Below are 71,754 nucleotides of genomic sequence, written 5' to 3'. Positions count from 1 at the left end.
CATGATCAGTAAAACTAGCTGCAAAGCCCGCCTCATTTGCCAAGACAGAGACCGTGAACATCTTGACGGAAATCACTCGTGTGTGACTCATGACCATATGTGCAAGAAGTAATGCGTCAGGTCTTAGAAATTAGATCCAGCGCCGACTCGAGGGTATTGCGGGGGCGGGTTTGGAGCAGCGTTCGAGATGAAATGATAGCTCAGTACGGATAGCGCGCAAGACTTCGGTTCTTACCGAAAGCAGAAAGTGTTCGTATTATCAAGCGCTGTCGCGATGAGTCCACATGTGGTGACGCATTTCGAGCAATATCCACACAATCTCAGAGTATAACGAGCGAGAATTTTTCCAAGTAAATTTGGCGTATCCTATCGAAAAAAGTTTCGCAGACTTGCCGAGTTTTTGGACGTCTTGATCTGATTTGACTAATAAAATATCCTGGAATATCTCTGTTCATCGACGCTACTTACAGTGTCGCTCCCAAGTCGTTTACCCGTGTTATGATATATGATAATGCACACGATATTTATATCCCGTGCTCTTTTATCCTGATGGACGCTAAAGATCACTGGTCCTATTGGAATCCATTTCAGTGAGTCTCCAGTGTGGTGTGTGACTTTAAGCAGACATTACATCTTGGTATCCGTGACCAGTTCGAGAGTGCACACATCGTTAACTGTCTGTTCCACTGGAAATAAGCCGTTCGCCACCAAATGGTACAGTTGCGGAACTCGACCGATTAAATTGCCGCGGCTAAGTCATCTGGGATCCTCGATCTTCTCACAGTGATACCTGAGAAGAAGCTGCGCACGAAAGGGTACCTTTCGTCATGAAGAAAGAAAATGGAGAATATCATCACTTATCCGACCTCTCTTAAGTTTAGTATTATCATTAATGACCAATCATACATTATTTTGTTTTCGATAGCCAATCATATCCAAGTAATTTGTCAGTGGTGGTCAATCAATAGTCGCTACCGTTATACACGCACACGTCAAACGGTACTGGACTCCACTCGGCGGGATTTGGGACGATTGACCCATGGACAAGAACAGAATCGCCAAGAAGATAACACCCATCACGATGGCGATTTGGGTTGGGTCGAATTTCTAAAACGTTGTGCAATACAGATGACCCATCACGGTAATCATCGTCAACTGAACGGACAATGAGTTGACGACGTAGTAGAGTCACCGTGCCTGCCACGGAGCCTTGATGAAACACCAGCATGGATGCAATGTTGTCGCTGGTAACTCGCAGTAGCTCTGGAGCGTGAGGGGCTTCCAGTACACTGAGCATTTCCTGGTGGATGTTCGAGCACTTGAAGATATCAGCGAACTCACTAGCACGGCGTGGCCGCTTGGTTGCAAAGTTAAGTGCTTCGTAATGGCGCTGTTCCGCCGTCCCTAGATCCAGCAGATAGTCGGCGATGTTGCGCTCTGGCGGACACGAAAAGCCAAGACTTGCGAAGTACTCCTGCACCTGGTTACAAGGAATGTGGTACATGAGATCATTCTCGTTCAAGATCATGACGTCGTCGAACAGAGAAATAACTTCGGGAGAAGGCTGCAGCAGCGCGATGACCACGTTCTTGCGGAGCGTGTTCGCAACACTGCGTTGCCTGTTGATAATGTCGTAGGTTGCGGCACTTCATACCAAACTCCATCTTCCCAGTCGTCACTCGTTTTCGTTCGTCTCCAGAAACACCACGCAACATAGCGTCTCCAATGACAGTGGCCTGGCAGCTCTGCAGTCCTAGTCGTTGAATCACAATCTCCGGGTAGTGCTTGAAGTAAGCCTTTGTGGCCTCCAGAGCTTCGAAGTTCTCTTTGTCCGAGCCCTTAGAGAGAAGTTCTTTACCGCGACGCATAAGAATCCCTCCACCGAATTTGTGGGCGAACTCGAGAGTTTATTTCTCCGTCAGCGTCGGGAAACGCTTATCACGTTGGGTCACGTTCGACACGAGCTGCGGAAGCGTGAAACGTTGTTAAATGTTACGTCTCCCATCGTGATATTTTTCGCGATAGGAAACAGGCCACTTAACACTTTCGAAAGTGCCGATTTACCTGAGCCAGGCTGGCCGAGCAATAGTGTGATCCCTTCAGGCTTAAAGACGCCGCTGATGCCTTTAAGTATTTCCTTGCGTACCGTGTATGTTTTGGGCCAACAAACATCTTCTTAAGGTCGTTCGGGGTGGCCGGGGGCTCGTACTTGAAGCTGCTGGTTTCTACTCTCATACATCGGCACTAAGCGATAGGTGCTTGAAGTGTACATTCATTTGTGGTCAAGCGCGACCTCTATCTTCGAGGCCATGTGATAGTGCAGCTCGTGGGGCCGTAGGACATCATGGACTAGGCTGATTCGTAGCTTACCTACTTCGCTATCTCCGATCTAGTGGCGCTGGTAGTAGATCCTTCCATTGATTTGAATCCTAAAGGGTAAAAAATTATTGAAATCAATCCTCAAGGGTAATGGTTCTTTCAGAATGAAACACTTAATTTATACCGGTAGTACCGGTACTACAGAAATGGGGGCAAACGATGAAATTTTGCATAATCTTAGGTAGTATTACGTGACCTAGGTGTTTACGCAAAATTTGTACTCATACTGTTCCGCAGCCATCCACGCTAAACACCAAACTCAGTGAGTGTAAATAAGCAGTAAAGTGCTCGCTAACTCGGCGACAAAGGATGTGCACTCCGGCGCCAACGTAATGTTTAACATCGAATCCTCTGCTAGGAGTTTTCAAACGCTTCACAGTGTCTTAATGTCCATTATCTCTCCATGTAATTTGCATTACTCGCAGCATCTTATAATAAGCGTCGTGTGATCCGGAGCCGAGCTCATCATGAAACTGATGTCGTGCAATGCCCGGGAAGCTCTCGTGTTGACGTCATCTCCTCTCTGGTATGAATAGTCCAGTAGTATACATGTAGTACTTCCACTTTATATAGTAGTGTTTCATGCCGCCTCGCTAATAATACTCGTGTATTATATTGTTGACGATAACAACGCTCTAATTTAGGTCGTGTTCGATCTAAGCTAAAATCATTTTTTGTGTTTCTTAGCGGATTCAAGCTGGTTGAGACATTCCAGCTCTCTAATAACAATTACAGCTAATTCAAATCCAGCCTTTTTCTGATGGAACACGATCACTTATTTTATCTTTATTTTACTTAACAAAACGACTGTTCTACAGTTCTAGCTTATTTCCAAACAAGCTGGATTTGCCCCTGCAAACCGAACACGGCCTTAGGAGTTTGACGAAAGATCATGCTACCATCGATCCCAGAGCTGCGAATTCCTGGGGCACCTGGGTCCGGGTGTCCAATTGCAGCTTTCAACGATGCAATGAATGCATTTGCCATAAAGGGCCCCCTTGGACGAGCAAAAAGAGTCTGAAACTCCAGACGACTCGACAAAAGCTCGATTTGAAGTGGCAGTTGTTGCAGAGTGTCTATGGCTGCATAACCTGGTAAGTGTAAAGCGCTGACTTGAAATTTGAAGATGGTCTTATTTATTTGTTGGCTTATCAAGCATGCTGAAATCAATCGACGCGTGTCTGTCACCTGGAGGAAAGGTGCGACATGTTCTTCTCTATTTGAATCGCATTGTTGTGATCGAAATTTGCTGGTGTCTTAACAGGTATTTGTGAGTTTTGCCCACCACGTCCCAGGCCACGAAGAGCACGATTTATCGTTCTTTATCAAGGCGAAAAAGCTATTCGAGCTCGACGCTGTCCATCTGGACACGCTAGCTTCCCGGCATATCTTCAATGCCGACAGAATCGTCGACCAGTATTTGTACATGCTCACCAGGTCCAAATAACAGCTCAATTATGCTCCAGATCCCATGACATGGCAAAAAATGCATTGATGAAAGTACTATAAAACAAATGTAAAAGTACTTGGAACCCACATCCTCAAGGTTGTGGATACCATTATCCTAAGAATGTGGCGATGGAAAGGTCTGGCAGCAATAGGCCGTCACGTCCACAGTTGATCGTGTGACGCTCAGTCGAGAATTGAGGGTTGTTCTCAATAAACTCGAGGTAGTCGGGCGCACCAGGTCTCACCACGTTGTCTGCAGCGATAACAGAGCCGGGAGCCAACGTTTGACTGCCGATAATCAGCTTTAGATCGGACAAATAGACCGTCTTCTCGTGGTCGATGAAGTACATTACACACAAAAAAAACACTGTTAGCGAAGTACTGCGACAGGTGCAGACAATTTAGTCACGTACTTATCGCATCCGAATAGCAAGGAATTGATGATGCCCATTAAGTGACCATCACTCTAAAAAGTGGATTACTTAACCTTCAGAAGACTTTTACACGTCGCAAGCATTTCCTTGTCACAATTTTGTTTGTCACCTGGAGCTTCGCACGTACTTTAGGCCAAGTGACGTTAATACAACGCTAACTGTCTCTCTTACATCATCACCGGGCATCGACGCTAAACTAGTTCCTACTAGATTATTAGTAGGCTGTAATACAGTATCAGAAAGAAAATAATACCACCCGATAAAATGCCAATTTGTCCTACATTAACGCGAAGTACGAAATGTTTCTCACAAGCGGAGGCGCCGCAGCCAGCTAGTTAATTAATTCAACAATCTAGAGACAAGTCTAATTTTAGGTCAAATAGGACATTTAAGAATCGTGTAGGACATATTATTCGTCACCCAGTATCACATTAAGCCACTTTTTGATGGTAGAATTTCACCACATAACGGGACAGGTCTTGCGATGAGGTTAAAGAGATACGTCCCATTTTTTGTGGAAAACTTGTCGGAAAGAGCTAGGGTGTCGGAACGGTTGCGATATGGATGAATACGCAGATTGGGCCTGTAACTAATCTCATCAACGAAAAAAATTCGAGCTGTTAGTGGACAGCTAGCTTCTTTTGCACATCAATTTTCGAGCTTCCGTCTTGAAGTTGGAGCGACTACTGTAGTTATCGTGAGCACACGCTTCTAATGGTTCGGTATTTTTTCGCTGGCCGTGAAATTAAGTTTATTCGTCATTTATCATTCCCGGGTAACTTCCTTCTGCATCATTCCATCATAAGTACTCGCCTGTCCGAGCCCTAGTAGCGTTTAACAAATCGGCAATCGGGTGTGACTCCGGCCTTGCCGAAAAAGCATGACACTTGATCTAAACTACCTAACAGATTCAAAATTGGAGTTATCAAGTCCGCCTGAGTGTAGATGCTCGCCACTTTATCTGTTGTGCAATGCCAAGTAAACGTCACCGAACCAGACATGACGATCTTCTTAAAAAGCGTCTTAGCAGCAAGGGGTGACCACACACCACCTTTTCTACCACCAACACCATCGCTGTTAAGGTGTGGAAACATGAGACGCAGGGTTTGGGCCGTGAAGGTCACGGTTGTGACTGTTCCAGCTATCAAAATGTCAGAAGTGAGCATTTTTAAGCCCTTCAGCTCCACTCGGACATCATCGAAACAATAGCCGAGGAATCTCCAGTTGTCTATTTGTGCTTGAATACCAAATAGTGAGCCGTCCACGACGTCTGGTGCCACATTCGCGTGGAGAAACTCGAATGCATTCCTGTACAGTGTTCCTGGTGACGCCACGTAGTTGTTCAAGTACCAAAAATACGCGGACACCAATTCCCAACTCATCGGGCTTGTCGCAAGACGAACAGGGGCCTTGCTCTTCTTTTGGATGTCCTTAATCTCCAATTTTAGTTTGATGATAGCGTTCTTAAACTTGGTCTCGGCTTGCGACTGTCTCTGTCTGTAGCGCGCCTGGTAGATGCGATGACGTTCTCGATAGCGATTTTTAGTTTTTAAGACTTCGGCCACAATGACTTGTTGCAAATCGGGTGGGATACTGTGATCGCTCATTTGAATACTCTCAATGATGCACTGTACAGTCTTGATGTCAGACGTTCGTATATTGGATGAACTTCTCATCCCGATAAGCTCAGCGACGGGAGATGGAAGTACAGTGGACTTGGAAGTGGATGCTGGTGGTTCCTCAAGGTGTCCCCGCATGCAGACACGTGGGACGTCTGAACTGCTGTTGGTGGGAGGGTGTGATGGAACAACTTTTCTCAATGCGATCAGCAGCGTTGCGCCGGGTATTCCACATCGGCCGCTGCAGCACAACTCCGATCACGGCGTCGCTTAGTACCGAGCAATTGGGCGGGCTCAGAGCGTAAGAGTTCATCGAGCAGACGAGAGGATTGTGCTAACGTTCTGGAATGGCCAACGGAAATTTTGAAGTGGAAGCCGAAAAGGCCGAAAAATGGACAGTAGGATTATGCGCTTTGTGGATTACGAGCGTTTTATCGCCGGTACTTTACCGGTAAGGTAAAATGCCAGTTTAAGTCAGTGACAGATGACCAGCTTTAAAAGCTCATAATTTTCAACGGACATTGATAAAACAACCACGACTGGAATTATCAGAATCTCGTCTTTCTTATTGTTAGCGCAACACATTAATTGAGTACTATTCGGCCATCAGTGGCGGTTTGAAATTACCATCTTTTTTCGTCGTGTGCCAGTTTAAGACAATTTTTAACTTGACTTGAGTATGGACAAGAGGCTTTTATGTACGATCGTGCACGTACTGTTGAATTTCTGTAAATTCCGATTAGAGCCTATATAAAATTATAACCTTGACTTTGATTAAAATAGATGGTGAATTAAAATCCGGAGTATTTAGAGGCTCACCTCGAACAGAACCGTATCACTGCTAGCAACTTCTGACTGCTGCTGCACTAGCACCAATTCGCTCTCCATGCCTTGTTCCTCTTCGTGTTTGTGCTCGTTCTCGTGGTTGTGATCGTGGTATTGCTTTTGATGAAGCTCCTGGTCCTGGTGGTGCATACCACTCGCTGTCGTTTTTGTAGAAATTCTGTCTCTCTGCGATTTTCTTGTTCGCTTCGGCGCGTTTCGTTGGGAGGGCTGGTCAGGTTGCTGAAGCATCTCACGCGTTAACAATCTACCAGCCACTGTCTTGGTTTTTCTTTTCCTACTCTGCTTGTGTTAGCGAGCAGGCAGAAGCAAGATATCGTGCTGTACTGTCTCCTTGTATCGCAGCCAAGAAGCCTTTTTGACGGTGGCGGAAACTCCGCTGTGTTGGAAATTGTGTAGCTTCTCGTGCATTTTTACAAGATTTAACGGAAAAATGCCGCAGCTCTGAAATCCAGATGAGATATTGCTGTTGAAGTTGCAACTTGTCCACGCTAGTGCGCCCATTTGAAGAGCCTTTTCCTTGCTGATAGTATTAATCCCGCTAGCTCGAATGATAGCATCAATAAGATCTTGGAGCGTATTTTTGAACGAAGAAAACACGGCAGTATCCAATGTCTGCAGTAAGTGTGGTCCGTTGGCAGGTAGGCACACCAATCCGATCTGCATCCGATCAGCGGTCTCAACTATTTCGGTTGCAATATGAGACGAACAACCATCCATGACGAAAAGTAGCGGTCGCTTGACAGGTGTGGGCACCGACAGAGCGAAAAATACAATCCATTTTGCGAATAGCGTCGCTGTCATAAATGCCTTTGGAGTAGTTGTCACTGCTGCTCCATGAATACTGCATTGCTTTAAGAGTTCGGTCTCCACACGCTCACCGGGTAGAATGAATAACGGAGGAACGACGAAACCACTAGCGCTACCGCACGCCACAATCGAGAGATGAAAGTTGGTAGTAGGATCCGTATGCCAGACGTTCTTGGATCCTTTAAGTGCTATGACCCGTGTGGTTTTACGAGAGCTTTCAAATGCAGTTTCGTCCATGTTGAAAACGCGGCTCCCATCCATGTTCTCCTCCACGATAACCTTAGCCAAAGAACTGAAAAGTGTAGCCACCTCCAATTCAGTCACATTATTGCGCACCTTTGACACCGACTGAGAAGCACGAGAGCTCAAGTCATGAAATCTTCCTTTAAACCGACGGTACCATCCCATGCATACTGGTTCGCCTGTAACTAGCTTCGAAATCTGATGAGCTTTTCTGACGATATCCTTCCTTCCAACCGGAGCTCCCTCAACTTGTTGACCCACAACCCATTCGTGAATACTTTTTTCGGCTTCCTTGGGCAGAGTGGGATCAGGTCCGCGCCGTTTGCTGAAGGTGTACGGGCAATTATTCCCGTTCTCACGCCAATTAACGTCCTCTCCAACCCACCGGAACACGTTTCGAACTGGAACACCGCTCTCCTCGCCAATAGGTTCAATGTTGCCTCCCTCGCGAATAGACCTCACCAATTCCATCTTCTTCTTGCTGCTATACGTTGTGCGACGCTCCATGGTTGGAAGCCAGATCAAAACTGACAGGTATTCGTGGAGGCGAGCGCCGCTCTAAAAATAACCAATCAGATGCATCTACGACTGCTATTGGTGCGCCTTAAACTGATCCAAATGACTTAAACTGGCATTTTACCTTACTAGTACAGTAGAGGTAAACTGGATCTGCAAATCTTTTTTAGTACAAGTTATATACATCACTCAGCGATACAGTGCTTTTTAAAATAGGTGTTATCACGGCTGAAAGTATGTTCAATCAGATCAAAACTTCGCGTACCCTTTTTTTCAACTCAAACCTTGCGGAAGGTTACAAACCACCAGCGAAGGTTAGCTATGATTGGTGGAAAACCATGCCAGAAGATTTGATTTGGTGGGTTCTGAATACGCAAGGTAGTTCCAGCTTCACTTTTTTGCGCTTTGGCCCTCACAGTTGATGATTGGCTTAATTGGCTGACCAAATACACTTACTTTCCAACCGTCATAACCCCTAATTTGAAGCGTATATCACCCGATTATCTTTTTTTCACGCCAATTAGCGCTAATAGTGCGCATGCAAAAACGCAAAGTACTATTTGGAATTATAATATCAAATAGCAAAGCAGTAATTTTTACCTTTACGAATGACTTATAGAGGAAACTAGTGAATTGCACTAAAAGAATGGCTGAATATAAACATTATTTGTAAAAATCGCATGTTGCATGCACTTACTACGCTTCATTCTGCATTTAGCATGTCTAGAGAAACTTACTTCAAAAGTCCCACCACCTATTACGAGAGAATTGGGCTGGTAGTGCTTTTGAGTTTTACAGTATCTGTTTTAAGGATCAAATACAAATAAAATACGCTACCACACTAAACTCCAATACCTCTAGAAATTGTAAATCTGTTTAAGAAGGTAATACGATTTGAGCGAGATTATCATTTTCTTTCACCGGAAATATTGTTTCTTTCCAAAGCTCACAACCGCCATTTGTTAGCGAGCTCACCTCACCAGCTGTGGCGACCACCGCCCAAGGGCACTATACTTCGTCGCCGCGGCGGTGAGTGAGCTGCTGCGGTTATCTCCGCCCTATCTACTGCTACATGATACGTCCACTCTTTTACTTATCGTCCACTTATTTATTAATCTACGCTCTGCTCGGGGAAGTTTTGGGCCAATCGAGACCCCCGCCAGTTGGTCAACGATGAGTCTGGGAGACAGGGGGGGGATCGTGCGGATTAGATATTTCAAGATGTTTTGGAAGTCCGATGATGTTGTTGCCTTTATTCACACACGGAGATTTTTAGATTGATGTTCCCATTAAATGATAAAGCTGAGTACAAGCTTTCGCGTGAAAGGAAAATGTTTAAGCACAGTCATACCACCAACCACCAAACATTTATAAGGTGCTGGCGAATTCACAGCTAAGACGAATCCACGAAATATGTACATTTCACTTATGATAACGGGGCTGACCTTTCGATACATGAAAAGCACAAAAACACAAATAGGAACAGAATTTAATGCTTTGCTATTGTGAAAACTGTTGATGCCAAAATGGACAGAATCTATAAATTAATTACGCTCCGTACTGCAAAATGCACAATAAATTCCCGATTGCATTTTTGTTTCTTATCTTTCACTTTGTAAGCCTGGCGTTTTGTATTTATGGAGTTCTTTGTTGATTTTTGCACAAAAATTTCATACAAATCACCTGATTTGGAGGTTTTAATTTTACAAAGCATTATAATGTGACCACATATTCATGTTACAGGAACGTTGACCCAGTTGACGACAAATTAATCCTCGTTGGGCTTCCCAATAGCTAGCTTACGCTACCGATCTCCCAGCAAAATGTTATATTTGCACAACACTTAGCCGTGTAAGAAAAACTGAAAAAAGTAAACTTTAAGAAACATTTCCTAGCATTTACGTCGAGGAGTAAAGTGGGCAATATTTGTTTCGTACACCAAGTTTCTATCGGTTTATACCCATGCTAAACCTTTACTGTGGAGTGAAACCTGTGAAGTTTATACAAATTGGTAGAAAAATAAGACCTTTTCATGTGACTTTGTATCGAATCGATACCTACTATTGTTGTTTGCACATCATTCTTAATGAATCCCTATAAGGCAGTACGTACATACCTAGGACCTGCTCGTAAAGTATTTAAAAAAAAATACTTTGTCATCATTTGTTACGATTTTGCTCGGAGCGCGACTCAAAATGATATGTTTGACGATGATGTATACAACTATTTATTTCCGACGGCCCTGGTGATTACACGTCCTCCGTGTGCGTGAAGCCGGAGTGCTCGCCACGCTCTAAAAGCTTCGTCCACTTTAAAACGTCATCCAGGATCATAGTTATGCTCATAGGTTCGCATTCTTGAACATAGATTTAAGCTTGGTCAATGCACTAGTGCTCCAGTCTTGGGTCCTTTATTTTCTGTGTGTATATAAATGAAATTTGTCCCGAGCTATTTGTCTAGCTGTGTTGCTTTGATCGATAGGGCACTGTGCTTTAATTCGACTAAATACTGTTTCATCGTAAGTTATCACTGACCTAAAATGAAATGACTGACCAATATTCTGCATACACTAGGCGTATAAATTCCCATCTGGTCAGCCGCAACCCAGAACAGAAAAAAACGAAGCGTTCCTAGCAGCATTCGTGTCTGACAGTACTCGATTTTAGACCTTTTTGTGGAACACTACCGGGTTGTCAATCCTAGTCGACGTGATTTTAATCCGCAGCCATAAAACAAGGCATCTTTTTAGTTGTGGGGGATCTAAAGCGTCTTTTTTTATTAGAATCGGAGCTGCCAAAGTTGTTAGAAGTGCTTTATGTGTCAAGTTTGCAGCCAATGGTTCATGTGCCAGTCCATAGCTGTCCGTCCTCCCGGTGCATCTTCGGTAGTAGAGAGCCTCAGCTTCAGTCCAGAAATATATTCCAGCTGAATAGCGAAGGTCGCGTTATTCCACTGGAATAAAGTATTGGAATACCGATCGGTAATCTATCCGCCATTTATTCAGATTTTATCCAGATAATCGCTATTTCAAAAACTTGCGTTATTCCAGAAACTAAAGCTCTCTACTGTCAGTCACGATACCTGCTCAAAAGTTGTCAAAGCAAAGCTACATCATTGGATTCGCTTTAGGATGATACTACGTAGTCTAACTTAGGGCGTGGTCTCGCGTGCCCTCTCCACCTAGAGAATACCCCACCTGGAGAATTTTTCAAGTGATCTTATTGGCCAATTGAACTCTCTCTCGACAAGACACAGGAGGGGATCTTCTTCACATAAAATAGGTGGAGAAAGCTGGAGAACTCAGTCAGTGCAGCATGGACAGCGAAGAAGCCCTTCTTCTTCTCTCAGGACCCGTTGCGACCGTATCCGCCTAGGCTGCTTGCAGTCGTGAAGGTAGCGAGCACCAGCAGAGACGCACAGTCACTGTTCTGCACTTCGAAGTTGTGCTGGAAGATGCAGCCTGTGAAGAATGGTTTTCTACGAATCTTCGGTGTTCAAGGGCGTCTTTCCTAGCTATAGCAGAGCAATTGAGGCTGCGGGGTGTCTTGTTCGCAGGTTGCGTAGCAAAGCAACATTCGTACGAGAAGAAAATTGCCGCGGCTCTCTATTTCTTTGCATCGCCTGGTGGTTACCGAGAAGTAGCTGCAGCAATGGGCATGAACAAGAGCTACGTAATGTATATCGTAGATGAGGTGTGTCGTGTGCTATATTTATCGGCTTGTGATGCAGTGTCCTTTCCTCGGGATCATCAAGGCTGGGAGGATCTCCAAGCAGGTTTCGCAGCACGGCGCGAATACCCTGGTGTTGTTGGTGCAGTCGACGGATCGCTGCTAGCTATTGATCGCCCGGAAGACTACGATGGGTTTTATTGTCGAAAAGGTTATCCTGCTTTAAACATTCAAGCAGCTACCAGCATGTTCATGAGCGCGGAGATTCGATTAGGTTCATGGTCTGATAGTAATTCGTGGAAACACAGTATTATTGGGCGACGTGCAACTTCAATAATTCATGCTGGCACTCGCTTTATTGGTGGCTCTAGTTACGCGCTGCTCCCTCATCTGATGGTTCCATATGTGGAACGCGAGGAAAGTGGGGAGCTAAATGCTTTGCAGCGTCGCTACAATTTTCTCCACTCGAGCACACGAATGGCTGTTGAGTGTACATTTGGGCTTTGGAAAGGCCGTTTCCGTGTCTTGCAGACTGTGATGGATGAGAAGACCATCGTGAAGACGAAGCGAGTGGTTATGGCAACTATTGTTCTTCACAATTGGATGCTAGCATTACGGGACACCACACGAATTACGCCTTATGTTGAGAGCACTGAATATGAAGCGAGTGAAATTGACGACCACTCCGCGAGTGCTACCATGCTTCGTAAAATTGGAAAGCAAAAACGTGATGGAATCGCAAGTATAATTTGTTAAACGCAGTTAGTTTTCAGGAGCTGAATTGTTGCTCGGGTTTTGTTGCTCTTGGCTCGCACTCTTCTCACTGACCAGACGAGCCAATTAAACAAGCATGTTTGTTTGGGCTTGAACGCTCTGAATCAGATCGTGCAATGATTGCAAGATAGGTTGGTTTGAGTCTGCAACAGGCGTTGCGGCAGTTGACCTTGAAGCTGTGAAGGTTTCTGCAATTTCCTTCATGCCGTCGTGGACGGCAAGCATACCCTCTTCTAGTGTCAACGTTTTGTGGCGTTTTTGAGGCCGTGCGGCTCGCCAGCGTTGACGTCGATCGCTTGATGATGCTTCTCTACGGTCATGTTGTTCACTTTTCTCGCCTTCTTCGTGTCCATCGGAATCACAACTGTCATTTCCTGCATTTTCAGAAACCTCTGCGTCGTTCACATGATCATATGAGCAGTGATGCCGCCTGTCCGTTTCTAGTCCGGCGTCACTAGAAAAGAATGCTTCGCTTTGCATGCCCGTCATATTTCTCCACACGTCGCACATGGTGTGATACGGGTATGCTGCTCCAAAGGACTCCACGAGTAGCTAGGCTTGAGATTGCCTGAGGGCTGAGTCGGCGCTATCTGCGTAGTCAACGGCAGGCTGTTGGGTGTCCACAAGACGTCCGTGGATTCATTTAACGCTGATGATGTCTGCCGAACCGGAGATAGCGTGGCAGCAGTCTCACTGAGCGGCTCATGCTGTTGCAGCGATCGCTGAAGAACAGGAGAGCCAGGACGACGACGACTCATGCTGGTGCTCGGCAAATTTGAAACTGAACACAGATGAGATTTGATTGGCTGGTCTAGGATTCAAATGAGCGGTCCTCCATCTAGAGGTGGAGAACAACGCGACCTAACCTAGAGACATTATCCATCTCCAGCTCCAGGTGGAGAGGGCACGCGACCACGCCCTTACTAAGCCAAAACAAATCCTGAGCCAACGATTTACTCTTATCGAGGCCTCTCACAACCACCTCTGATATTGTCGGGCTAATCAATTTTGCCCATTGCCTTCAAGTAGTTGGTATACCCTTGTACTGTCTGAGTCTTTACGGCATCATCAAACGCCGTTGTTTTCTGCAGTTCTTTGACCGTATCATCTGGAAGCATCTTTTTGGCGTCCGCCATCTTGAACGCCCACTTTATTTTGTCCTCTGCAGCAGCCAGAGTTTCGTCCAGTAGGTCAACATTGCGTATATGCTTGAGGATCCCCAGAGACTGCGTTTTGAATACCTGCTCGACAAGGTTAAAAATACTTTACGAGCAGGAGTTGTTCTTTCAATATATTCGAGAAAACCTTATATTCACACGAACCGACTTGACCAACACGACAAAATTCCAACACAAAAAGACATGGGGGGGGGTAGCAGACCGGGCCTTTCTGATAGACCCTGAGTCTAATGGGGCTGACACACCCGCGTCAGTCAAATGCATTACGTGTTAAGAGGAGGTGTGTTACTTTAATGTGACCCAAAACTTGTTCGTTGTTTGGCAGCAATTTTAGGCTCCTGGCCTCAAGACTCCAGCAACCGCACCCTTCACACCGCCATGGTCGAGCTGTCCTCCGCGCAGCTTCCGCCTATGAAGTTGTACGCTGGGGACACGATCACCTACCACACTTGGATGTATGGCGCTGGCGATACCGGACTGTTGTTGTGACGCGTGTGGATGATTCGCTCGACAAGGCGGCGGCTTTGATCGCTGTCACGTCGGATGCGATGATCCCGCCAGCCATGATGATCAAGAAGGTGCCAAAGCGCGACGGTGAGGAGGTGAAGTGTCATTGGTGCAAATTATGATCCTACAAGTTTGTCTTGGGTGAGTTCCGGGCTGTGCCGACCGCACACGCTTTGCTGAGTCGGCTCACAGCATCGTTACCGCTGCTTTTACGGGTGCCTTTACTGGCGCCGGTGTCACCAACCCCGCCGTTGAGGCTGAGGTCTCGTCAAGAACGATGCAGAGATCTGCAGATGACGATCAGACGCCGTCCCTGACGTCCAGCGCCCCGACCACGGTTGCTGCGGCAGTTGCTCACGGTCTCGCAGATGCTAACGGTCTCACAGATGCCCACGAGGCAGAGGATGAGGACACATACGAGGCAAAGGCACCAGTCACCGTGGCAGCCGGTAAGACTAAGGGTATGATGAACCCCAGGATGGCCGCGCTCAGTAAGGACCCAGCACTCCCCCTAAGGGTAGTGGCCCCTACCGCTCCACACAAGACTGGTGCCACCCCTGTGGAAGGCCATTCATCGGAAGAAATCTTGCACCGAGCTAGTGTGGAAGATGACGCTTCGGGTGACTTGTCCACGATGAACACCGTCGTCTTCATGTCCATGAACACGAAAATAAAAAAAAGAAGGCTAACGGTCTTTATTCCGAAGTTAAACAAGTCGAAGAAGGTGGGGTGAGGTGGATGTGGAGTAGCACACCTGGAATCCGAGGAAAATGCTGAGGACAACGAACCCGACTCTCCAGTCCAATCTGAGCAGACAGAGCAACAGGAAGAAGCTAGGCAGCCCACTCCATTTCAACTGGTATATCTACGTGAGATTTCGGCGGTCCCTACGCTCGTACAGCGCGAGGCACAGCATCACAGACGCAAGGTGAGAAAGTTGACTACCACGTGAGTAAATCAGAAAAAAAATGCTACCAAAACAGACGCGCCACAGCTCGCAGCAGCACCAGCATCTATCATGCGCACACCTTGAAGGTGAAGACAATGAAGGACTTGTTGCGAATCGCTAGCATGAGAATGAAGTGGCCGAAGTGCGCAAAAATAAACACCAGTACATCTCGCCCACTCTACCTGACTCAGACGACGATGTGATGAGACGTCATGGAGCCCGAACCCTTCCCGGACTACGTGACAGAGATCTCGGAGAGCATTGCGCCGGAGGGGCTTAACTTCGTCGACGCCGGCGACGTTAACCCTTGTCTATGCGTCGGAGACTGCCTCGCGCAGTGCTGTCAGAATGCGGACACCGCATTCTACTGCACACCGGAGTGCTGCCGTCTTGACGCGCTGTGAAGCAACGCGCCACGTAATCACTCAGGCCTAAGGATATACGATACTCGACGCCTAGGCCTAGTGTGTACACGACGCAGACGTTATGAGCTGGAGAGATCGTCGCCGCGTACTTTGAAAAATTGTAGGAGTATGAGGCCATGCGCAAATGCCAACCCGAGGAGGCCATGAAATAGAACAGCCGCTTCACCATGCTGTTGAGCGAAAAATCCACGCGGGGAAACTTTGTGTATATCGAGGCGTTGGCGGCTGGAGCTACCGCCAGCACTCGTGCCGCCCCGACGTAGAATTCGTGGAAATGCAGAATAGGACGCATGTTAAGGTGCTGTGCCGTATGTTAGCGTTTGAGTCCAGATCACGGTCTCTTACGGTAACAAGATCTGATTCAAATTCGCGTGCGACCTGTGCTGGAAGCAGCGTCCTTCACAAACGTAGTTTAAGCGATTTTGGTAGTTGATGTACTGTGCGAATGTCAGCTCTCGAACGTCCATCAGACGGTTCAAAAAGACCTCCCGTATTCGCACGATCTCGTTGTGGCTGCGCGCAAAATGCATACCGTACAGATCGCGCACTATGATAACCTTAGTATCCGAGGGAAACGCCTTAATCACCCTGTACACTCTCTCCATCACGTGGAAGAAACACATTAGGCTAGTGAACCGCGGGGTGTTGCCAAATTCAGCGTTGCCGGCTTTGTACTGGAACTGGTCTGCGTCAGCCATGACGTACTGCGCCTGTGAGTACACCGTACAGTCGACGCATTGCCATGCGCGTCGACTGTGTAAGGGTTTGCTTTTCACCGGATGCAATCGACACTAGGTAAAACACACGCGAGCTATCTTAGATTTCGATCACAATGACTGGGTACCCCTGGTAATTGAGCTTGTATGTAGCGTCTACATGCAGGATGAACGACTCAGGAGGCCTCATCAGTCGCATCATTAGCGTCAGAGTAGTTAAGACGACGACGAAAGGCCGCTCCTCAGAATCGTTGCCTGCAACAGGCTTACCATAGACGTTCAGGTCCCACACATCAGTGAAAGGCTGATCCTAGGCTTCGTCCCCAGTGAATGCACGCTCGTAGATCCACTTACGTAGATCGTCCACGAGGTCGTTTTGCGTCAAGTGGGCTCGCGAGTAGTGCTGCACGAAGTTTTGGACGGTGCTCAGGCTCGAAAGGTCCTGGAGCACCATATCAAACTTCCGCGTCATAGCTTGCCAATTTTCATTGGTCGAAGGTGGTGTAGAGTCAGCTCCCTAACATATGTATTCTGGCTGGGCGTCAAACGCTTCATTCTGGGGGATCTGGTTGCTGTAACGTGCTCCCTCACGTGGAAAATCGACACCACGTCGTTCGTCATGCTAAAGTCTCCCTCGCCACGGGCAAGCCTGCCCGTGCGAGGAAATCGACTTAGCACACGATTCCAACGCACACTTCTATAGGCGGTAGCGCATCATGTGTGAGGCGTGCTCCGGGCACACCGCACACGCCAGTTGGTTGCACTTGGTCACCACCTACGCCTTCAAGGTGCTCTGTAACGGGGTGCGTAGCCCTAAGTGTACCCTGGTTACATGAAGTGTGACACTTCACACTTCAGGAGTATGACACGTCATACTCCGGGATATTGGTACGAGGTACCAAGGTCGTTCAAAGCCATCCGTTAGTTAAACGACATTGCATTTCTATAGGTATCTTATAGTTTGTATTAAAGCCAAACTTAACTTACCTATAAATATACTCAGTTTACAATCTACCTTATTTAGGTCACTTCGCTCTCTTTAATTAAAGAGGGGACCTGTGAACTGCCGTTCACTGAGAGTTTGTATACTCTCGGAAGATAACTTCCACTAGCGCAAGGTGCTGTGTGACCCCGTCACACTTGGTAGCACTAGTAGTCAATCCACGCCACCGCGGGTAGACTACCTGAACCTCTCCGAAGTTCGTTGCCATGGATAGGAACGACTTCTCCCATATGAACGACTCTCAGTTCGAGTCGGTTCGGAAGATGGCAGGCATCTTCGGGATGGAGGCCCTGCAGAGCCTGGTGGTATCAACACCGGCTGAGCAGCTCGAGCGTGTCAATGCATTCGACGCGTACGAGCAGGGCCTAATCGCGCATGTGCGGGAGAACCTGCAGGTTCCGGCGGCGGAAGCAAATCCGCCTCACCCGAAGCCAATACGGCTGAAGGTTAAGCCGTATGAAGGGAAGGAAGGCGAGAACTTTCACTTCTGGGTCCGAGAAGTAGAGCTCGCGATGGACGCGGCTCTGATCTCGACCGAGCAACTGCGGGTTGCTTTTGCACTCTCCAACCTTAGCGGCCGTGCTAAGCGTTGGGTGTACACACGGGAAGCAACATCCCCTGGATGTTCCACATCCTGGGCTCAGCTGTTCGAACAGCTCCGAGCCGCGTTCCTCCCGGCGAAATCCGAGTACCGCCAGCGTTCGCGCTTCCTCGCGTGTAAACAAGGAAAACGCGAACTGCACGAGTATGTGCAAGAGATACGGGAGCTCACGGCGTCCCTAATGGGAAACCCACTCAACGAACACATCAAGATGACTGTGTTCATGGACGGCCTTCGAGTGGGCCCCGCACGCACTCAGCTGTTCCGGGTGCAGTCAAGCACCCTTGAAAAGTCGATTCAAGTGGCTCTTCAAGAAGAGTACAGCCATCGCCAGGCGCGTACGCCGGCCTCAGCGTGGCCTGGGAGTTCCTTGTCGGCTCCCGGTCGAACAAGCCCCAACGGACCAGTTCCCATGGAACTCGGGTCCGCCGAACAGCGTGACATCCGCTGCTTCGGCTGTGGGAAGATGGGCCACTTCAAGCGCGACTGTCCCGCGGAAAGACTCCGCAGACGGTCCTTTCCCAAGCCCGTCCTCAAGGGTCGCTGGCAGAAGCCAGGATTCCGGGGACAGGGGAACGCCGGGAACCAGTAGGAGCAAAACGCCCTACTGGGGAAGAACTACATCTTCGTGATGGGTGCGCGGGTGGCGCTTACCACGGGGACTTAGCCCCTGAGAGTCTTCGCACTCTCGAAGCAGCGGCGGGTTGCTCGTAGTACACGGATGTGTACGGTAATACGATCATCTCTTTAGAATCTTGATCGACTCTGGGGCGTCGAAGAATTTCGCACGCCGCCAGACGGTTGCTCGTAACAGCAACAAGTTGTCCGATGCTTTGAGAGAAAGCAAGGGCAACGGGACGGTGTCAGTGCGACTGGCCGACGGGAAGGTCGTCACTGTTTCCAACGTCCAAGTGGATCGGGCCATCAAGTTTGGAGACTTTGACAGCCTCGAACAGCTCACTGTTCTCGATATGGATCCATATGATATGATCCTGGGCATGCCCTGGCTTGAGAAGCACGAGCCCTGGATCGACCGGCGAGGCAAGGCAATCGGTGCCAGCCGTCCTGCGCAGTCCGACAGAGCATTGGTGAGTCATGTTCCCACCTCTGTCAGGACCCGGGGCGCCCGCAAGGGCTGCCTGGGTACCGAAGCATCCGGCAGATGCTTGGGAGTCGTCGACGTATATGACGACTCCGAGGATGTTTTGATGGTAGCCGCGCCCAGAAGAGGCGCTGGCCAAGTGGGTAACTTAGGTCCACAGTCGAGTAACTTAGTTCCGCAGACAGCTGCAGCTGTCATGAACACTGAGAACAGCGTGTTCAGAGTGGGTAACAGAGTGCCACACGCGGTTGCCCAGACCTTAACTGAAGAGGAAGGCGTTAAACACACTTCCTGTGTGGGTACCATAGTACCACACGAGGCCACAAGTGCCTCGGATGTCGTAGAGACGACATACCTAAACGTAGGCAGCAAAGCTCCCCGTCACAGCCGCCGTCGGCAAAGACGCCGCCGCCGCCTCAAGTCGGATCCGAACTTCGTTCCGATCGACGTCGCTTCAAGCGACTCGGAGTCCGGGGCCCGAAGTCCTCCGACAAGGCCGGTGGAAGAGTGCTATCACATCTTCGATGGCGAGACCGGTTTACCCGTCAGGTCATCTGGTGTCCACTTGAAACCGTTGCCAGAGGTTGCAGAGATACGGCACCTCGAGGAAATGACGGCTGAGTCCTTCCTGACCAACCTCAATGGAGAGACTGCTGAAATGCTACTCATGAGACCTGAGACCACTCAGGAGGAGCTGAACTCATCCTCTGTCTTGGACGAGAACGTCCTGGAAGACATGAACAAGCAGCGTCAGGCGCGCTTGGGCTCTGAGATTCTCAAGAACCCCAAGGATCCGGTGTATCCTTTGGTGACGGAGTATGCGGACGTGGTGAACAAGCACCCACCGACTTAACTCCCACCGGATCGAGGCGTACGACACGAGATTGATCTCGTGCCCGGCACAAAGTATTGTGTCACGAGGCAATGGCCTCTCCCGCGCGAACAGTGCGAGGTCATTGATGCCTTCTTCGCCGCGAAGGCGAAGGCAGGCATGGTGCGGGAGTCGAAATCCCCGCACTCGACGCCGACTTTCTGCGTTCGTAAGTCGAACGGAAAGTGGCGTCTGGTTCACGCTTCTAACAAGCTGAACAACGCAACGGTGCCGGCCCAAACACCAATTCCACGAAAGGATGTGTTGTTGAACAACATGGCCGGGAGCGTACTGTACAGTGCGCTGGATTTGGTAGACGGATACTACCAAATCCCGATGCGAGAGAGCGACATCCCGCTCACCGCGGTAAGCACTCCAAGCGGGATGCTTTGGGAGCGGCTCGTCATGCCGCAGGGATTGTTTAACGCCCCGGCGACGTTCAATCGTCTGGTGACGCAATTGTTCCGCCCTTTGCGTACCTTCGTACAGACGTACTTCGACGACATATTCGTCTATAGCCGTGCCGAGGGAGGCAAGACGGCCATGGAGGTGCATCTAGGACACCTCCGTCGAGTGTTGGACGTAATGCGAGCGAACAAGCTCTACGCCAACATCGAAAAGTGCGTTTTCGCGTCACCAGAGATTAAAGTTCTCGGTTGCGTCGTAAGCAACGTGGGCGTTTGGGCTGACCCAGACAAGGTCAAGGCCATAGCAGCATGGCCGACGCCCCGATCCCAGAAGGATCTTCGGAAGTGGTTGGGCTTGGCCAACTACCTTCACAAGCACAGCGCAGGGTACGCGGGCTTCGCTAAGCCCTTGTCGAGTCTCCTTCAGAAGGACGTCGACTGGCGCTGGGAGCAAGAGCACTAGGATGCTTTTGACAGCATCAAGGCCAGTCTCCAAGAGGCCCCTGTCCCGGCCCTGCCGGACGAGACGAAGCATTTTAGCGTCGTCTGCGATGCCTCCGATTACGCCATCGGATGTGCATTGCTGCACTCCGACACGGCTGGACACGAACGAGTCATCTTGTTCCAGTCCAGGCAGCTCAAAGCCGCCGAGCGGAACTACCCTGTCCATGACAAGGAGCTCCTGGAAATGAAATATGCCCTTGTGAAGTTCCGTGTTCACCTTCTGGACTCTAGGCCCTTTGTGATCTACACAGACCACGCGTCCTTGAGGACGGCGCCTCACCTCTCCCAAAGGATGGCGAGGTGGCTGTCCTTCTTCGCGGAATACAACTTCCGCGTCGAATACAAGCCGGGCAAGCTTAACGTGCTTGCGGACGCCCTCTCTCGGCGTCCCGACTATGAGTTGGCCCACATCACGCGGGTGACAACGGATCTATATGATCGGATACGCATGGCGTATCGGGACGATGAGGCTGTCGCGCCTATCGTCAAGTTCCTTATGGCCGGAACGAGCGCGAAGTCCTACTGGCTCTCGTCGTGACAGCGCTCACGGCTCCACCGATATGAGCTGAAGGAGAACCTCCTCCATTACCGGGTGGCGCCAACTGATCCTCCACGGGTGGTCGTACCCAACGACGAGGACGTAAAGTTCGACATCCTCGCGGAGGCGCATGACGCGCCCTCCAGCGGCCACTTGGGCCGCGAGAAGACCTTTCTGTCGGTCTCTCAGTCTTTCTGGTGGACCCACATGTACAAGTGGGTCGCCCGGTACGTTAAGACATGCGAAACATGTCAGCGGGTCAAACCCGCAGGGCACTCTTCGGCTCCACTACAGAGCCTGCCCGTACCGGCTGACTGTTGGAAGTCGATGAGTCTTGACTTCATCTTTGGGCTTCCCGCCGACGGACACGGCAACACCGGAATTTGGTGTTCGTGTGTTGGCTGAGCAAGATGGTACATCTTACTCCAGTTCCCATCACTGTTACGGGCGAACAAACGGCAAGGTTGTTCGTCGATGGCGTGTTCCGCTATCACGGTCTCCCGGAGACAATTTTCTCGGACCGAGACCCGCGGTTCACTGCTGCGTTTTGGAAAACGCTGTTCCCTTTACTGGGAACTCGTCTGCAGATGACCACTGCGGACCATCCGCAGACAGACGGCCAAACAGAGCGCGTCAATCGAGTGCTCGAGGACACTCTGCGCAGTGTGTGCGTGGCAGCACCACAGTACGTGGTCGACGCAGCTTACAGTTGTTCCGTTTGCGCTCAACAACGCGGTGCACGCGTCCACCGGGTTCACGCCGTTCTACTTGAACGGCTTCCGCCACCCCAGAGTGCCTCTCACTCTTCGAGGAGACACTGACTCCTCTACTCTAAGTGGGGGAGAGGCTCGGAAAGCCCTTTCCTCCCAGGTCTCGGATTGGAGACCAGTTTCGCTGCGGAAACAGGTGGAATCCTTTCTGGATACCAAGCTGAACATTGTCAGCAGGGTCCGCGATGCCATGGCAGCGGCCCAAGATAAACAAAAGGAGTACTCAGACAAACATGGAAGAGAAAACTTAAGTATATTTGAGGTTGAAGACTTAGTGTTGCTAGACACGAGGAACCTACCTCTTGACACTGTCAGCTCTGTTGGCAGCAACAAGTTGACGCACCGCTACATCGGACCTTTTGCAGTCCTGGCCAGACATGGTGCGTCGTACACCATCGACCTTCCAAAGTCAATGACGACGCACCCGACGTTCTATGTCGGACGTCTTAAGCGGTACTTTGACCCGCAGGGGGTTGCTGACTCGCAGATTCCCCTTGACCCAGCTCCTCGAAGCGAGGACCGGTTACAGTCGTCGACGAGGTCGTCGGAGCAGGCACCCAAGCCTCGGTCGGGACGGCAAGGCTGCGGTCAAGACCGTACGCCGGAGGGGCTCCATACGAACGAACCCCGGCGCCATACGCCGAGTACGCTGAGTACGCCGGGTAAGCACCATACGCGTACGTCTGAGAGTGTTTGGCAGGCGGCTCCGGACGTGGCAACAAAGCCTCGATCCGTCGGATCATGCGAAAGGCCTCGTCCAGATCGGTCGAAGAGGCCCGGCAATCCACCCGCAGGTGCACGCTCGCGACCTCTCGCTCCAGCAGGTCTAGGCGGCCCGCAAGACGAGCGAGCTCACCCTGATTCCCGGCCTGGGCGGCAGCATTACCGCAAGTCCCAAGGCCAAGTGCAATCTCAAGCACGAGGACACGTTGACGGAGGCGGTCAACTTCAGGGTCCTGTGTCGGACCCGCAGTCGGAGCACTCGGACGAGAGTGGCTCTCGGGAGGCGCCGAGTACTCGTACTCGTACGAGGGCACCTCCGCCCCTGCTTGACCGGAATGGAGAAGTCCACTTCCACGTGGAGCGGATTCTCCATGTGCAACGGCGTTGCGGTAAGCGACAGCTCCTCGTGAAGTGGAGGGGTTATGCCCACTCCGAGAACTCGTGGGAGCCGATTGAACGGCTCCTGATTGACTGCCCGAAGGCTGTCGCAATCTGGGAACAGAAGCGGCGGCAGCTTCATAAGTAGTACGGGGCTTCTTGCCCGAACGGGGTACGGACGATGAATACATACCGTACCCGCAATCATCGTGAGCGCTAGAAGCCGCGCGCTTCAGGATGTCCCTTGGCAGCATACGCTTGCTGATCAAGTGGGCAAACCTCACACGAAGATCACGCTGGTCCAGGATGCGGGACAGCAGCTGATCTTCATAGAGTTCCCGTAACTCCGTGGGTGAGTACTTAAGAGTCTCCAGCCACGCCCAGAACATGTCCTCACAAGGACTCCACGTGAGGCAGTTCTCGGGTATAACCCAGGGGTATCCCCAAAGAGGATAGAGACAACCCCGGGTTTCGGGCTTCTTACGACAAGTCGTGAAGTCCTTAAGGGGAATGCGGTGTGGCGTGAGAAGCACACATCAAGCAGCCTCCAAGTTGTCGACGAACAACTGTTCTTTATGAACAAGGGCTCGTTCATAGATGCCCCTAGAAGTGTGGCCGCCCACAAGGCCACGAGGAGCGACGAGAAGCTCTAAGAAGAGGTCAGCCCCAGAGCTCTCCTCGGGAGGCCAATACCCTCTTGAGTTGATGGCAGCTATCTGGCTGACGGGTGCCACCACCGAGCCCCCACGCACACGCTGGGCAGCTTGGAACTCCTGCTGCTGCTGGTCGAGGTCATTCGAGACCTCCCGGGGCTCAACGATAGCACTCTCCTCTTCCTCTTCTTCCTCCTTCTCCTCCTCTTCATCCGAGGAGTCGAAGATACTCCGATAGGAGCGACGAGTCTCCTTCTCCTCGCGGAGTGGAGACTTAGAGGCTGTACGCTTCTTTGAGGGCTTGGCGCCTTCGGCTTTAGAGGCCTTAGCACGCGCAAGACCCTCGGCAAGCGAGAGACGTTTGCGAGGATTCTCTTCCTCATCGCCACCGGCTTTGGGAGTGCCCTTAGCCTTGACGGCCGGACTCTCAGAGCGCACAGAGGTCCTGGGACTGTGATCTCCATGATCACTAGCGAGCGACTGCACGCTGTCATCTTTGTGCTCACTGGGCACTGGGCTGTGCCCTCCCACAGAGTCCGCAGGAGCATCGTGAGTGCCCTCGAACTCGGCATCGTCCTCACTGCTCGAGTTGAACTCACATTCCACGAACCGAGGGTTCGGACGATTATCTGAAGACGAGGGCGACGGGCTGCGGCGCTTGCTTGCACGCTTGTCCACAGCCGCGTCACCCGAGGAACCGATCGCCTCGGAGGCCACCTGAGTAGCCTCCTAGAGTGCAGAGCCTTTTCCGTGAGGCTTAGTGCTCTTGGCTTGCGCCTTACCGGCAGCAGCCTTGGAGCGTGTCTTAGCACCGCTTTTTGCAATGCCACGAGGCATGGTAACGGTCGAATTGGAGACCTAGACGAAGAGCACACAGGCTGCTGCTCGAGGCTCTAACTGTGATGTGAGCCTCTGCCGCGCTCGCGCGGCCAAGTCGATGGTTTTCGACTTTGAGAATGAGAGTTTGTAACGAACACCTCTTCATTCTGATTGGTCGGTAAACCGAACCTAAGTGGGGGAGGATGTAACGGGGTACGTAGCCCTAAGTGTACCCTGATTACATGAGGTGTGACACTTCATACTTCAGGCGTATGACACGTCATACTCCGGGATATTTGGTACAAGGTACCAAGGTCGTTCAAAGCCAACCATTGGCATAACGACATTGCATTTCTATAGGTAACTTATAGTTTGTATCAAAGCCAAACTTAACCTACCTATAAATATACTCAGTTTACAATCTACCTTATTTAGGTCACTTCGCTCTCTTTAATTAAAGAGGGGACCTGTGAACTGCCGTTCACTGAGAGTTTGTATACTCTCGGAAGATAACTGCCTCTAGCGCAAGGTGCTGTGTGACCCCGTCACATGCTCAGCACCCCCTCGGCGTCGAGGGCAGAGATGCCAAGCGCCACGTGCTTCCAGTAAGTCCGCTTCGGCATCCTGCCAAGCGGGGTCGAGTAGCTGGTGAAGTGCACGATGAATTTCTATTTTTTGAATAAAAAAATGTGGGAACTTTGATTGGGCTGCAGTGTCTGGTTCTGATTGGGCTATCTTCGACAGCACTAGTTGTGCTCTGATTTGTTTTATTTTACCCCTGTGGCGCGCCTACGGAAAGTGGCAGCATGCAAAGGCATGCAAATCTATTTGGTGATTCCTCCACAGCGTGTTTTGTTTGCACAGTCTATGGGAGCTCACCCGTTTTTGGTGTGGGAAGGGCGTACTGTTGGGTATAGGTAACTCGTTCTCTAGTAGAAAACGATTCGATTTGAATTCACATGAAAATGTCATATTTTTCTACCAATTTGTATAAACCTCACAGGTTTCACTCCACAGTAAAGGTTTAGCATGGGTATAAACGGATAGAAACTTGGTGTACGAAACAAACATGGCCCACTAAACTCCTCGACGGAGATGTATATTTATAAAAGAAAAAGCTTGTTTTTCTTACACGGCTAGGTGTTGTCACTATTAATTGTAGATCTTAAAAACGATAATGAGGCATGTAAACAAAGCTGTCGAGGCCGTTGAGGTGTGTGTCGAGCGACAGAAGGATAGGGTCCGAAGACTAGCAGTCCAATGAGAGCACCTAACGCCGCCACGCAACGCGGCATCATCCGTCTACCTATCGCCCTTTCTCGGCTGAATTTGCAGTGGTTTTAACGCCTTGCTGCTGCCACTTGGCGCAGCATCGAGACGCTGAAGCAGGTGATTTCGGAGCTCTTCCTCATCATGCGATATTTTTTGCGAAGGGATAAGTCCGCTCGTATGTGTCGTTAGGGTATCGGGCCAGCCGCCGTGAGCGTCGCTAGCGGTGGTCTCGATTGGCCCCGAGCAGAGCGTAGATTAGTAAATAAGTGGACGATAAGTAGAAGAGTTGACGTATCATGTACCAGTAGATAGGGCGGAGAAAACCGCAGCAGCTGTCTCACCGCCGCGGCGAAGTATATTAATAGTGCCCTCGGGCGATGACGGCCGCAGCTGGTGAGCTCGCTCAGTAATTGCGGTTGTGAGCTTTGGAAAGAAACAATATTTGAATAAAAACTTCGCTCAAATCGTATTACCTTCTTAAACAGATTTGATTATTCTAGATTTACTGGAATTTAGTGCGGTAGCGTATTTAAAAAGCGGGGGGCGCGAAACTGAGTTTATGAATAAGGCCGCCGATCAAATACAGATACAGATCGGCGGCCTTATTCATAAACTCTGTTTCGCCAGCCCCCAGCTTTTTTTGCGTCAGCCAATGTCGCTCTTCTCGCGCCGAACCCCCCCCCCCCAGATCAACTGGTGAAGCTGCTGAAAGATGCCATCGCAGACCCGTTGGTGCCTGCGAAACCGTCAAAGGATGGGACGGTGAGTTAACTGGGCGTGGTCTAAGTGCTGCTAGGGTGAACTGATTCGAACCTTCCCCGTTCCATAATACGGTATTGTTGCTCTAGTCTGTGGAAGAGATTACCAAGCGCTTGAGTGAGATAAAGCTGCTTCTGAGGGCCAAAACCGTGCAAAAAAGTGAAGCTGGAACTACCTTGCGTATTCAGAACCCACCAAATCAAATCTGTTGGCATGGTTTTCCACCAATCATTGCTAACCTTCGCTGGGTGGTTTGTAACCTTCACAAGGTTTGAGTTGGAAAAATGGTATGCGAAGTTTTAATTTGATTGGCCGGTCAAACATATTTTCCAACCGTGATAACACCTATTTTAAAAAGCACTGTATCGCTGAGTGATGTATATTATTAATACTTGTACTAAAAAAGATTTGCAGATCCAGTTTACCTCTACTGTACTAGTACCGGTAAAGTACCGGCGATAAAACGCTCGTAATCCACAAAGCGCATAATCCTACCCAGCCTGGCTGTCCACTTTTTCGGCCTTTTCGGCTTCCACTTCAAAAATTTCCGTTGGCCATGCCAGAACGTTAGCACTATCCTCTCGTCTGCTCGCCGCGCTTCGCGGCGGGTAAGAATGAATGTCGTTCCTTGTATTTTGCCTCCGTTCCGCTCGCCACGGGCTCGCTTCACTACTCGCACGGTAGGTTGGCAGATTGTGGCTCAGGCTGGCCCAAAGGCCAGAAGGTGCCGATTTGGGCCGCCTCGCTGCGCTCGGCAGCTTTTAGGCCAATCGGGGCCATCTTCGCTGCGCTCGGCAGCCAGTAGGAATATTTAAATTATTTTATCCAATGATTTGTCCGGAAAAGCGTGACAGGCACGACAATTTAGTGTGACGGACAGACAGGTTGCTGCAGTAGATATTTAAGACTAGCCGTTCGCCGCCGCTACGCGGCGGAGTGGCATGGTTTGATGAACTCTTACGCTCTGAGCCCGCCCAATTGCTCGGTACTAAGCGACGCCGTGATCGGAGTTGTGCTGCAGCGGCCGATGTGGAATACCCGGCGCAACGCTGCTGATCGCATTGGGAAAAGTTGTTCCATCACGCCCTCCCACCAACAGCAGCTCAAACGTCCCACGTGTCTGCATGCGCCGTACAAAAATGTTTCCATGGGACACCTTGAGGAACCACCAGCATCCACTTCCACTGTAATTTCATCTCCCGTCGCTGAGCTTATCAGGATGAGGGGTCCATTCAATATTCGAGCGTCTGACATCAAGACTGTACAGTGCATCATTGAGGGTATTCAAATGAGCGATCACAATATCCCACCCGATTTGCAACAAGTCATTGTGGCCGAAGTCTTGAAAACTAAAAATCGCTATCGAGAACGTCATCGTATCTACCAGGCGCGCTACAGACAGAGACAGTCGCAAGCCGAGACCAAATTTAAGAACGCCATCATCAAACAAAAATTGGAGATTAGGGAAATCCAAAAGAAGAGCAAAACCCCTATTCGTCTTGCGACAAACCCGATGAGCTGGGAATTGGTGTCCGCCTATTTTTGGAACTTGAACAACAACGTGGCGTCACCAGGAACGCTGTACAGGAATGCATTCGAGTTTCTCCACGCGAATGTGGCACCAGACGTCGTGGACGGCTCACTATTTGGTGTTCAAGCACAATTAGACAACTGGAGATTCCTCGGCTATTGTTTCGATGATGTCCGAGTGGAGCTGAAGGGCTTAAAAACGCTCACTTCTGACATTTTGATAGCTGGAACAGTCACAACCGTGACCTTCACGGCCAAAACCCTGCGTCTCATGTTTCCACACCTTAACAGCGATGGTGTTGGTGGTAGAAAAGGTGGTGTGTGGTCACCCCTTGCTGCTAAGACGCTTTTTAAGAAGATCGTCATGTCTGGTTCGGTGACGTTTACTTGGGATTGCACAACAGATAAAGCGGCGAGCATCTACACTCAGGCGGACTTGATAACTCCAATTTTGAATCTATTAGGTAGTTTAGATCAAGTGTCATGCTTTTTCGGCAAGGCCGGAGTCACACCCGATTGCCGATTTGTTATACGCTACTAGGGCTCGGATAGGCGAGTACTTATGATGGAATGACGCAGAAGGAAGTTACCCGGGAATGATAAATGACGAATAAACTTAATTTCACGGCCAGCGAAAAAATACCGAACCATCAGAAGCGTGTGCTCACGATAACTACAGTAGTCGCTCCAACTTCAAGACGGAAGCTCGAAAATTGATGTGCAAAAGAAGCTAGCTGTCCACTAACAGCTCGAATTTGTTTCGTAGATGAGATTAATTCCATACCCAATCTACGTATCACACCCGTTCCGACACCCTAGCCCTTCCGACAAGTTTTCCACAAATTAGACTTATTAATATCTCTTTAACCTCATCGCAGGTCCGAAATTCTAGTGTCCCGTTATGTGGCGAAATTCTACCGTCAAAAGTGGCTTAATGTGATACTGGGTGACAAAATATTACGTCCTACACGATTCTTAAATGTCCTATTTGACTTCAAACTAGACTTGTCTTTATATTGTTGAATTAATTAACTAGCTGACTGCGGCGCCTCCGCTTGCAAGTACTTCGCGTTAATTTAGGACAAACAAGACAGTTTAGGACTCGATTGGGTGGTATTCTTTTCTTTCTGATACTGTATTACAGCCTGATCGATGGTAGCATGGTCTTTCGTCAAACTCCCAAATTAGAACAGTGTTATCGTCCACAAAACTAATACTCGAGTATAATCTCAGGTAGTATTACGTGGCCTAGGTGTTTACGCTAAATTTGTATGCATACTGTTCCGCAGCCATCCACGCTAAACACCAAAGTCAGTGAGTGTATATAAGCTGTAAAGTGCTCGTTATATCGTCGACAAAGGATTTGCACTCCGGCCCCAACGTAATGTTTAACATTGAATCCTCTGCTAGGAGTTTTCAAATATTCCATAGTGTCTTAAACTCCATTATCTCTCCATGCAATTCGCATTACTCGCAGCATCTTATAATAAGCGTCGTGTGATCCGGAGCCGAGCTCATCATGAAACTGATGTCGTGCATTGCCCGGGACGCTCTGGATATTATCGAGAGTAATTCGCTTCCGAGAGAGCTTTTTTTTGAACCAAAAAGGCTTGCCCGTGATGCTGATATATCCACTGCCCAACTAGCGTTTGACCAATCAGCATGAGATTTGTCCAAAAGTCTTGTGATTTTAATTGTAAACCCACCCCTAGGAAAAATGGTTAATTGTTTCCGTTTCCCCTGGTCTGTTTGAGTGGCGCTGAGGCCTTGTGCAGGCTCAGCGTCTCAAGCTCCGTTTTAGAAACCAGAAGTAAACGCCAAGTCAAGATCACCACCATGCTATCCCCCTACAATTGGCGCTTTACATACAGTCTACGTGGTGAGTCGCGCACCAATCGAAAACTGGACGCCCTGCCGCCTATGGGTGTGATTGCAAGTCAGCTCAAACACTGTACTGTGTGTAGCAGCAACCTCGATCAGCATCATATGCGCTACCGTCTCTACTGCTGCAAGTCCGAGCCCTGCTCGAGCGCACTTATTTCGTGCAAGTTGAAGCTGACGATCTTGACCTGCGAGAGAACGAAGCAGAGCCATCTTTATCAGCACGATGACCACGTCAGCGCTCCTGACCTGGGTCCGCAACTCTCTCTTGAGATAAAGGCGGCTATCCGTAAGCTTGTGACAACGGACGTAAAGCCCGCTCGCATCCGCAATGAGCTGGTTGATAGTTTCACGCTATTGACCGGAGCAGTGCGTGCTCTAAAGCAGATCCAACATTTTGTCTACAGCTACAGACGAAACAAAATGAAGAACACCGACGGCGTAGAGGATATGGAGGAGACTGCTGCTGAATCACAATTCTCTGATGATCTACCTGATATTACGCCATTCACGTTCGGGTACCCACTAGACGAGGACGGGGCTCCGGACCTTGGAGATATAGGTGACGACGAACCATTGGTGATTGGAGTCACGACGCAATTCTTACTCAAAGCGGCCGCGTAGAATACCGACACATTTGTACTTCATATATACACGACCTTTAAGCTTGTGACGAGTGTATACCCACTCATTGTCTGCGGTATCTCTGACGCTGCTCAGCAGTTTTGCTTCGTTTCTTCTGGATGGTGAATCTAGCTGTCCAGGTGAATTTCATTGTCGAAGTTTGATCGACACGCTAGACAGCGTCCGAAATGCTGAAAATGGCGAGCGGAACTACCGTCGCATGGAGCAACTCGGACAACCTATGATCGGGTGGACTGTAAACCTCAACATGACGTGTCGGTACAGAGCATTATATAAATTTGGTGCGTGCGTGCACCTGTAGACATCTCTGAAGCACGCCAACCGGAAGATCGCTGGATGACCAGGAACGGTATTCCGGTTTGCTGCTAGAGGCATTATGCGGTCTAAACCCTCGACTGGAGCGAAGAAAGAAGGCTATCTCGCGTTTCACACTCTCTTTGCGTGGGCTAGTTTCGACCTTTGCTGGCTCAGAAGGCATCTTTTTGCAAGTAGTAATAAACGTCTTTCTAAATTCACTTGCTAGCGATGTCACTCTATCCAATAGACACTACAACATTAGTATAGCGCGTTACACACGTCATTAGCAGCGATGCTTAATCTTGGTGACGTGAGCTGCAAAAGTGCTTGAGCACATTGTTTGTATTCTTTGTTCCTAGTACAAATCGTAAACCTACTAAGACTGACAGAACCTATGGCGTTTGCTACAAGGTGATCTATCGATAATGGAGATCAGTACTAGTACAATGCTTCCATAGCTTTTCCGATGCACAGATCTCAAAATTGATAGCAGGGCTGCTGAACGTCGGTAAATTGTTTTAGCACTGCCGATCTCAATAGAAATTAAAACTTGTCAATAATTATTCTAAACAGCTAGGTGCTCTATACAAATAGCGTAGGGGCGAATGTAGATAATGGATCTGGTTTTCAGGTTGCGTAGATCCTTAAACTACGACTAGGGCTGCATTTTGTCCGGCAAAATTAAAGCAGAAAATCAGAAATGTCAATTGACGCTGCCTCTACAATAAAACTGTCTCGCTATGTAAACCACTTTGTCAAATGTCTGGTGTAATTCAAATAGATAGCAAGTGTGGCTTCAGAGACCACTAGAGCACTTAACCGGAGCTGGGGCTGCAGATAACCTGTAAAATAATATGACATATGAGCTATCTTTAAATATATTTGCTTTATGAACATACTCCAGACTTTTCTGCTTCTTTGCCTCTCAAGCAGCTTATTTTTCCTAAACAAGGCGTTTTATTATCTGTCCCATTTACCTATGGCGGCTTTGCTTGCTTGAACTGTTGCTTCCGGAGTCAATAGTTTTGCCAGAAAGGTATTTTTACCTCCTCCTAGATTGCGCTATTCCACTCCCGCGCTTCCATAACGCAATACGCGGGCAGCACCGCTATCCATGAATGATTTGACCCCATGCGGGGCCCATAGGCGATTTTAGTGGCGTAGGTAAATTAGTCGATCCTAGTGCTTCTCGTTTGTCGACTAGAAATCAAAATTTAGGTTCGAAAATATAAACTTGGCTTGATGGAATTTAGATTTAGAGTAATATCCTGGTAGGTCGATGGATAGCTGGTCCGAAAGACTTATTCTACTTTCTAGCCGTTGTTGTTTCGCGCTTTCTCAGACATGTAGCGGAATGTTATCCGTCATCTCGCTGTCTCGCTAATAATGCAACATTTCGTTCATAATCGTTTGCCCAATTGTTGTATTACCGGTACATCCAGTATAAATATTAGTGTCAAGTTCCGCGCAGTTGATTAGGGTCATTACCCTTGATGTTTCAATTCAATTACTTTTTACCCTTTACGATTCAAATCAATGGAAGGATAGACTACTAGCGTCACTACAGCGGAGATACCGAAGCAGATCAGCTACGAATCAGCCTAGTTCATGATGTCCTACGGCCCCCACGAGCTGCACTATCACATGGCGTCGAAGATAGAGGTCTCTTAGCCACAAATGAATGTGCGCTTCAAGCACCTATCGCTTAGTGCCGATGTAATGAGAGTAGAAACCAGCAGCTTCAAGTACGAGCTCCCGACCACCCCGAACAACCTTAAGATGATGTTTGTTGGCCCCAAAAAAACACGGTAAGATTATATATCGTAATAGCTAGGATCGTGCTGTATTCCATAAGAAAATTTCTTCAGCACGTCCTAATCGCGCGTAGAAAAACACGTCTCGTGAATTCGCTCAAACTCGATTTTATCCTAAACTTTAGGATAAATTCCTTTCGTGCTCAGCTAGACGTAATGAGCGTCGACGCTCCTTGATCTTCAGTCGGAGATTTTGAGCACGACGACTAGGTAGGTCACTTAGCTGGGATCGCTTTCGATTTGGTGGTGGTGCGCGGTTTACGTTTTTTTTCGTCGGCTGCATAGCGTCTTGATGCTTGCAAGGATCAGTTAGCTTCCTCTCCAAGTGGAACTTGTCAAAGAAGGACTCTTCGCCACCCCATATCTTTGCGCGGCACAGCGAAATTTTGCACGTATCACAAGCATAGCGGGTTTGGTAGCCCATTCGGGTGTGCTCAATATTCTCCACGTCGTGGTTCAACCGACAACACATCTCACAGCACCGCTAAAAGCCTCCTTCAATACTCACCTACGTCAGACGTTGGCAGCAGCTCTAAATTCTGCTCAATGAAAGTTACCGCACCATTTTGTGAGTTCCAGGCTTTGACTACCGCAGTTCCATCCACTCTTTTTCAGTTTTAAAACTGAATATGCTTCTTGTAGCCAAAGAACCACTTGAGATAGCCATCTTGTCTTCCGGAAAGAGATTTAGCAACCGTGCGATCTTCACTGGGCGCGCGAACCAGGGAAAGTTGTGTGGCAATTGTTTCTATGTCGACGTCTCTGTTATGCGTATTGGACTCTGCATCAGAACGAGCTGCCAGTCAAAAACCGTTGCTGCAACTGATCCCGTTATGCGAAATTTTCGCAGCAGAAACCATTATGGCGTTCGTTGTTTCACGGCTAGCTGTTGGACGTTGTCTTCAAACTCGGTAAATATTATTCGCGAGATGGATGAAGTGGCATCCGATTTTGAGCTTGTAATGTAAGCCCAGCGTCCAGGTCCAACCGAAGCGTGAGTTGTATAACACAATGCAGCGTTTCCTAGTCCGGATCGATAGGCAAGAGCATACGCTTGCTCAAGATGCACTCCAGCATGGGTAGGAAGGCCCTGCGTCGCTCAATATGCTGCGCGTTCCCCCTTCTTCATTACCGATCGTTGGAATCTGCTAGCGGTCTGGTCATAGGTAAAAGAAAATCGCCCTGTTCGCTTATGTGTCTCAACAATTGACCCCCCCCCACTTTCGACAATCTGCTGATTCACAGCTTGAGACTGATATCCTCTGTCCAAAGCATGTATAATACCAGGTAGCCGTATCTGACTCTCCGTGGATACTCCACACAGTGAGCGCTGCAATACACGGACCGCATCAACTGCAGATTCACCACGAGCACTGATGTGACATCCAAGATAAGTTTTCGCTGCAACATATATAATTCCATTGTGCATAGTTCCATATCTGATCGAGTATTACACAAGGTTAGATCGCCAAATATGTTGCTCTAGTTTCGAAGAAGATGCTACTCTTTTTTTCGGATTCCGCACGTGTGCAAGACCAGTGTCATCAACAAGCTGGGAGCGAAGTCTGAGTAGGTCATCGTCCAATGAAGCAACGATAACTTCGTTTACGAAGCCGATATCTGAACACAAACGACGAATCTGCTCCATTGTGTTCGAGACATCACGATTGATAGTAAAAGGATAATTCCAATGTGCCGAGCTTCTACTTGTTTGCTGAGGAGGAGCTGATAAAGCGGTCAAAATCGGTCGATACGTTGCTTGGGTCATCACAGTAGCAACGGCAGGGTAGCCGTTTGTTTGCTTGGCTTGTAAAAACTTCTAGAGTGACTCCATAAAACATCAGCCATAATTCTACTTCCACAAACGAAAGAATGTCGTCAAGGGTAGCTGCATTCGATGTATGTAGGCTACTGCTAGCATACAAGGCGAAATTGGAGAGTATTGACGAGTCCAGCCGCGCCTCGATGAAGCACGCGACGTCAACACTAGCAATATGATGCTCTAACGTTCCGAACATTTTCTGTAGCAGCCTTGGGATAACAGCACTGGATTTTTCTCTTGCTTTGTCCAGCAAAGATGCGTCCACATCGTCTACTTCGACATGAACATCACTTGAAGTCACGTAGCTCCAGGAAGAAGTCGGGGCTTGTTCGTCAAGGTCGCTTTCGGTGTCATACTCGTCGCTAGAAGACGTATCGCACTCCGCCATGGCTGTAGGTCAGCGTCGAGCGCTCGTTGAAGTGAGTTAGAAGCGTAAACACGGAGTGGATGCGAAGGGTTTTAGTCAATCATGTTTACCCTTAAAATTCTTGATTAAGGATAAAAGAAATTTTGAATTGAAGCCAGCGATCTATTTTATCCTTCGTTTTTAAGATGATTTTCGTTGGGGCTAAGCCTGGAAGGATCACACGATTGCTCGGTTAGCCTGGCTCAGGTAAATCGGCACTTTTGAAAGTGCTGAGTGGCCGCTCTCCTATCGCGAAAAATATCACGGTGGGAGGTGACGTAACGTTTAACAACGTTTCACGCGAGAAAGCTGCTCAGGCCATTCCGCAGCTCGTGTCGTACGTGACCCAACGTGATAAGCATTTCTCGACGCTGACGGTGAAAGAAACTCTCGAGCTCGTCCACAAAATTAGGTGGAGGAGTTCTTATGCGTCCCGGTGAAGGGCTTCTCTCTAAGGGATCGGACGAAGAGAACTTCGGAGCTCTGGAGGCCACAAAGGCTTACTTCAAACACTACCCGGAGATTGTGATTCAACGACTAGGACTGCAGAGCTGCCAGGCCACTGTCGTTGGAGACGCTATGCTGCGTGGTGTTTCGGGAGACGAGCGGAAACGAGTGACGACTGGGGACTGTCGAACCAAGAATGGCAGAATTGGAACTGACAGCGTACCACTCGCCGCCAGAGGCGTTCCCCAAGGAACGTCTGGTGTTCCACCCTGATACGGAACGCTCAAGAAGATCGCGGGAGCCTGTGTTCCTAACGTGATACGCGGAAGGGTGAAGGTGGACTATGTCGACACGAAGTTCCAACTGTGACGAAGGCACTTGGGACGAAGGCTCTGGAGTTCCAGAGCGATGCCTCCAGCATTAAGACAAGGCTGCCGTGCAGTAGCGGTGAGTGGGAGTGTTGCGGTTGCATCGGCTCAGCACGGTTAGGCGTGACCGTTGGAGCGGCTACTAAACCATTCCACTATTGGCTGGAGCTGCTTATGGAACGCCATTGGGTAATCACATGCTGGAGCGCTATGATTGGATGAAGGCACATGACATTGGTGATTACGCCACACTTACGAGAAGCCAACAAGAGGAAGTTTAGATTGTTGAATTACTTAGCTAGCTGGCTATCTGCCGTCACATAGTCGAAAATTCATCATTGAGCCAGTTCCAGCTTGCGTTGTGAGCTCAAAACGTGTTTTTCAGTTACAGCGCGCTTTATCACAGGCAAGGATTGAGAAGCACCCTGAAGCACAACATATTCGTACCATACCGTTGAAAGCTCTGACTGCAAAGTCGCACGGTTCGGTCCGCTTTCCCGAGTTTGGCTTAAATTTGGATCGACTGGCTGACACAAAAAAAACGCTCTACCATTGCATTTACATGGATGGGTCTGAGCGTCTGCCACCACTTTTTGTGGGAAAATCAAGAAGCAAACAACAGATGCCGACCTAAACAGAACATACCAATTGTAAAGGACCTCTGAATAACAAGATACAGTGCGTCGTTTTCGATTTAATTTTCACTACGCCCTCTAGCAACCGGTCATGGTGACCCTTTCAACCAATTTACCTGGAGGGAACTACTTTTGGGGATATCAATAACACAGAGGATCGTCTGTATAATAAAAAAAAATTATGTACACCGTCGAACCGAGGTGAACATGCTTCCGAAGACTAGATAATACTGCTTCTCCTAAGTCTTACAACGGGTTCACTTTGTATCGGAGCCAAGACACACGCGGCTACCCGTTCTCGACTCTCTGTTCTAATTATATGGGAAAATAACCATTCCCCAAAATCTGTCGGATATCGTACCCATCTGATTGGCTCGCGTCGGACATTCTGTCTGACATTTTCTGAAAAAAGCTGTTTTTCCCCTCTGTTTGATTGTATGGAAAAAATCGCAAAGACCGATTTGCGCAGAACAAGTGTCAAACCGGAATTGCATGCAACTTGAGTAAATTAAAGCAAAACGTACTTTGACACAGTCGACGCATTTGATAGTGTTGAGTGCGGACATCAACTATCTGTTTTCTAGACCAAATATTACTAAGGTATTAAAGTGTCGGCAGCATTTGCTCGCAGCAGAGCCTGTATGACCGTCTGTGGCGACTTCCAAGCTCATATTTGCCTACCATTATCCCTTCTACCACATTAGCTAAGCATCATGCATGTACGTGTCCACAAGCCATCGTGACAGCCAAATCGGTTATCACAGTAGCTTGTGGACGCCTTCCGGCAGTCGCCCTCCATGGCCTACAGAGCTCAGCGGCGGGCGGTTCCAGTACGCCGCGCTGTCATCGGCGCACTTTGCCGCTATGAAGTGCAACTATCAGCTTTATGTGTTTAGTTGTAGGTATCAAATAGCGTACTGGTCTCTCGGACGTGCATGTTAAGTTGTCAGTCATAGGTTTTAGTGTGCGAGCTCTGTTGTGTCGACTTATATGACCTATTCGTGACACATTGAATGAACATGCATAGCACTAACGAACTGTCTAAAAGCAATACAAAATAACAGACCGGCTGAAGTTTTGAGTTGGGCACATACTCGCCGTTAATGCCAGCAAGACACGGCAAGCAAGTGCCCAACTCAAACACGGGCTGTATGACGTTCTCTAGGTAAACCTTTCAAACTTTAAGTAAATAGCGAATGCCCGACGAATTCCGTCTAATTATCATTTCGGTTCGATTTAGCTAAACTTGACTCCGACTCTGATTCACTTACCCTCGCGCGAGTAAACTGGCCTGGTAGATCTTGGTTGACGTTTTTACAGACCGTATTTCGCTCTGACCGGATCTTATGAACGGAGCTTGTTTTTGGCGTTGTCTTGCGTGTTCAGATCTATGAACGGAACCAATACAATTTTTGGGCTAAAGACTGAAGAAATGTACCGAAAGCTATTATGGACTACAACAAGACCACTGAGCTATTTCTGTTGGATCTTGTGTCCGTACGAGAGAAGCAAGTGAACCACTTACTGTCAGACAGAACTCATCATACTTGCACAAGGTATGACACGTCAGAATACGCAGGATCGACGTAAGAAAAAGCGCGTCTATAGCCATAAAGTGGGGGCTAGTAGTGGACATGGTGCCGAGCGCCTACACACTTCACCTCCTCAAGCGTCCATCAGCATCACCACCATTTACAGCACTACCTCTGAGGGCTATAACCAGCCGCCTTCTACACAGAGTCAACCCGCCTTGCGCGTCAAGAAGAAGTGCGGCTCGAAAACGATCGAAATCTACAAGGGTTTTAAATATACGAAGTCGTGGGCGTCTACGAAGAATATTGTGTACCGGTGTAGTACGTACCGTACGTCACGCTGCAACGGAGTGTTAAAGATAACACACCACGGTGAATGGCGAGTGGTAGGTGACCACGACTGTCGTAAGGACGTAATAGTTAACGGGTCGTTAAGAAACGAGACCGGTGCTATGAAGAAGATGACCGATTGTCTCGCAGCGGAGGATCCTGGGATACCTGAGGAAGCCATTTGGGAGCGTATCTGTTCTACGTTCTATGGGCCCAACCGCGAGGAGCTTATCGAAGGATTAACTGAGGAGCAAGTTAAAACCCGCGTCCGTCAGGTTCGGCGCAGATACTACGGTGGAGACATTCATGGAGTAGTTGAGGTACCGCCGTGCTCCAAGGTTAAGGACTCTGCGATCCTGTTCTTTCGTTTCCATCTCGTGACTGCCCACCCGGAACCGAATGCGCCACCCAACCGTATACTGGGGTGGGCTTACCCTATCTTCTACTTTACAACAGTGTTTCTCTTTTTATTGACGGTACTTTCAGATGTGTTCCTAGGGGCTTTTATCAGTGTCTGATCGTTATGGTGAAAGATCCGGCTCGTAATATGTACACTCCGGTGTATTTCGTACTCTGTACATCCAAGACGGAGACAATGTACGAGGACATCTTGCACCTAATACACCGCGACACTGGCCAAAAGTTGTCTCCAGCTGAAGTTGTCTGTGATTTCGAGTTCAGCCTACTTTCAGCCGTTCAAAGTCAATGTCCAAACGCTGAGGTGGTAGGATGCTTCTTCCACTTTAAATAGGCAATACATAGACGAACGAAGAAAGAACGGCTTACGGAGGACGAGATATTAATTGATGTGGAGCCTGGTGTACTTGACATCCTAACAGTAATCGATCCTGAGCTCGTCGACCCAAAGGGTATTGGCTGGGTTAAACAAGAGATTAAACGGAAGTGTGCCGACCAAGGATGCGTGTACTCTGCCCAAGAATGGCGTAGGTTCTGGCTGTACTTTCGTAAAACCTGGCTAAAACGGTATTTTATTACGGAATGGAATGTTTTCGGCATCATGAACTCGGTAGTTACTCGTACTAACAACCCCTTGGAGAGGTTTAACCGCGAAATGAAGGCAGCTTTAAAGCCCCATCCCAATCTGCGCCAGTTTGTTTCAACGATAGGCCGAATGTCGAGTGCATACGCCAGGAAGCAGGCTAGCATCACACGATGTCTACGCCGGAAGAAACAGTGGCTACCTCGCATAGCACTTCCGCCGGTACCTGATCTGACTGAATTGGAAGTGCCACCTGAGTCGGACAGCAACGATGCCGGTTTTGAATAGTCTGATGTTTCACTTGACTCACTCTGTAGTGAAATTGATGACAACCTGGGCCTGGGTGGAGATACATCGTCGGACGAGGAGCATATGGGTGATGCTACTGCTGAGGCGCTTACAGGTGCAGTGGCCGCCCCAAAAGACTTAGAGCAGAGGATCACAGAGGCTGCTAATGTGTACGACAATTCATTAGACTAGGATGGAGATCAGGAGGCTGACGAGGGAAGCAGCTCAGAAGATGACTAATGGTACGTTGCTACAGAGCAACGATGAGCTTAAACTGCATGACTGTACTTTTGAGCTGGTAGCTTCTTGTATACGATTAACACACCATTTTAAGATCGGATGTTTGCACTGACATGATGATTTGATCACTAATAATTAACGAGTGCATCATTCTGTCGACAAATACATGTTCATTTTTCGGCCAATAAAATTCATTCATACTAATGTATCATAGTCAATCTTCTCACAGAACAAACCAGAAACTAATTTGTGGAAGCATATAGCGGGTGGTCTGTTATGGCACCTACAACGCCTTCATCAGTGATCAGTGCATCCTTGAGTACATTTGACGCATCAGTCGTACCCTTTAGCAGTCGAAGTAATGTACCCGCGACATCAATACGTGCATCCAATCGACCTACACGACCATGAAAAACGTCAACTTACAACAGCAGTTCAACCGCTTGCCAAGAAGCTTTTTTCGGAGCGACCGGTGAGTTTCTCTCGCGTCGCCATATCTACCCGCCTTCTTTCCCAGATGTGGAAACACGCAGCGAAGTGTAAATTCAGACACTGTCAGCTTGAGATGAGCGGTAGCCATGACAACGCCTGGGACCAGCTCTTCGACCCGCCACAGATGTATCTGAGGCTCAGTGAAATACAGTGAGTAGCGACGTAGCTGTCCAAGAAGCGCCGTGGAGATCCCCCATGCCAACGTCTTCCTCGAATGCGTTCTTTAGTTGGCTCATAAGGGGTTGCATTTCAGCATGTTTCCGCATCTCGTCGACATTTATCATGTTCCACGGATAGTGAAAGCCTAATTCGACTATGCGAAATACGTCGCTCACGATTCTCCACGGACTGCGGGTGGGTTTCTCCTTTAAGCCTAGATATTGGCGCTTAAGCTTCAAGCTCTGCACTTCTTCATGCAACTGCCGCAAGGCATAGTGGATGAGCTGCTGGAGCGCGCGTTGCCGGTCACGGTAGCGGGCCTGATATTTTCGCAATTTCTCACGTCGAATGGCATTCTTTAGCTTGTCCATCTCCTCGACGATTCTAAGATGATTTGGACCGGACGGCCTTGTGTTGTCGACAGGTGGTCGAGATAATGGGGACGGTGGTATCTGGGCGGTATTGCTCACTGCAGTACCACCCGTCGATGTACTGGGTAACCAAAGCGGTGGAGTCGTGGAAGGCTGAAAGGTCGACCCTGAGTGTTGTACAGTGTCGAGAGGAATGTGTATGGTGCCTTCCATAATGGAATACATGCCTTTGTGTCTTGCTCGGTCGCGAGGTATTACGCGGCCGACGATATTGTCTCTCAGCTGTACGGGGACTTCGTTGATGTGGCCTGCCGACATGAGAAATATGGAAATACACTCGCTCCTTTTAAGAAAAAGTAAAACTGAGATCCCCCTTTAGATTCCGTATAATAAATTACTTAAAGGAACTGCATTGGCGTATTCAAGGCTATATAGATTTTCCCCATGATGGACCAAGATTTCTTCGACTCTCCACTGCTAACTGTACGTAAGCATTTAAACCAACGAAACAGGTCAAGGTGAATAGTTTGTAACCTTTGATGTTGACGCTCCCCTATAAATTACGGAATACGTGCAGCTCATATTCATAAGGTATAATACCTGTCAATGTGATTCTACATGTACCTGCTATATCATGTTGACGCGGCCAAACGAATCACGATACTTGTATTGGTGGCGGCCAATGGCGATTGTCTCCAGATTTTTGTCGATTATGCGAATGTGCCGACTACGGATAGCTTACCCCCTGAAGGCACAGAGCGATCGCGAATGGACGGTTGGGTCCATGGGTTGGGTCATGGATTACGTGGTCCCGAGTACCAACCGGTACCATCCTGACATTGCAGGGGTGTTCCCTAGCGATATCAAGGCGGGTACTGTGACAATTCCAGGCTCCGGTAACGATCCTTTCGCGCTTACTAGCGTTGATGACGTGGCTAAGGCAGTTGTCGAATTGCTCAAGAGCTTCACTACCGGTAAGTGGCGCCACACCTATCAGGGCATGGGAAAAATAGTATAATAACAATATTACGGGTATTATATTTACGGAATAACTTACTATTGATTTTTCCAAGATAAATATAATACATAACTGTACACAATAATACAATATTTTACACGCTTCCAACCATTTCCAGGAGCGCTGACAACCAACAGTTCTCTACTGCCTTGCAAATACACTCTGCGCGCTTTGATTCACACACTCCCCACTTCTCATTTTTCTCTTTAGAGAACAAGCCACCACTCTTAGCCACGCTACCCACCACGCTACCCACGATGACCTCCCGTCAACTCTGCGCATTTTACTTCAGCAACCTCGGTGAAGGTCGCTTTGAGTGTAAATCCTGTGGGCTTCCTCGGAAGCAGACGCCCGGCACGGGGTACAGCAACCTCCTCAGCCACCTTAACAGCAAGCACGCTGGGTATGCTGCTGGGTTTGCAGAACTTCATGCCACGCAGACGCCAGCACTTACCACGTTTGGTTTTGTGGACGATGTGACGCGCAATATCTACCAATGGATGGTATGGGTGATCGAGAGAAATCTACCAATCACTGAAGTGGAAAACAAGGCTACGCGTGCTGTAGTTACAATGAAGCCTACGACTACCAAGACACTGAAGCGGTACATGCGTCATGTGGCTCTAGCCGTTGGAGCAATCATTGCAAAGGAGATGGGAACTTCCTTTGCTTTAATGTTCGACGGCTGGACTAGTCACTCACTTCACTTCCTCGGCATCTACGCGATCTACGTCTACAATGGTGTGCGCCACCAGCGCCTTCTTGCGCTTTCGCCAATGGAAGACGGCCAGACAGCTGAAGCCCACCTGGATCATATATCCACCGTACTGAGCGTGTACGAGAAGAACCTGCAGATGGTGCGCTATGTTGTGTGGAACAATTGTGCAACCAATCAGAGTATGGCTACACGAATGGGCGTCCCCCTCATTGGCTGTGCAAGTTATCGATTTAACCTCGCGGTTAATCGATTTCTACAGGATTATCAGACTCAGATAGATCTGATTCAAAACCTGATGATTCAGCTGCGTCATGTCAAAAATGCTACTGCACTGGCAAAGGCGACCAACTACAAGCCTGTTAAGGCAAACACTACGCGCTGGTCGTCTACATTCCAGATGATTGACCGATATTGCAAGATCCGTGATGCGATCCTGACGGTGGAGGCTGTTGAAGAGTTTGTGCCTCGTGGAGATGCGCACCGCCGCGTTAGAGGTGTATTGGACAAGCTTCGTGAGCTGGACAGTGTGTGTGTAAAAATCCAAGCGGAGTCATGCACGCTTGCCGAGGTGCGCCTGTTGTTTGATGCGTGTGCTGCTAAGTATCCTGTCATGGCTAACTACTTAGCGCCAACAGCTGAGATTGTTCACTCGCCCCATTTCGAGTCTGCAATAGTGAAGCTGCAAAACGACCTACCCCTCTCCGCGGATGAATTACATGCAGTCGACAGTTTTATTTTATCTCCGTCTACCGCACAAGAGGAAGTGCCGACTGCGGCGGACTTCGCGACCTCCATCCTCCGGCAAGCCAAGAAGCCGCGGCTTGCATCGCAGGCGTCTGTCGAGTATGATCCTCTCCTGCTCTGCGCTCCTCCGACAAGCAACACGTGCGAGAGACTTTTCTCTGAGTGTAAGCTTGTTTTTACATCGCTACGTTCATCTACTTTACCAGCTAATTTTGAAACGGCCATGTTTCTTCGTGCTAATCGCCGTATGTGGAACTGCTCCACCCTTCTCGGTTGCATCGAAGACTAAGTGATAGCAATATATTGTGATTATTGCAGTGATTATTATTGTGTTGCCAGGTATTGCAGTCTTTATTACGGATGTGATTCACGCAAAATACCACTGGGTATTGTATTTCCCATGCCCTGACACCTATGCCCAAGGCGAAGAGACGATATGGCTAACCGTAGTTTAATACATGCGTGCACTTAGCTAACAGAACCTCAGATTTATCGGGATATCCATAGGGTGTTGAAATTGAGATTTGCTCTAATCGTCCGTGCTTACCACAATCGGTATGACTTCAAGTATAACACATTAAGCACAACTGTTTAATTACAGTTTGTTCCCATTTTCCATTCGACAGTCTGGGCCGTGGAAAACTTCAGTACTGGAAGCTCGAACCAGTGAATGTATCGTTGAGTTTTTTTCGCCACTTAAAAAAAAACTGATCCCATTCAGCCGCGTATTACTACTAGTATTAAAGTACATGCAGTTTCGAGCTGTTTGTGTAACTCCAATATTAAAACGGACGTATTGGGCACGGCAGTTTATATGAATCTATCACCTCACTCTTTCTTTCACTTTATTTTTGTAAAAAGTTTCTTGAATTTATGCTGGACAATTTCCTCATGTCCTGTCAATTCTCCTAACACAACGTAGGTTTGCAAACGAATGTCGGCGAATCTTGCAGCAAACATTTGGTTCTTTCATTTGTCCTGCGATTGGGATTTTAAGAACAATAAAATAGTTGGCTTTGCAATCTTTACATTCTCTGTGATAATTGCTGCTTACATTGTGGGTGATAAACTACGGAGCGCCAGTGTAGAAACGAAACCTAATTTTTAGTACAATTTGACTCAGAAGACGGTAGTCAATGTAATTAATTATAAAGGTATTCTGGAGGTCGCACCCCCCAGACCCCGCATTAGAAAAAAAAAATGTACTGGAGAGTGCAATGGGTTCGTTTGCTGGACCTCGTCGCTGGGCCGGCCTTCGCAAATACCGAGCGGCCCTGCTTCGCCGGCACCCCCTTCGGGTTTGTTTAGCTACGCCCCTTACACCCACTCACTACCGTCTTCTGAGTCAAATTGTACAAGAAATTAGGCTTCGTTTCTGCACCGGCGCTCCGTAGATTATTCCTCAAATTGATCTTAAAAAAAATATTTCCGCTATCCGGCTTCTTAGATATATATTCACTACGCCCTTAAGCACGTTGCAGAGGGACCAATATAGTCTCTTACCGGCTCAACTTCACTTACGATAAGGTTTTTCCTTACTTGGAGAAACTCAAATTGAAAATGACAGTGAATTCCTTTATTTCTTTGATAAAGCAGTGACACGATGTGGGTAATACTATCTATCCATCTCTAAAGTGCAAAACCAACGATTTAGAGCATTTACAGCTAGGAAAATTAACTGTGAGCGTGTCCTAAAAGAATGGTACCTACGGCTGGGCCATGTAGGTTAGGACCGCCTTTTGAAGATAATCAACAATCAGAAATGAGAAGGTATACAAAAGCTGTCAAATTCTGAATTGAATAAGGTGCAGGTTTTCTATAAATATGTTGCCAGATGAAGCATAGATGAATGCCATATAAAGGTATGGTGGGAGCTAATGCAACAATACCTCTACAGATACTTTATGTGGACAGCATAGGAAAGCTAATGGTCAATGATCTGTATGGAAACTAAGGATACTTGTTTTGCTGAGTAATAGGCACTTCGAGAAAATATATTTTGGATTGGCTATCGTATGCAACTTCGCTAAGTGTTAGGTGTACCTTTTTACCTAATTGATTTAGAGCTGCTGTCTCTATTGATCCAATTAGAGAGCTATCCAATATGGTTCCATTACCGTAAACGAATTGCTGGTTTGAGCTTGAGCGAAGTCCAACAAACCATCTTCTATCCGACGTTATGACATAGCCAGCCATTGTGTCAATAACCCATACACCATCTGTGGCTCTAACTTTCGTAGCGATCGTAGGTAGCGAGCATCAGTTTGCCTACCTCCTCGTCGAAGTCATTCATTCCGTCCTAATGCCTTGGTGGTGAGCTTGTCTCGTCTGAAACATCACCAGGGTAGATAAGGTTCGCCACGTCTTCAACCTCTGTTAGCTCACCATTGGCAATGCTGCTCTCCAACAGTGTTTGTCCTGTCGTTGGAGTTGGGCTCTTCTTTTTCGTGACAGTCAGGGACTTCTTGACCTTCACGTAGTTGGTCTTCTTTACCTTCTTTCGAGCGACCGCCCCAACCATGACATCCATTCGTTGGCCCCCCCCCCCCTCCGGGCGATTTGGGTTCCTGTCGGTTTTCATTAGTAGTAGGTAGACCGTCCCACGTCAAAACGGTAAAACTAGCTCCAACAAGCTCAATACATCACCAAACCGCACCAGAATTTTACTGTTGCAGAACTCGAGCTGGTTGAGTGGCTCGGCAGCTCCTAGCGAGCCCTACTGGGTGCACGGATGTCGCTGTTAACGCATTCTACAGCACGCGCTACATTTCGGCTCTAGCTTCAGTAACTCACGACCGCTTCTACGTGTTTACTGACCACGGGGATTCGTTCAGCCTAATGATTGGCTATGGATACCGAGCATTCGGGCACAGCTCGCTGGTACTCTCCTCGTGACGGAAAATACTACGCCCACTCGATCGTGAACACTCCAGCTAGCGTGACGCGTGTGGACTTTAGCCCTTCATCGCGTGGCAACGTCGACAACAATTGGCTTCTGGTTGTTGCGTGTTAATTGGCCTTTGGAAAAGTGTAAGCTGGAAGTGATATTTTTTTATCTTACGGCGAAGATTTTGCACGAGAAGATATTTTCACTGAAATTCTCAGTCATTACGTGTAGCACAAATAACACAAATTCACAAATCATACTACTAGCGTTAATAGTATTTGCAGTGACACATTCGTGGCTAAGGCACGAAAATGGTGCGATTTTCTACGCCGTGACAGCAGATTTTGTGTTGGCATTAAACTCGCGCAGACGATCAAGATACGTCATAGCAGCCCCGTGACACCACGATTTGAGCTGGAAAGTGCCCTCGTAGAAGGCGCAGTGGCTGCCTTCGGGGGTAGTTATCAGCATAGCGTTAGGTTTCCTGCTGAACTCGTGGTACGGAATATTCTCCTTGGTGCACACGGGGTCGTCCAGTGCGTTAATGCAGAGAAATGGCACCTTGAGGTTGTCCACATCTCGCATGGGGTTGTTGATCTTCCAGTAGGCTTCCAAGTCTTCATAGCCGTGCATCCTCATGTACACGTGCTGGTCGAACTCGCAGATACTCGTGGCTTTCAGAGCTTGTGCCACGTCCACGACCTCACTCAACTCGTTCTTGTGGCGAAGTAAAAACGATTTGAGTGTAAACGTCATGAGAAAATTGTACAATGGGTTGATCTTGCCACCGCAAAACAGGTCGAAGGCGTTGTAACCGGGCGAGATCAACACGCCAGCACGGAGACGCGACTTGTCGCCGAGTTCGCTCAGATAGCTGCATAGTAAGCCCGAGCCAGCAGAGCAGCCAATGCCGTATAGTTCGCTGTTTGGGAAGATCTTTTCCACATGAGCGATGGCTTGTTGCAAGTCCTGCACACACCCGAAAGCCTGGAGCTTCGGAGTGGCCAGTTTTAAGCCTCCGTGGCCTCGTTTGTTGAACACTACGGGGCGATATCCGTGGACCAGGGCCTCGGCACAAAGAGAGCGCATGCTCTCGCTGCAACCCACAAGTCCGTGCATGATAATAGCGATGGGGGAGTCGTCTTTCAGTGGGGATGTCGTTGCCACGGAAGACTCCACAGCCCAATCCAGAGAAGCTTGGCCGCCGTCCTGGAAGGTGAGCACGTCTCTCTTGTAGTTGACGGGGCTCTGAGGCACCAGAAACGTCAGGAAGCACTGGATGTGGGAATTCGTCCACCACGTCGGCGTGTAGCGGTCCAGGAGAGGCTGCAGCGCCTGCAAGCCACAAATAAGATTTGAAATATGGTGGAAAACGGCAACAGTTGCCATTTTGTTTCACTTACTCCGGTCATGAACGCGTTGAGCTCCGAGTCGCCGGCGATGATGCGCTTGGACGTGACGGCGCGAGAGCTCACAACACCTCGAGCCATTAGTAAGGCACAGCTAGAGACTACTGCGGCAACAATTATCAAGCCCCTAGACGAATGACACGCATTCAGTCAATCAGCTATTTATGTCAAGGGGAAACTCAAACGAAGTTGCAAAAAGGTTGCAACTTGAGGAATTGGCCGCCTGGCAAGAAAGCCTTAATGACAGGGTTGTGATACTCACTCATTCGAAATCGTCGTGGATGGCATAGTGCTCATCATGCTGCTTGCTTGTTCTACTGCAGCGCGTGTTGTGCCCTACCGTGCGGATGCGGAGTCCAATGGATCCGGTCGTTTTTATTAGGAATCAGATATCGAGTATAGTGAGTTTAAAACAAAAAGACAAAATATTGCCTTAGACTCAGATTCGGGTGGATCCATTGATGCTAAACTCTCGAGGATTCCGGGTGTAACGTTACGGTTTAATATGCACGTGGATACCCGTCGCGACTACCGGTACATAATACATGTAATGTAATAAGCCATTGGCACTGTATTTTTAAATATAATAAATTTAATATTCTGAATGTAAATACATGCCTCGCACAGTTTGAAAATTATAAACTGCGAGGCCGGCAAATATTGACATTTGAGCGTGTCATAACGAAGGGGACCACATTTAGAGATGGCCGTACAATCTAATGCAGCCTTGATTGATGATGACGCTGTGGTTTCTGTGCCTTTCTTAAATAAGCTTTGGCAATCATTTCAAGGTATGTTTCTCACCAAGCGTAATTTTCAGGATTGCAGATGAATACCAAGATTGAACTCATCAAAATCTAAAAGAACACATTATTGTCAAAATAAAGTACATACCTATTTTACAAGACAGCAAATTTGCTGTATCTATTTACCATACGAAGCAGTCCTGTGGCTGGAAGAGCGACGCCGGACGGTATCGTTGTGGGCGTCGCATCACGTAGTAAGGCATGCGAATCTGCAGAGTGCCGTCCTCGAAGATCTGCTGTGTGGCCTCCTCCATGTTGAGCATATTGTGCGGGAACTGCTCGGCGATTTCAAATCGCCCGAAGGTGGGTGTGCCGCTAAGACGTGACATCACAATGTCTTTTTGTGTAGGCAGACGGAAGCCAGTGATGCGCAGTACGCCATTGTGTTCGCTCCACTGCACACGAACGTTACGTGGGTCGATGTTGCTTAGACGCGCCATGAGGTAGATGCCGTCCTGTCGACGCTGTAGCTGGTAGTATGGCCGCCACACAGGCAGAGAGTTGACGTTGATGTCCTCAGTTTGAAAACTCACAGCTGGTTGGGGACGCAGCGACTTCTTCGGAGGAGCAACTTCCTCTTCGTCTTCAACTTCATCATCTGCCTCCGGCTCGATAGGCTCCATCTCCTCGTCTTCCTTAGCGTCAACTGGTTGTTCCATATCTTCTTCCTTATCCTCTTCTTCTTCAGGCTCCGGGTCACTCTCTTCTTCCTCGCTCTCTTCAAACAGACTCTTCACGTGCATATCATCAGACTCAGCGTCACTGTCTGTAGGCGTCGAAGGCGCTGGCACGAGACCGTCTAAGCCACTGAGTGCGAGCTCTCCGAACTGTTTGAGCTTGGCACTGCGCTCCTTGAAGGCGTCGGCCTGAAGAAGCAGCTGCTGAATGACCACCACCAGTGCCTTGCGTGCGCTCTTGATGTCGGCTTCTCCGTAGCTCAGAACGCCGTCCAAGTCGATTAGGTAGCGAGTGAGGAGCTCTGCCTGCTCCTTGACGCGGTAGTCGAAAGCTCCGAGCTCCAAGCGCATCTTCTTGACGACAGCAGCGGCGTCTTGCGGCTTGAACGTCTGTAGTCGCCACTTGGTACCGCACACCAGGGCGACAATGTGTCTGTACTGCGCTAGCAATCGCGTGTTGAGTTTGTGCTCCACGTCCTTGACCTTCTGCTCGATGGTCTGTAGGCGGTTCTTATCGTGGGATGTCTGGGCCTCCATTGTTGTCTCGAGTGTAGGCTCTTAGTAGCTGTGAGTATGTGGCAATTGTTGTATGACTTGCTTGTCAGTTGGCAGATTGAATAATGAGCGACGTTGAAGCGAGTCTGGGGTAGAAGTTATCGCACGTTCGAGAGTGAGTCGCGAATATTCGAGAGCATACTGAGGACAAGTGATTCGCAATCAAATCGCAATTAGTGTGAAAACATTTGGCAATTGGCCCAAATATTAATTTTATGGACTGGATCTTAATTTCGGGAATCCTATCATAGACTCTTCCCGAATTTAGTGTTTTGATGGGACGTATTCTCATTCTGATTAGTCGATAAACCGAACAGCCTGGAGGGTTGTCCGTACGTCCAAAAGAAAGAAGGTTTTAACATACTAGGGCTTCGCGAAGACTGGGATAGAAAAGTATCGAGCATATTTTTATAAAGTTCTGTCAATCATTTTTTCTTTTCTATCATTACCGGCTCGTACCGGGTTACGGACAAACGGAATGTGCGTTGCTTTCCTATTTAAGTATAAATTGCACAGTATCCACAGAGTAGTTGCTACTGACTTCGGGTCTAATAAGACATTGTGTTGTGGTCAAATTAGGATTTCTCTCACTTCTTAAATCGCCTAAGAGAAATGGGGGAGATTACTTTGCTTTGGCGGTCGTCGGGAGAGCCACATTCCCTGTGGTCATGAATACGAGCGAGATGGCTGGTCACTTAAAAACTGCACTTAAAGCGAAATACCCGGACACATTCCAGTGTGATGCGACGGATTTGCGGGTCTTCCTGGTCAAAGACGAAATTGCATTGGGGCTGCTGGGCGAAAAAGACCCCAAATCGATTAAGGAAATTCATGGAGAAGAGATACTGGAGACCAGGGATGCCGAAAAATACATTGATTGCCCGTACAATACAATAACAACCCTGAAATTATTTTTTTTCGGACCTTAAGGCTGACCATAAATAATTTACCTAATCTTGTGGATGAATACCTTAATTTACTGTTAACTTAGGAAATCGCAGATAGATGGCTATCAAGAGCCTACCTTCTTCCGTCTAACGTACACTAACTTTGCTATCTGCATCATGGCCACCCAAGCCTTTTCCAACACTCGAATTTCTGGTTTCTTCTTTTCAGCCGTCACGGATGCATTCTAAGAAACTATTGAGGGTCTCTATCGGTGCCGGTGTGGTACCGTTCGTCGACAAGCACCCCGAAGTGGGTACACCAACCTCATCCAGCACGTACGTAGCCAGCACCCTGACTACGTGGACGTGATGCGCGAGGCGGACACCGGTCGCGGCACCCTGGAACCATGAATTCGTCAGCGTGCAAGGGACCTACACGGGTGGCTAGACTGGATAATATCCGGCAACCTACCGCTCCGTTTCTGTGAGAACGCTGGGGCGAGATGGTATGATACTTTGTCTTTTCTGCTATATCGTTTTCACGACTAATCAATTGTGTGTAGCTACACTAGCCTATCTCCTGTTTCTGTCGAGACATTGCGCGGGGTCATGGAAGGGGTAACGCTGGCAGTAGAGGCCAAGATTAAGGACGAGATGCCTAACCAGTTTGGTCTCGTCATCGACGGATGGTCGCACGACTCCGAGCACTTCGTAGCAGTTTTTGCCTGCTACGAAGTGGACGAAGTCGCGAAATACCCACTACTGTCCATGGCCCCTCTGATCAACGAACCGGACGATGACCATGGTGCTCGCACGCACGAAGTATTCCTAGCTACAATGCTAGAGCGAGACTACGGTAAGCAAGTGAGCAACTGTCTCTTTATTGCTGGAGATAATTGCCAGGTGAACAAGCGATTGGCAACTAGCATGGGTGTTCCGCTGATCGGATGTGCGAGCCACCGCCTGAATTTAGCGATGCAGGCGTACTTGAGGACCTACGAGGACGATTTAGCGCAGATACAAGATCTCATGCGTAAAATGAAGACGCTGAACCTCTCCGCAGCCCTATGGTAAAAAAAAAAAATTTTTGCCCTTTAATTATTTTATTTTATGCACATTAGTTTTAAAACGCCTCTCCGGCCAATTCTTCGCCAAGACACACGATGGGGCTCGGCATACCGAATGGTGGAGCGCTACTTATGACTGGCTGAGTTCCTTCCTGAGGATGACGACGAGATCGCGGATCTCCTGCCGACTCCAAGGACATTGAAGCGCTTGAAGACACTAATGGTGGAGCTTGCACGCGTTGAAAACGTGAGCAAGGCCCTCCAAAAGGACGGTATCACGATGTTGGATGTCCGTGTCTGGTTCGACGGTCTAGTCGAAGCTGAGCCAAGCTTCAGTCACTACCTGGGTACGTTTAATTTTGTCATTGTGTTGTCTCACAATTAACAAACACTAACTATATATATATATATATATATTTAGACGCTCGAGCTGATATTGTTTACTCGCCGGACTTTGAGGCTGGATGCGTCAAGGTGCCCAATGGGGGAACTGCAGAGCTAAATTGCGCGGAAAAGGACATCCTACAGCCGGTAGCAGCGCTGATACCTCGCGCATGACAAACAACTCCGAAAATGAGCCGTTTGTCATGCAGCTCGAGCGCAAGCGAAAGCGCGCTCAGCAAGTTCAGGCGTATCACCTGCTAACCTCTGTACCTCCAACCTCGAATATGATGGAGAGGTTTTTCAGCCTTGCTCGGATCACGTTCGGCCACGAGCGACATCGTTTGAACCCGTACACATTAGAGATGATTCTCTTTCTACGTGTAAACACGACGTACTGGGACGTCCGCACTGTTGACAGTGCGATCTGATTCTACTCTCGAGCTCTGTCGTTTTAGCATGCAGTTTTAACAGGGCCATAATTCATTTTCAATTTTTTTCAATGCAAATAATTGATGTTACCTCCATTCGTACTGCAGTACCATAACTTATTTTCTTGTTCCCTCGTTGATTAAGTAAAATGCCGTATTCGGCATCCCTGCTGGAGACGCTGACGCAGAATAACATGCCATTGTCAACTTCGAATCAAATACACGTGCTGGTGATTGTGCCCGATCAGAGAGCACCACAAGTTGTATTACGAGGCCGTGAAGTAGATCTGAATACAAGCGCGAGTATTATCGCGTTCTTGGACGGCTTTACGACCAATCGGGATGCTGTCGCGACAAAACCTCGCTTGCTGGATACGGAAAGTTTTCAATTCCGCTTCGTTGGAAGAGAAACTGCGTTAACTGAGGCAGCGACATGCTTCAAGAGCATACTAGGAAGTATGAAAAGTGACACTTCGTACCCCACCATGAATCAAATTCCAGTTTGTGCTGGTGTATCGGGTCTGGGGAAAACGCGATTGTTGAAAGAAGGTGGCGTAATTCTGCGAGACAAGATGCAATTCGACCCCAGCCATGCTTACAGCGTGATTGTCCCCTATTGCTGCGCTTATAAGCCGCACCCAGCCGAGAAGATGATGCCAATAGAGGCCTCGTTTTCGTGGCGATTGTTGTTCCATTTTTTTCAGGATAATAAGGACTCTGATTCATTCGACGAGTGGTTCAGGCTGCGGTTACCAGTAAATGGACATCAGTTGACACTAAGACGCGCTTTCGAAGTTATCGATCTTAAGCTGCGTAGCACTGCGGGACATGCAACACCATTTTATCTCTTCCTTGGGATTGATGATTTCCAAGTGATTAATAGAATCCATGCTCAGCGGGTACACGCCGAGACGTCAGTTCTGCGGGAGCTCGTGGACACTATTACAGGCTTCGCGTGCTTCCAGACGCATCTTTCGGGTCTAGTTGTGCTACCCCTGTTCGGAGGAAAAGATTGGGACGCAATCCAATCAGATGCGAGCTCTTCTTTCCGGGTTAAACGACTTTCAATGACGTTCTTGCGACTCGATCAAATGTACAAGCTTGTGAGGCCCGGAACAGATGACGAAGGACTGCTGGAACACAGCCAAGTTTGTCGCGATTTATTCGCTCTTGGAGGCGTTCCGCGGTGGATTGTCGAGTACTTAAAGTTGGTGAAAAAGGCGCAGCAAGAAAAAGAAGTTGTCGACTCGGATACTATACAGAAATGCTTCACGATAATTTGGAACGAATACGTTTTCAACTGCTTTAGCAAGCTGCAAACCAGACAGCGTATTCGCTTAGCAGCCGCATCTATCGCTGGACGACCAAGTTCCCCAGTGACACGCTCGATGGTAATGTCAATTAGTCAACGCTTCAGGATCTTTGTTTGATAACCCCACTGTATGGGGTATGCAGCGTCCAAGTTTCTTACGCGCTATTGCGGAGTGTCGGAATGCTGAAAGACGCTTTTGCGAACAGCGCAGAAAAAATGTTTGCGTTGTCTTTGAGCGACTTGAAAACCCACGTAGACGATACAATGCTAATCTTGAAGGCGTGGCAGTCGAAGGCGATGTTTGGGGGTTACTTCTATGCAGTGCGGATCAATGCCTTGCTGGTACCTGGACACTCTACTGTCACGCTGGGAAAACTTCTATCTGGCGCTCTGATGGACAGCTCTACTCGTGATATTTCCGTAAAATTTGCTCCTTCCCGAATTTTTCGAAGTGCTGAAAATTAGAGAGAATCGATGCCTCGTATCATTTCAGATAAAGGCAGATCAGCAAAAACTATTGACTGGACATCGAGCGGATGCGTTGTAGTGAAAGACAATGGCAGGGCTGGCATCGAGATTTTTTTTGCTCTAAAGGATGCTGCTAGACCGGGTTATCTGATTGTATGTGTGGACCAGAGACAGAGAAGTACAAGTTAAGATCAACCGTGTGACGCTGGATCGTTTGTAGCCGAGATAAATACCCCCACGTTTCTCGCGATGGAGGATGCCCGTTTGGTGCGAGGGGTCATTGATATCGGCCCCAAGGCAAATATTTCGACGTGTGATGTACCTCCAAATTGCTATGTCATGAGTCGAGGCAAAACGGAGGTATATCATGGAACGTTGGCCTCGCATCCAGCGTGCTCGCCTGTTATACCCATCAATTTTGCACCCAGAGCTGCGATCAAATCGATTTTGGAAGAAGTTCAGGAAGATTCAGAGGAGCTGCTTGATGAAATGGAGGCCGAAAATCTGAGACGGTTGAAACGACGTCGTAATTGACTTCTTGGTGGCGAGCTGATCACATTAATTTCGTCACCAGAAAAAATCTACATGTTTTATAAACAAAAAATACGTAAGCCGCGCATTTTTATAAAAATCGGGTTCTAGCCGGGATTCGTGAATTATTATGATCCTCGGAAACAGAGTGCGCTATACGAGCAATCGAATTTTCACATTTTAAATTTTAGTTCATGATTATACTTTCTCACTGATCTAGTCCATGACTCTTGGCGTTTGTGGTGTGCTCGTAACCCATTTTTTCTTAGTGAAATAGAATGTATCTTGTTCCAAATATTGCTCTATTTGAGAGCTCCCGTACAGCTCACTCAGTAGGATACCGCTTACACTTCAATGTCGAACCAAAGGCAAACTGCTAAGGTCGTTCGAGCTCCAAAATATATGAATATCACAGAATAGCGTCGATTAATTGCTCATGCTCATGATTTTTTTTGCCAAAATCGTACATGTCGAAGAATAGATTGAGAATTCGAATCATTCTGTACTTCCGCTTTTTTAATCAAAACTCGAGTACCATATTATGGAGCCAGCAGGAGTCCGAATGATAAAAAAAATTCTGCGAGCAGCTTTAGAAACTCAGCCCAATGAGACTATTTTTGGTTTTCCACATTTTTCCCAGGCCACTTTTCGGCAAGTTTTTGTGCCGTGTACACTCACCCATCAGAATGGCGTTACAGCAACCTTAATACAGCGCTACGACAAGAATTAGAGCAACCTTATTGCCCAAAGCAACCGCCAAGGCAGCTGTTTCTGGGTATTTATTTTTAATGACACCTACGTCCGTTTAAATAACGGGACCTTCGCTCTTGATTTAGCGATCAAATTCAAACGTCACACATCTAATACACAAAACTGTGTGACCCACATCGTGAGCACTTCGTGATTTTCAGATGCAACAGAGCAACAGACCCACTCCGTCCTTGGACGTGAGAACTCTAGCCCGGGCGCTGCTACGCGCGAAGATCAACGAGCTCGCGGGCATGAAGTCAAAGCAGGAGAGTATGACCACAAGCCTGGAACAGCTACTAAGACTTCAACAGGACTTTCAGTCGCGAGTTGCAGAAAGTGAAGAACGCAATTACGAGTTGGCAACGACGTTCGATGGCGAAGGTACTGCTCCAAGTGTCCATGACGTGATGACATTCGAGATTCTGCTGGAGACGATCATCAGCAGACTGAAGCGTTAGTGTAACAGGTCAGGAGAAAGTATGACAGGCGGTTTTAAGTCATCAACAATTTTGAGTCGTACTACCTATTTGAGCTCGTCGTCTAGCTTTTGTTGAATCTTCTTGGCCTATACCCCTTGGACGCGGAGGGGTGACAGGGATAGGCTAAACAAAATCCTTAGACCCTCCCGGAGGGTATAAGAATTTTACTTGATTAAAGTAAGACATATTTTAGCGAAAAAGTTAAACGCACCTTTTTTGACGAGATTGTTGCTAAGCTACTCGGTGATTATTCTGGTATAGGGGCTTGGTATGATCTGCGGAAAAAAATCCCCCAATCAACTGTTTGCCAGTCTATTTATGCAACTCCGACATTTAGAGACCAGCAGGAGAGGCCACTCATTGACCACCGCATCAACACAGCACAAAGATAGCGATGGATGGCAGGACGGACACGACAGAGCGCCCCAAGAGAGACTAACAGGGGCATTGGCAACTACGTAGAAGGTGTTCTTAGCAAGATGAGTGACTTATTTGTGCTACCATGTGTTGTAATGCAGCTATATGTATTTCCCTACGGCTTAGCTAGGCTACGATCGCGAATATGACTTGCTTTTGGAGCGAAGAGGCCATTCTGCCACAGGATGTGCCATATCTGGGCACAGGTCATGCCCTCGTTTGCTTGGTGTCCCCGCACCCTTGTTGCAGAGTGTCACCTGCCCCTTCTTGCCTTCGGAGCACTTCGCGCAATAGAATGTAGACGTTCCACCCCTCTTCTTGCCTGTCGGTTTGTAGTAGGAGCAGACCTTGCATTGCCTTTGGCGCAAACGATGGACACCGTTGTTTAGACGGGTGTCGGTAGTGTGGACGAGGGAATGGTCACCTTGGATAGCGATAGGTTTTTCACGCACTACAGCCGTAGGCTCAGTCGATATCCCTGCCTCCGTAAAGGATGACTCCGTCTCCTGAATGAGCTGTCTGTGTAGAGTTGTCAAGAAAGAGTAGTGTGACATCTTCTTCTTGCGTTCCTTCTCCCAGACGTGAGCGTGTACAATGTAGGCGTTCACCACCGCCATGTCGACCACTCCAAGAAACAGGCTTTTGTAGTATTTCTGGAATCTGTTGTTCGGGACAGCATTAGATGTTTTTCATAAGCTGTCATGAACAGCACATCACTTACCTTGTCGCCAACTGCATAAAGTATGACTGGAGTCGCAACTGGTCGTGGCGATCAACGCCGCCCATGTAGCGTTGATATTCATCAACCAAACCTGGACACGGCACCGCTGACCCGCTCCATTCTTCTCCCTCCGTTGCACCGTTGTCGATGCCGCGGTAACTTGAGACGACAGGAAATACACCGAACGGTTGTCGACCCAGCCGACAGCAGCAAGCCCCGGATTACTCTTCGCTACGGCCATCCTGAAAGAGCCTCGCTTGCACGTGGCTGGTCGTTTCTTGAATGGATACTCTACAGCTTTGCACCAACCCTTTCGATTTGTCTGGATTGTGCCTACGTAGTTGAATCCCATGGTACGGAGCTGTTGTGCCAGGGGAATCGACGTGTAGAAGCGATCAGCAATTACAACACGGCGTCCCGAATATGGAAGTCCCCGGAATACACACGCCACATTTCGTACAACTGCAGCTGGTCCGCTCTTTGTATCCATTGCCTGTGTACCATCGACATCGAATTTCCTGCCAATATCAACTTCCACTCTAACACGTTGCCGTACCCATGACCCGTCAGCATAACCTCGAAAATAAAAGATGACAGCGTCAGCTTACCTTTTGCAGTATCCTGATTCCGCGCAGCACGTCATCACACACTTGGTACCCCATTTGTGGGATTTATCCTTCAAGTATTGACGAGTCGGATTCTGGTGGTTCGTCGATGGCAGCATACCTTCGTCAATAGCCACACGAGAGCCGAGAACGTAGCCTTCTTTGAATGTCTTCTCCACCGTTGACAAGGCTGGTCTGATTTTCCATGCACGGTCACTAGCTGCTCCAGGGTCCTTATTGTCCGAGAAATGAAGAAATCTCGTAATGTCTCGAAACCGATCTCGTGACATCACTTTGCCGAATGTTCCAGCGGGAATCAGGCCGTCTTCAGCTGTAGACCAGTGCATCTCAAAACTCTTATGCGGATTCAAAGTGTGCGCTAATATCAAACCAATCCATTGAACAATTTCATGCGGCGCAATCCTCTCAAATCGCTTCAACTTTCTGCGCAACTTGTCTATACTCTTTTGTGGTCGATGGGTACTTGTGCCTCTTTCGCGACAACCTTTTTCAGGCGAGCGTCAAACGTCTGCTCCCAGTAGCGATGTGTCTCGCGCGCAACGTGCCTCCAGAACGCCCTCGGCAGGAAGTAGAAGAACAGGGAAAGTGGTGATTTGGCCGATGCCAAGACATCTTTCGACGGTCCACAGTAACCTTCGTACATTTTGTCAACTTCCGGGTCGTCGACAATGTCCGCAACCTCATTTTCAGGGTACACGGTCCATCCTTGAGCCGCCATATCAGCTAATTGGCTGTCGTCGAAGACTTCGGATGACCCTGTCAGCATAAATTCCAATTAATAAACTGACTTTGTCATCACAACACACAACGTCTTTTAACATACCTTCCACTGCCATATGTAGCCGTTCCAAGTCGGCCTCGTTCAACAAACCGGCAATTCGCCTTGATTCGGCAACAACCGATTCGTCAACAAGAGATTCGTCTTCATCGTCTGTGTCCAGCATATCTGCAACACCGACTGAGTCTTCGCCCTCTCCATCCGACTCGATGCTCTTCTCGACCTCGCCGAGGACGAGATTAGGATCACTTGGCTCTGCGTCAGCAAACCCAAGGTGCTCGAAATGAGTCTCTACAGCAGCTGGAACCCGAAGCGAAGCGAATTCTGTGTCCACTCAACCCTCATTATCCTCTCGATCATCACGTTCGGCTACTGAAATCTGCGCAACTTCTTCGTCTTCATCATCCCCTTCCGATTCAACAGCGTTTGGGTCGTCTTCGTATTCACTTTCCGAGCCATCACCGGAGTGACCGTCAACGTCGTTTTGGGTGTCAGCACGTTCTGCCGATTAGAAACACGATCGCGTCAACATAATTTTTCAAGTCAGCGTAAAAAAATCAGTATATACCTTCCGTGTCAGCATATCAGGGGTTGACTTGGTCAGCATTACCTAAAAACCATTTGTGTTCTTGTCAGCATTGTATTCAAGTCAGCATATGCGCAAAACCACATACCTTCCGTGTCAGCATTAAGGTGGTGTTCTGGTTCGGCGGCAGGTTGATCCGGAGCCTCTACCTCTTTGCCGTCCCTGTCTAAACATTCTCCAAGTTAGAACCAGCTGTAGACACCACACATCAACATACGAACATGCCTTGAGCATTGGCACCACCCCAAATGTTTGTGAACGAAGACAACCGGCGGCGTCGCTCTGTGGCTTCTTCTGCCTCTTGCTTTTTCGTCTTCTTCATCTTATTGGGCGTTTGCCGTTTTTCACTCTTCTTGTCTGCAGAGTTACAAGGCCCCACCGTCTTTGAACGTTTCTTCGGTGGCTGTTCCCTGCTTGTAGTATCTGCTCTCTTGGCTGAGGTCTTTGGTGTACTTGAGACCGAAGATGGTAAAGGCTCGGCACCAAAAACACACAAAACGTCATCATAAAGCACGAAACATGTTTGAAGTGCGCATACGCTTACCGAGTGGAACTGCATTGGGACGCACCATGATGTTGGTGAGATTGAGGCGGACGCGCAGGTCCTTGTCCGCCTTTACGTGCGCAAGCAACGCATCTTCGCCGTTGAAGAAGTCCACTCCCTGCTTGCAGCCCCGAATCTTGCAGCCAGGCTTCAAATAGTTCGACCTACAGCAAAATATAATCAAAGTTAGTAGGGATAACCGCATCAATATCATAACACTTACTGTATCTGTAACCCTTTTGCTGGTTTCCATGTCCACCCTTCCTTGCGCAGTAGCGGCCACACAACTTTGAAATCCACAACGTACTCCATTTGCTGTATGGGGCTCGGAATGAAGAATGAGTGGTGACCACGAAAGGGGAACCGAAATTTGATATTTTGGAAAAAAATATAGTCCGGCTCTTACCTGCGGTACTTCGGTACTTCAATCCGGCTGTAAATGTTATCCAATAGAATTCGTTGCTTTCAAAACGTGGACCAATCAAAACCTTTTCAATTTGGGAAGTGTCGACGATGGCAGTTTGCGGATTTCAAGCCATAGTGAAATCAAGTGTTTCTTATGCTGTTCAGAACAGCATAAGACATTATTGCAAGGCTCCGCGTCCAAGGGGTTAAGTGCATCGGAGCTGTTCAAGATATTCTTTTTATTAAGGTTCTTGATAGCCCACAGCATCCTCAACCGCATTACATTGATGTCATGACTGGACACCCCGTAGTTCTGCTGCTCCACATTCCCAAAGATATAGTTGTGAGCTTGTGCGACTACTAGGACAGCACAACTAGCTCCGTCAGGTTGCTGTGGAGTTTCAATCCATTCAATCAGATCAATAATAAGCTTCCGTTCGACCATCGAGGCTTCATGCCACCGTAGCACAAACCCACGTAGGCCTTTCTTCACTGCCCTCGTCATTTGGTTTTTTTTGGTATTCCTACCCAGACTTTCTCCATCGCACTGCGATACCCTTCATCAATCAGAGGCTCGTACATGTAGACGTGTAGCCGCGTCGTTTTTTTTGTAGTTTTCAGACTGATGATAACAATGCCCCAGTGGTTCCGTTTCAAATTTACAGGATCGACGATGAGCCCGACTTCTCCAATTGAATTACGCGGTTTGGTAGGCCATCCCACGGCCCACGTAAGTGATGATAATCCAAATGCACCCTCAACCGAAGCTACAATTGTTTCGATGCGTAAATCAATCGGGCTATCATTCAGCCATCCGCGCAAAACCCACCCACTATGTTTTCAAAGCTGATCCGAGCGTATTTTAAATTCAGTACGCAGCCGAGAAGAAGCGAACTTCGAAATCACCTCATTTGCTAGAACTTGGTGGCGATTGCAGACATCATTCGCTGACAGTCCACAAGTATTTGTTTGCCGAGCGAAAAGATCTACATCGGACTTGAATTTTCTCCAATCCTGCTCTAGCCACTTGCGGTCCTTAAACCACGCTCTTCCCATCGCCTTGATGTCGTAGAAGACCGCTGAAGCATTGAGATACTGACTAGAAGCAACGTGACACAGCAACCATAATCAGTAAAGCAACCCAACTAAAGCAACCGTACTTATAAAACATTCCTACTACAGCAACCGCAAGCCTAAAGCAACCTTACCCGCTGAACTTCCAAAGCTTTGGATCGATAGAAGAAACAATGTCAAGGACAATGCCTTGCTTTTTCACGTTGTCATTCAGTGCATCAGGTTGTTGCTGCTCGCTTTTTGTAGTTGTAATCGCAGCCTGCATTGAACGCATGAGATCCGCCGGAATCACGAAGCTGTGCATGTACTTAGATGGCAAGAATGCTTCCCATTGTCAACCGATTGTACGGGACCTCAGATAGGCATCCTCCAGTTGAATGGGGTACTTCTTCATTATCTCGGGCACATACTTAGGATTTGGGGTGCATCGCGCCCACATGACGAGGTGATGCAAAGGCACAGTAAGGCCACTGGGATATTGATGAACCGCTAGACGCTGCAGCCCCGACGTGAGCTTTGTTTGCCGCAGCTGCTTGGTTGCTGTACGGGGTCTACCGCGATGCTTCGGTTTGGGAACGCTGACGACGTCAACTTGGCGCACAGGTGTCGCGACTGGTGCTATATGTTCTTGTATTATTTCTTGAATCTGTGTGGCTGGCAGTGCATCATCATCGTTGCTGCTGTCTGAGGAGTGTTCGGGACTTGTAGTTTCCAGTACATCCATGAGGTTTGCAGTCCCCATTGCATCTGCAGGATCTAAGACTGATACTATATCCTCATCGAGTACATCGTGCTCGCCCACGCCTTCGGCGGAGTCGGAATTTTTACTACGTAGCCCTATTTCCACAGTATATTTTCATGCGCGTAGTTCTTGATAGAAATTCACATTCGATAAGTTGGAAAGATGCACAAGCAATGGTTCATGCATAGCCTTTGTGTATGAATACTTCTCGGCAGAAGAAAGGACGACCTGATTTGCTCGTTCATGCCGACGTAACCGAACGTAGGCTACCTGCTTTGGCTGCTTGGACGATGATACGGCCGAACCTTTGGTCTTGTCATCCGACGACGTTTCTCGGCGACCTTAACTTGGACATGCGCACAATAGACCCCAAAGCATCCGCCGCGGAAGCTAGTTCGTTTTTCACACCCAAAACATCGAAAGTACTCCCTCGCTGTTGAATTGAAGACGCTGGAAGCGCTTTAAAATGGTGCCCTTTGCTGGCCACATGCATCCAATGGCGGCAAGGCAAGTGGTTGCTTTTGTAAAACAAGCAGGTGCACGTCCAGTCAACGCTGTGACACGTGAGGGATTGGCTCGAGTGGCGAACCTTCCATATTGAGACCTTAAATCCCCGCTCGTAGGTTGCTGTGGGCATCAAATCCACGAAACATCCCCATTTTTTTCACCTTGTTCAAGATGTTCACTGAGAGCCGACTAGCTACTGCCCGCAAAAACCTTGGAACTGTCTTAGATACTCGCAACGTTGAGTGCTGCTGTCCAATCTCCGAAATTATCTGCTGCGTGATGGTCATCTGGTGCTGCAGCAACCCCTCAACAGTTTTGTCGATTCTCGTCTTCAGCCCGAGGAGCATCTTTAATGGATTCCAATTAGACTCGATGCGGTTCGTAGCTGTGTTACACGCGGTAAAGTGTTGTCCTCGAGCGAAATTGGACCACATACCCCGGCAAGAGTTCTAGTTTTTGTCAAAGTAGGTGAAGAAAGCCTGTCTTTTGTTGGTTGTGCAATAACCCTTGTGGTCGCTGTAAGCAGTGTCGTAAGCTTCCTGTGTCGGACTAACGAGCAGCACGACATAAGTAAACCAGTTCTCAAGCCGGGTTGCTCAAATGATAAGTACCTCTAAAGAAGCTTTGTCATCAAAATGAGAAGATCCTCGCGTTGTCCAGTCTTGAGCCGGTATACTGGCCTCTGCACTGCCTTCTTCCAGAAAGAGATGGCATGGAACTGGCAGAGCAATATCGTTGCGTCCGGGAAACACTCTATGTGAGCCCGCCATTCGACAAAGTCTTTGTCAATGACCACGGTTTTCACTTGTTGACAGCACGGTTTTTTTCGCTTGAATTACTCGACAATGGTTATAATTGTGACCGCCTGCTCATCGAGACTTAAGAAATCGACAACAGGGAAACCTCTACATGTAGCTGTCGTGACAACCAAGCTCCCTACATATGAGCACCAAACACGCATCCAGGTTAATCAGTAAGGTTGCTTTATGAACACTAGGGTTGCTGTAAAGGTTGTTTTAACGGTTGCTTTAAAAAAAAGGTACCAGGGTCAACGTACCCAAGTGATACCAGCGGTTGTTCGCCCCATGAGTGAAGTTCATCGCTAACGTCTCGCCCCATCGCTCAAACATTAATTATTGAACCTTTGTCAGCATGACGATGCCGCTAGTGACCTCCATCTGGTCCTGAATGACGAGGAGATCACTCCCTTCCCTGCAACATGTCTTTATATCGATGGTTCGCCTGTGCTCGGCCCCATGATGCTGCGTATGAGGTTTCGTGTCTGCTGCGGTGTCACTTTGCAGTCTATATATCTCAAACAGAAAAGAATTAGCACCACACTATCGATAGGCTATTACCATTTTCCATAACGCACCGATGCGATCATTCAGGAAATTTGTAATGTGTGCAGAGGACACGCGGGCATCAACCAAAGTCTTCACGTCCTCGATATCGTGTTCATCGAGTGGCAGCGTCTTTGTTGTGCGATACGATGAAGCTTCAGTCTGGGAGGTAGAATGCGTGTGCGTATGGTTCTTAACATCAAGTCCATGAGAAAGTTAGTGCTATAAGACAGACAGATCGGTGAGCCTCGCTTTTTCTCGTACCTCGTTTCGTATGACATTCGCATACGTGTTGCTCACTACCCGTGTTACAGCGGCAGTTAACCGCGCTTGGCACCCGCAGAATCGTGATTTGCGGTTACGATGACCCTTAGATCGAGATTCTTGTGAAACACCATGTGTACAGCGATAGGTTTTGTACGTCCACTCAAAAGCAGTAGGCATTTGATCATCATGCACCCTGTAAATCAACAAGAAACACGAGCACGCTCAATACAAAATGCCAAAAAATAGAATTAACAAATACAAACAGCAAACCGCGTACTTGTTGTAAAGATCCGTCTTTTCAGAGCTTCGCACACGAAACTTCAGGCTGTACTTCACCTTGTACTTCTTAAATTCACGCTCAAACACACTCCACGACTCCAGTGGACCAGACGAACATGACGGCACAGTATTCTTAATCTTGCCTCGTTCGCCGACCAGTGGCTGCACCTCTTCTAGGTGCGCACTCGCACGCATCCGTGGATTGTATTCCTTAACGTTTTTATCATGCCCCCTATCCCCTCCGTTGGATGGTTCGCTCAGTGTTTCCAGCTTCCGTTGCTTTGGTAATAATCAATCATCTTTTAAGACAGACATGTGAGTTGTTAACAATCAGCAGCCTTATTTTCAGCAGCATTAGCGAAATGTGCGTACGGTGTGTGTCGGTCGCGCGTTTCTGGTTTCCAGTATTCTGCATACCCGCTTGCTTCTAATGCCGTTTTGGAAATGAGCGGCTCGAGTCGTTCGTACTTAATGAGAACGTTTTGAAAGATATTTAAATTACGCCTGGTAATTAAAAAAACCATTAAAAAGCAACCATAAACATCTATAGCGATCCAACATGTCTCAGATTTACGGTCCACCGCGGAAGGGGCGTCACGACGTTCTCTCCTGCGTCCACTAAGCTACCCTCTTCAAGCACTATTTCCTCCCTCCTCACCCTTGGGATAGGATTCCTATTATTATTATCGAATCCCCCAAGATCGCTTCAAATGGTTCGCTTCACCGCTCTTTCCTCGCTCCAGCAGCGCGTGAACCGCGTGCTTGTCGTTGGGTCCATCGAGACGCTACAGTCTCAGGGCTCCACCGACAGTTTCTTGCAGCAGACGCTCGTCTCCGCCTCGTCCAGCGCCGTCCAATTCAATTCCGGGGCGAATCCGCTTCTGCTACAACATGCATTGGACACGCTCAGCCCCAGCGCAGACAGCGGCGCTACCTCTGAGGTCCTCTTGGCTCGTGATACGGGAGCCGACGCTCTCCACGTGACGCTACACGCTCTACCGACGCAAGTCTCGCGTTCCAACAGCTTGGCACGTCCTCACTCCATCGCGAGCTTCGTTAAGAGCCACAACAAGCTGGTGACCAAGAGAGGCCAAGACCTCAGCAAGGACGAGTCGGTCCTCGTAGTTCTCATGCTACCAGGCCACACTGACACGTGGTTCGCTGCTGGGGCCGCAGTGGCGCGTGGCGTGCCACTTTACGAGCACAAGCTCAAGCGTAGCAATGCTCTGCCCAATTCCGAGTCCCACACGGAAGCAGACAAGCTCGAAGTGGTGTACCAAACCCCATTGACTAGTGACGAATCGCTGCTGGTTCAACACACCGCAAACGCGATTCAATTGGCCACGAGGCTGGTGGACGCTCCCCCCAATGAGCTGCACTCGGATGCGTTCATCGCAGAGGCGCGCGCTGTCGCAGAGCGCACCAACTCGAAGATTTCGGTCATCCAGGGCGAAGAACTACGCGAAAAAGGCTTCGGAGGCATCTACGGAGTCGGCAAAGCAGCCACTCACAAACCAGCGCTCGTGTGTTTGAGTCACGTGCCTGAGGGAGCTGCAACGGACGCCAAGGGCGTTGCTATGGTGGGTAAGGGCATCATCTTCGACACGGGAGGTCTGTCCATTAAGACGGGCGGTATCATGGTCGGTATGAAGCGCGATATGGGCGGCGCAGCGTCGCTATTGGCTGCATTCGAAGCTGCGTGTCTTGCCAAAAACACGACGGACACGACGCCACTTCATGTGGTTTTATGTATCGCCGAGAACTCGGTGGGTCCAGATTCCACACGTGTCGACGATGTGCTCGTCATGTACTCGGGAAAAACTGTGGAAGTTAATAACACAGACGCCGAGGGGCGCCTCGTACTGGGTGACGGTGTCGCATACGCTGTGAAACATTTGAACCCGAAGGTAGTCGTGGACATGGCTACACTAACGGGAGCGCAGGGCATCTCAACGGGTAACCGTATTGGCGCCGTCTATACGAACGACGAAGATCTTGAGGCTATGGCAGTCAAAGCTGGCAAGATCTCTGGCGACCTGGTGCACCCGATGCCGTACGCGCCAGAGTTCCATCGTCTCGAGTTCAAGAGTAGCATTGCTGACATGAAGAACTCGGTGAAGAACCGAGCCAACGCTCAAGTGTCGTGTGCGGGGCAGTTCATCGCCAATCACTTGGGCGACTTTGAGCACACAGGCAAGTGGCTTCATGTGGACATGGCGTACCCAGTATTCACGGGCGACGACGAGCGCTCGACCGGGTTCGGTGTTGCCTTTATTCAGTCGCTGCTGAAGGAGATTAACGGTGCTGGCTGGTAAAAACAAAAGCTGAGGGTTTGGTAGAGTGTTTGGTCGCTTAGCATTTAAAAAAAGTAATGGAATGACACAAAAGCAAACAAACCTCTTAGTTATTATTATCACTACTGACCATAAAAACACTAAAGTTTTATGACTGACCGTAAAGGACACAACAAAGATCGTACGACACGTTGGTTATTCCATCAAGTAGACCGTTGACGCCCTACACGCTCCTCGGCTATGAAGATTCTCGTTTTGCTCACTAACAAATTCCTCACTCACAGATTTCGTCTACCCATGCTATACCTTTCATCCAAAAAATATATATCTTGAAACCAATTAATACAATACTGGTCCAGTAAAATAATTGATTATTGGACCTGGTCGTATTGCAGTGATTATTATTGCCTGTCAAGGAAGGTCTAGTTTTATCAGGCTTACAAAGTTTAAGTCAAATACAGGCAGTAATGCATTACGGTACTGTGATATTTTCAAAATAAAAATTGTTTATGCGATCGAGCATATTGTAATGATTATTACGGCATAAAACGTTTTGCAATCTACTTCATCTACTACTATTAATAGAAGTCTTTTTTTGTTATTTTCCGATCCCTGTACCTTACTTATTCCGGTCTTTGCGGCTTTCGAGCTGGTACAATGGCTCGACAAAAGCGAGACGCCGCGGGACGAAGGGGTTGCCGTGCGTGAATGCGATATTTGTGAAGGATGCAAGTTGTTTAAAGATCAAGAAGCAAACATTAGCTGTGCGACCGGAGGCTGTCTTCACGAATGCTGCCACACGCTTGCGAGCGCTGCTAAAACCTTGAGCTACAGTAATGAGGTTTCAAAGCCTGGCATCTCTATTGGCTGCTTGATAGAGCACTTGCCAACGGAATCGCGGCTTGGAAAAATATTGAAGCTAGCATCGGAAACAACCATGAACTGGCTGGACAAAATGCAGTGTTTGTATCTGGCCGCTTGAATTTACTCTTCTTCGGTAATGTTACTTGCCATTGACAAAGATCGGAAGTACACATCCTAACCTGCAGAGCTTTTTTGTACAATCGACTTGTTTTCGTTAGACGCGTAATCTCGTAGAAATGCTGTGCTGTCTGGAGTCGTCAGAAAGACGTCGTGTCTGTTGATAGTTTGTTTACCATGCTTGGCTAAGAGGTAGACCTTGCCAGGCTTCATTGTTTGTTGTAGGTTCCGCGAAAATCTGAACTGCTTCTGACAAGAATACTACGTCCTCATAAAACTATTTTAAGTCTTCAACGTCGTCTTCAAGACCATTAGTCAATCAGCTTTCCGAGTCATGTCATACGGTAGTTTTATGGCCAGTCATGAAAACTTTGAAGTTTTTACGGTCTCCTCGGCCCTCAGTGCGGCCGCTCACATGCACTTCGTACACTGAGGAGGAGGCGAGGTGGCTCGCGCTATTGAAGGGGCTTGATGATAAAGAGTTAGGTGACGAGGTGGCTGGTCTTGTGTTCGCAGCACCAAAAGCTGCGCTTTGGCCAAGAGTTAAGGACTGGGTACTTGGCATAACAAACACTTCGACCAATTACCGGAGCCACGGAAGCGAGCGATCAAGCTCCGGGCATGAAGTTCCCATCGCCCTACACTACATCGGTGGATGGAAAGTGCTTCTACAAGGCGATTAATATTGCTTGCCTCGTTGTGGGTGCCCGTTTTCTTGTTCATCTATCGCTCATCAAGGAATTCGAAGATATCCAAGAAGCCAAGGGCCAAAAGGAGGAGTGTATGTGGCAAATATCAATCTGTTCTTGGCCTTCCGACAGTACATGAGCGTCGGGCGCCACTTGCGTACGATGTGTTTCAAAGGGAACGTTGACCTCTTCGGTCAACAACGTGGACGGTCTCAGGAGTTATCTGCTTCAGCCTGGTGTTAACGTCGTTGCGGTGACGGACGAGAGAAGACGCAAGCTGTTTTTGTATTGCGGTCGTACGGGGACAGTCCGGAGCGCAGCGTCTTCGACCAGTGGTACGAAGGTGGGGAGGGCCAAGAATACTACGAGGAGTCTCTGGCAAACTTAATGTGGATTCGTCGGTGCAACTTTATTCGACGCTTCGAACGTGTGGGCACGGTATCGCGGAAGAGAGCTATAACGAAACAAAAGAAGGTAGCGTGGAGGCAGGAATAGTGTCTCCTTTTGGCGAAGAGGTAGTGTGAAGCGTAACTCGCGTTGGCACACAGAAAGAAACTTTCGGTACTAAACGTTTACGGTACTCAACCAAAACCACGGTACTTTAAGATGTACCGTGACCACCGTGTCTATAATAAAAGTACCAAAATTGAAAAGACAGTAATGTGGCCGGCAGAACATTACAGTAAGCGATATATTCCAGTCATTTGGTATACACTTGACTATAGAAGACGAACCGCTGAGTTTGTCACAGCACATTTTACTTCGCCATGGACTCTTGCGCTTGGGTCTATTTATAATGAAGTAAAAATAAGCAAGTTGAAGAGTATGCTTGGTTACGGTAGGGACTAGAAGGTGAGGAGCGTCACGTGCAAGATGAGTGCTTCCTGAGGAGCCACATGGGAAAGAAACTGCGCGCCAGAGTTTGGAGCTACAAGGATTCTGGACTTGACGAGGAAGATGGCGACGAGGTCGAGCTACTTGAGCTGTGCGTCCAGAGAGGAGATTTGCGCAGCGCCTGATTCGCTGTTATTAAAAACGCGCTAGGCGAGGATACATTCAGCACTTGGAGGCTACGAGGGGGGAACGTAATGAAGTGCGACAACGAAATCTACGTAACTCCCAGCAAGCTACTTTCAACGCTGTTTTTCTTGAGCAATTCATAAAGAACATTGGGGAGGGGGCTCTACCATCTCCCTCAGATTCAGAAAGAAATACAGAAAACTAGATGACTACTGTAGGCGATATGAATATATGTCGACAAAGCTATTTACAATTAGCTCTACTCGTGGGAAAGTGCGTGACCAACCGACCTTACCTCTTGCGACTTCTGTTGGCAAAGCGCTTCTTGATTTGCTTTTCACCAGGAATGGGCTTTCCTGTTGCACGTACTGTGGCCACACAGCCGGTATTTGTACCACGACCGACACGAGCAAGCATTGTCCTGCATGTCGACCCCACCCCACCCCACCCCCAATCGGCTGTTCAGAAGTTTCCATCCGATGCTTGTCCTTTATTTCTCCGTATTCGTGCCTGGTAGAGGTGGTCGAGGGGGCGAACACGCTCGTCACATAGGCGATGTGTATTTTGCTTGGACCACCAAGCATATAATCCGACCCGTGCTAGTGCGACTAGATGACGCTAAGCCGGCCATGTTTTTGTAAATACTTGTGGTGATCTTGTAGTTCTCTGTTCGGCTTTGATTCAGTAGCGAATAAAAACGTGCCTCTTGACCGGTGCCGGCACATCAGAGTGCGTAGCGTTGCGAGTGCTACCAGCTTAGTCAGTTTTCTCAGGGTGTCGTCCCTCTTGATCGCGTTGTAGAGCTACTCAACGGGGTTGTTTGGCGTCGCAAATCCTGTCGGCATCCTCAGTTGCTGAATGGAGAATCGATTCATTGCTTCTTAAAGTATGTCGCAGAACTACTAAGTACAATATACGCTCTTCATACCGCCAGAGCAGCATCTTTACGTGTGTCATCCTCAGCACCATCACGTGAGTAGTGCATCAAGTACAGGTGCTTGATCACCAACGATACTACTTCCATTGGGAAACTTGAGACACGGTCTCCCACGCTCTTGACGACGTGAAAAGGCACATCAAGTGCGTCAAAGCTCCGTTGCTGCTGCTGCATCGCTTGGAAGACGTGATATGAATTGTACTGAGTCTTATCTGCGTCGGCCATTTAGTAACGAATTTTGAGGTACTCGCCAGTTATCACCTTGAAAATGTCGAACCAACAATTGAGCGCTGTGTTTATGAGATCCCCAGTCTGTTGGATGTCACAAAGATCGCCATGGGGTGGAACGAAAGCGAATGGTTCAAAAAACGATAAAGAGTAAGGGGTGATCAAACTGATCGAGTTTGTAAGTCGTGTCAATATGCAGCACATACATTGCCACGTGGCGAAGCATTTTGACCATGTACGGTGTAGCCATTCCATTTATGGTTGGGTCATTGTCAACGTCCTCTCCAATAGCAGGAGCTCCATCGTCGTTGGCCCTGTACCCAAATGTAGGCGCATCGCCATCCTGCGTGTCTGGCGTAAACTGAGTCCTCATCACGAGCTTCTCCATATATTTTGTGTAATTAGTCGCGTTCAGGGATGCTTGTCTAAAATGTCCGACAAATGTCGGTACTTGTCGCAGTACGGGAGATTCTCCCATTGTGTAGCCAGCACGTCGCTGTAGATACGATTTGGCTTCATTCTTAATGAAATCAGCGGCACTGCGTACACTTCATTTCTCGTGTTAGCATAGGTCTTTAAGGAGAGGCAAAATCAGTGAGGTGGCGTCCGTGCTGGTCGATGTCGCTGATCTGGGATTCTTCCCGAGTCTAAATTCTCAGCATTTATCTCCTAGAACTGCATCGCACGTCGCAGATGTACACTAAATCAGTTGGTATATCATTTTGTCGTCAAGCACCGTTGTCAGCGTACCGCATGGCTTGTCCGCGTCCGGAAGGACCTACACCGATCCAGCCAGCGGTTGACGTCTAGAGTGTTGAGTGTCTTGGCTAAACTTGCCCGGACATACTGAGAGGTCATTCATGTAGCGCCTGCCTGTCGTTTTGTCCTTAAGCGTTTATTAGTGAGCGTATTTGAACCAATCACCTCGTTTACAACTAATCTTTTATTTGCGTCTTTAAAATGGAGGTCCGATCCTGGAATTATGCAAATTGCTATCGCTCTTTGTATTTTGTTGCTGTGATGTATCTG

The 71,754-nt window shown here is 48.4% G+C and overlaps 6 protein-coding genes and 1 pseudogene across 6 annotated transcripts; 2 read left to right on the top strand and 5 right to left on the bottom strand.

Moving 5' to 3' along the window:
• Positions 1-1,188: 1,188 nt before the first annotated feature.
• On the bottom strand, positions 1,189-2,276 carry PITG_11576 (ATP-binding Cassette (ABC) superfamily; the record flags this gene model as incomplete). The annotated part of the gene is made up of 5 exons (XM_002901082.1): positions 1,189-1,197; positions 1,253-1,610; positions 1,660-1,898; positions 1,982-2,137; positions 2,238-2,276. 5 exons carry the CDS (start codon positions 2,274-2,276, stop codon positions 1,189-1,191), a joined length of 801 nt encoding a protein of 266 aa, XP_002901128.1.
• Positions 2,277-46,858: 44,582 nt separating this feature from the next.
• Positions 46,859-48,024, bottom strand: PITG_11573 (serine protease family S33, putative; the record flags this gene model as incomplete). Its single annotated transcript, XM_002901081.1, has 2 exons — positions 46,859-47,869; positions 47,938-48,024. 2 exons carry the CDS (start codon positions 48,022-48,024, stop codon positions 46,859-46,861), a joined length of 1,098 nt encoding a protein of 365 aa, XP_002901127.1.
• Positions 48,025-48,871: 847 nt separating this feature from the next.
• PITG_11572 (uncharacterized protein) lies at positions 48,872-50,029 on the bottom strand (the record flags this gene model as incomplete). The annotated part of the gene is made up of 1 exon (XM_002901080.1): positions 48,872-50,029. One exon carries the CDS (start codon positions 49,961-49,963, stop codon positions 48,872-48,874), a length of 1,092 nt encoding a protein of 363 aa, XP_002901126.1.
• Positions 50,030-50,646: 617 nt separating this feature from the next.
• Positions 50,647-55,010, top strand: PITG_11571 (annotated as a pseudogene; the record flags this gene model as incomplete).
• Positions 55,011-63,592: 8,582 nt separating this feature from the next.
• PITG_11570 (uncharacterized protein) lies at positions 63,593-64,771 on the bottom strand (the record flags this gene model as incomplete). The annotated part of the gene is made up of 4 exons (XM_002901079.1): positions 63,593-63,623; positions 63,745-63,808; positions 64,063-64,222; positions 64,634-64,771. 4 exons carry the CDS (start codon positions 64,769-64,771, stop codon positions 63,593-63,595), a joined length of 393 nt encoding a protein of 130 aa, XP_002901125.1.
• Positions 64,772-65,286: 515 nt separating this feature from the next.
• On the top strand, positions 65,287-66,891 carry PITG_11569 (metalloprotease family M17, putative; the record flags this gene model as incomplete). The annotated part of the gene is made up of 1 exon (XM_002901078.1): positions 65,287-66,891. The coding sequence occupies one exon, from the start codon at positions 65,287-65,289 to the stop codon at positions 66,889-66,891; it is 1,605 nt and encodes a 534-aa protein (XP_002901124.1).
• A 598-nt stretch (positions 66,892-67,489) lies between these two features.
• PITG_11568 (uncharacterized protein) lies at positions 67,490-68,485 on the bottom strand (the record flags this gene model as incomplete). Its single annotated transcript, XM_002901077.1, has 3 exons — positions 67,490-67,698; positions 68,236-68,306; positions 68,439-68,485. The coding sequence occupies 3 exons, from the start codon at positions 68,483-68,485 to the stop codon at positions 67,490-67,492; spliced, it is 327 nt and encodes a 108-aa protein (XP_002901123.1).
• Between the last annotated feature and the right edge of the window lie 3,269 nt (positions 68,486-71,754).

Source organism: Phytophthora infestans, genomic scaffold (genome assembly GCF_000142945.1).
Source record: "Phytophthora infestans T30-4 supercont1.22 genomic scaffold, whole genome shotgun sequence".
In the NCBI taxonomy this organism is placed as follows: Eukaryota; Oomycota; class Peronosporomycetes; order Peronosporales; family Peronosporaceae; genus Phytophthora; species Phytophthora infestans.
Note: the sequence above shows the minus strand (reverse complement) of the source record. Positions and strands in the feature narration are given on the sequence as shown.